The sequence below is a fragment of the Emydura macquarii genome, unplaced genomic scaffold (assembly GCF_026122565.2).
Source record: "Emydura macquarii macquarii isolate MOO-44397 ecotype Brisbane River unplaced genomic scaffold, CSIRO-AGI_Emac_v2 contig_318, whole genome shotgun sequence".
In the NCBI taxonomy this organism is placed as follows: domain Eukaryota; kingdom Metazoa; phylum Chordata; order Testudines; family Chelidae; genus Emydura; species Emydura macquarii.
In genome coordinates, this window is record NW_027130455.1 from 11,445,440 (window position 1) to 11,517,528 (window position 72,089).

The 72,089-nt window shown below is 42.8% G+C and overlaps 1 protein-coding gene across 1 annotated transcript; it reads left to right on the plus strand.

Moving 5' to 3' along the window:
- Positions 1-824: 824 nt before the first annotated feature.
- Positions 825-32,923, plus strand: RAB38 (RAB38, member RAS oncogene family). The gene is made up of 3 exons (XM_067567435.1): positions 825-1,029; positions 21,103-21,383; positions 32,751-32,923. The coding sequence occupies exons 1-3, from the start codon at positions 825-827 to the stop codon at positions 32,901-32,903; spliced, it is 639 nt and encodes a 212-aa protein (XP_067423536.1). The 3' UTR covers positions 32,904-32,923.
- Positions 32,924-72,089: the final 39,166 nt, after the last annotated feature.

The window sequence follows — 72,089 nt, forward strand, 5'->3', positions numbered from 1 at the left end:
AAAACAGATCTTTGCTAAATCGGTTGTGTGCTGCATTCAGCATCTATGAGCTTGTCTACCCTTAAAGGGTGTACCATGTTAATTCTTCCAGTATAGTTAAAGAGGTACAAATCCTCTAAAGTGGATACAGTCATATTGGGATAAAGATGCTTTATATTTGTATAACTATTCCTATACAGGGAAAGGGAATAAATCACTTTTATACTGGCATAACTGCTTCCACACTACGGCTTTTATGGGTATAACAATTTTGGTTAAAAAACCCCACACCCTTATCCTTAGGTATATCAGTAAAACTTTTAAGTGTACATCAGGTCTTTGTCAAGCACTGATGGTCTGAAAGGACATTTTTTTTTCTTCTTTTTTTTAATGCCTGATATTTTTTGCATGCTTGTTGAAACACACAAAGGGGAAAATATCCATTATTAAAGGATGAGAGTTCTTAAAAACTGCCTTAAATTTCATTCACACACAAGGGATTCTCCCTGCAGCAAGCAGTGACACATGGCCAGGGCTGTCTATTCCACTATCTTCCATGCAAACCCTTTAGCCCCTGTAGTATTACTCACCCCACAGACACACCTCACACTAAACTCTGCAAAAAACTTTGTTGAGAGACTTTTCCTGCTTGATTTGTTCTCATGCTTCTTTCATCCTCCAGCTGGACTGGCTGCTGGGTCTGGGCGTTGCTGCTTCTGTGCTAGGGGAGGGAGTGTCCACCTCCCTTCTTTTCTTCCCTCCCTCATTCCTCACTCCCTCTCTCCCCCTCAGCCTGGCAGGATCCCACCAGCAGAGCATGCAATCAGAGAGCAGCAGCAGGGAAGATGCAGAAGCCTAGTCAGAAAGAGCATCTTTACAAGCTGCTGGTGATTGGGGACCTGGGTGTGGGCAAAACCAGCATCATCAAGCGCTATGTCCACCAGAACTTCTCCCCCAACTATCGGGCCACCATTGGGGTGGACTTTGCCTTGAAGGTGCTCAACTGGGATGCTGAGACCGTGGTAAGGCTGCAGCTCTGGGATATTGCTGGTGAGTACAAAGGGGAAGGAAAGTGGTAGAGGGAGGGGTCCAATTCTCTTTCCACACATCCCTCTGTCTAGTGCTGCACAACGTATTAACCCAAAACAGCATTGGGCCTTGAAGTGGGAACTACTGACGCTTTATAAACAATGGGAGACCTAGGAAAGAACACCTCAGGTTAGACCAAAACTTCAGAGCTCCCCCAAGGTGGGGAGTACTCCCTCCACTTGGGGATTCAGTGCTAACTCAGTTCCGTCTAGTATCGCTCATCTTATTCCCCACCCATGTACACTCACACTGTGACGGGCACATTCACAGTGTCTCTTATCACTTATTACTTTTCCTCTCATTCAAATTGTTGTCGTCCACCTTGCCGGACAACCTTAAGAAGTTTTGGGGTTTGGCTATTTTTGGTGGAAGTGGGAGAAATGGCCTTCTCGTTGTGTGTTTTCTGGAGGAAAAGACTCATCAGGATTTTTAATGTGATTTTTATAGTTATTAACCAAAAAAAAGCCATTGTTGGGTTATTTTAGCAAACTTCTTAGATTTTTTTTTCTTTTCTGTGTTTTTTTCAGTGCAATCACACCATTTTTAAAAAATCACTATTTCTATTTGAGGAATAACCTCACTTGTTAATAACTGGTTTACTAATATTTCCTAGATATTTTATGGGAATACAAAACAATATTTGGTAAATTACTCTGCATCACTAGAAAAAGAATGAAAAAAGGAACAATATCCAGTCATGCCTGTTTTATTTCCATTTTTTAAACAGACTAATTCCACATTGTTGCAATAGATATTTTGGGAAAGATTTTTTGCATAGTCCTATATTTTGCTTCCAATTAAAACCATGAGTTTTCATTTTCACAGTCTTTTTCTTTATAACTATTAATTGGGTTGCAGTGAGCAAAATGCAAATATGTCTCAATAGCATATTTACCGTGATGCCAGTACCAATTTTTCATTTAGAGTATATAAGAGAGGAACCTTAAATACTACTCCAGCTCAAAATTTTTTACAACACAAAGGAAGGCTTTTTTCACTCAAATGAATTAAGAAGTTACCTTTAAAATAAGGAACTGAAGAGAACATTTTATCCACGCTACTTACATTCTGACTTCTGACCTGCATTTTAGTTTTGTTGACTTACTCTAGAATTACACCTCTTGAGGACAGTGAAATAAGAAAATTCTTAGCATTCTTTTTGAATAAGGGGATTTTATATACTTGTGTATTTGGTGTAGACAGACAAGCTAGCTCATATCTGAGCTCTGAATTTGGCACTGTACTATCAAAACTTATAATACTACCACCACAGAAGCTGGTTTATGTAAAAATGCACAACCCCAGATATTTGTATAAATCTATATAATCCTGTGGTTTTATGATACTAAGTATGCAAATGTCTAGTTTGTTTCACTGAAAATTTAAATGGTTGGGACAACATGAGTTATAGTTGCTTGTCAAGGACTAGTTATAACTATATTTTTAAAAAATCAACATCTCTAAGAGACAGAATAGTTCATACTAGACCAGTCTGAATGCATGATAGTAACACTTAAAAACCGATGCAGCACCTCTGATGAGACGTATTCACAGTTTTAAAAAACTTCTTTTGCATGCCTTGTTCCAGAGACTGTATTAAACTGCTAATCATGTGCTGTTGGATCATATGATGTAGCTTTCAGTCAGGCAGGCAGAAGGTTTGAAAGCAATTACACCAAGTAGTAGTATTCAATGACTAACACAATTTCTGAGTTATCACACATGACAGAGAGAATTACAGTACTGTGTTTGTATGCATTGATCAAGTGACTTCCTAAACTTAAAGTGGACTGCTAAACTCCAAGAATCTCAATGAAGGTCAGGACAGTACTCAATAACAAACAGAAATTTCCATCTGAGTTCTAGTGTCGGGGCGGGGGAGTCTAAGGAGCTTTAGTTGTTGACTGATGTAAATAGAAAATAACTTCTGTAAGCAACACTATAAATTCAAATCAGCACAATTCTGGTTTTAAAGCCACCATGAATAACGCAGCTGGCTGATGTAAAAAACAAGTTTCTTGAAAATAAGAGGGAAATAAATTTGATTGGGGACATGCAGTGAACAGAAGTGGTGTTTTGTTTTGTTTCTTTTACTCTGACTGTCTATGGCCACTGTGAACAAAATACAAATATCCAAAGTAGCAGAGGGGGTAAGTGAAGTTCCAGAGCTGCTCTGGGTTTTATTTTGGAAAATGCCCTTTTGTATTACAAAACAAATGGATAGGCTTGGTTTAATATTAGGGCAACATTAAAAGGGGAAGATCCTGCAAATTTATCAGTCTGAGTTCTTATATGGCTCCCCACTTAAATGGTCACTGAACTTACTACTAAATATAGTGCTTACTCGCATGACTAGGTCAATTGTCTACCTCACTGGAGCTACGCAAGGTAGTAAATTGCAGGATTGAACCCATCATTTGCTCAGCAGTAAAAGTAGCCCAGGGCTTGATTCTGAGTGTTTGGTTCTGAGCATTGGCCTATTGCCTATTACTGCATCAATGGGAACAGCAGTTGCCCAGCACTGCCGGAGATTAGAGCCGCTGGCAATTGCATTATTCCTAGAATGAATTTATACTTTCCTGTGTGGTATTTGCACACAGGATAGCTCATCAAGACACAGCGGTAAGAGATGGAAAAGACGAAACTAGCTCATTCAGTGCCATCCCCTGCCACTGCAGGATTATTCCCTACAATGTATTTTCTAGTACTCTTACTGTAGCAGAAAAAAGGCATAGTTAGGTCTAATTACTGGAATCTGACACTGTATTAAATTTAGACTAGAAACAAAGCACTTTAAACTTTAAACTTTAAACAGGCAGGATAATTAACTATTGGATCAATTTAAGGGATGCGGTGGCTTCTCTGTCACTTGATGTCTTAAAATTCAGACTGGATGCCTTTCTAAAAGACATGATCTAGTGAAGTGATGGTCTTAATGCAGGAATTACTGGGTAAAATTGTACAGCCTGTTTTCTATAGGAGCTCAGACTAGGTGATCATAGTGGTCCATTCTGGCCTAAAAATCTATGAATTTAGTGCTCTAATCAAGGCTAGTTCTAAAAATTCCAAGCAACTGAGCTTCCACCACATCCCGGGACAGGCTATTCCATAAACCAATACTCCAGGAAGATTTTCCTACTACACAGCCTGCATTTTCCTTATCTTAACTTCATCCCAATACTCCTAGTTATAGTTCAGAGTATGCTTCTATATAAATACTCTTGCAACTTGGCTTTCACACCCGTCAAATATTTGTAGTCTGTTATCCAATCTTCCTTTAGTTACTGATTAGCCGAGACATAGATATTTAGCTCTTTCAGTCTCTGCATCCCCCTTATCTTTTTGTTGCTCTTCTCTGAGCTCCCTCCAATTTGTCAGTATACTTTTGGAAGGCGGTGCCTAAATCTTAAAAGAAAAATACCAGGCATAGTTTGAACCAGAGTCTTGGAGACAGACACTATTATCTACTTGGCCTGCAGTGGTGTGCCTGTCTAGAACTGTTTTGAAGCAGCCATGTATTACACTGTGTGGTATCCACAGTCTCCTTTGGCAGCAGGGCCTGTGGTAACTCTGCCCCAACCTGGACAAGTCTTTTGTCCTTGCCCCCCGGCACTTCTTTAGCAGAGCGTTTGGGGTGCCAGCCCTAATTCAGGCCTGAGGAGTGCCCTTAAATCTCACAGGAGGGCGGGTAGTTCCAGGCGGTGTATATCCCAGGGCCCCGGGAGGTATCTTTCTATAGCTCCTGCACGGGGCTTTAGAAGTGGTGGTAAAGCCCTGAGAGGATCAGAGCCACATCCATCCTCCCTGCAGGCTGTGGCTGGGGTTTTTCCTTCTCTGTCTCTCGACTGCAGAGAGGCGCTTTCTCATAGTCTGGGGGAGTCTCTCCTCCTTTCACCACCAGCCTTCTTCCAGCTTCTTTCTCTTTCCCCCCCACTTCTTCCTGGCATCTGAGGCCGCTGCCCAGGAGGTGGTGGAGACGGGCCTGGCGGTGGGGTGCGTCCACATCCCCATGGAGCCCCTGGAGGACCTGGGCGTAGGGGTGGTCCTCACCTCTGTCCCGCCCTTCCTCCCCAACGCAGCCCTTCTGCCTCTCCTCTCCACCCTGGGGAAGCCCCTCTCCACCATCAGCCTACTTCCCCTCAGCTGTAAGGACCCTGCCCTCTGCCATATCCTCTCCAGGCCAGCGGCATGTGGCGAAGAGGCACTCAAAGGGTCGTTTCTGGTGCCCCATCAAGGGGCCCGGTACCGGTCCACTACTCGACTGGGGAGGCCCGGTGCTACCTCTGCCGGGCGACAGGCACGTCCGGAGGGATTGCCCCCTGGCCCAGCAAGAAGGGAGACCCGGGACTCCCGGGACCCAGGAGGGTGCCTGCCATCCGGTCCCTGTGGCCACCCCTCCTTCATTGCGGGACATCACCTCTACTTGGGCCCTGGGAGTATCCCCCCCGGCATGCCCAGGCGAGCGGGCGGGCCCCGCTGCCACCCGGCTCAGTCTGGTGGGGCCTGCAGAGGAGAGGGAGCCAAGGCCGCCATTGTCGGGCACCGGAGGGGGCTCGCCCTGGGGGGAGGCCTCTCCTTGCCCCGCTGCCCCACCCCGCTTTCCCAAGACCCAATCCCTGCACTCTTGCTCCCTGGTCCTGCCCCCACTGCTCGGCCCTCCACCTCGGAGGGCTGGGTGCTCGTGCAGGGCAAGCACAGCAAGCGCAAGGCCGGAGCCCAGCACTCCCTCCCTCTCGCTACTGAGCGGGGAGAGAGCCCCTGCAAATCCAGGAAGGGGGCTGCTGGAGCCGGGCCTTCCGTCGCACCCCCTGCCGGCACCCAGCAAGCGGCACCGGCCGAGGACGCTGTGGCAGCAGATGTGGGCCACACCATCTCCCTCCTGGAGTCCCTCCTCGAGGAGTCCCTGGCCGGAAACCCTCCTGCCCCCCTTGTCATCCGAACCACCCGCTGGGACCGGGCGGCAGGACACTATGGCCTACCAGTGGGCCCGCAGCTTCCGTGACGCCCTGATGGCCTAGTGCTCCTGCCCACAAGCATCCCCCCCAGCCCTCCTCATAATGCCTGTCACCTTTGCAACCTTAAATACCAGGGGCTGTAGGAAGGTGCTCTCTGTCCTTCGGGAGGGGGGGTACTCTGTGGCGCTCCTGCTGGAGACCCATACGGCTCCAGCCGTCAATGCCAGCTGGTGGCTGGAGTGGGGGGACGTGGTGTTCCTTAGTCACCTCTCCGCCTACACGGGCAGAATGGCCACCCTGTTCTCCCCTGACCTGCAGCCCGAGGGACTGGGGGTTACCGAGGTCGTATCAGGCCACCTGCTGCACCTCCGGGCCTGAATAGAGGGGCTGGCATTGACTCTTGTCAACATGTATGCCCCGAATGCGGGCCCAGAGCGGGTGTGGTTTTTCCAGCAGGCATCTGCCTTCCTCAGCCCTGGATCCTCGCGAATGCCTGATCCTGGGCGGGGACTTTAACACCACCCTCGAGGAATGGGATCGCACGGGGACTGAGCACTGCCAGGCCACCGCGGATGTTCTCCAGGGGATTGTCCACTCCGCGGATGTTCTCCGGGGGATTGTCCTGGTGGACATCTGGCACCTTCACCTTTGTCCGGATGGGGGAAGACCAGTCAAGCTACTCCCGGTTGGACAGCATCTACCTTTCCCGTCACCATGTCTCGCAGGCCCACTCCTCCGACGTACAGCCGGCCCCGTTCTCAGATCACTACTTGGTGACCGTGACAGTCTCTCTCACTGCGGAGAGGCAGGGGCTGGCCTACTGGTACTTTAACAACAGCCTGCTGGAGGACGTGGGCTTTGTGGCATCCTTCCAGGAGTTCTGGCTGGCCTAGTGGGAGCAGAAGCACGCCTTTTCCTCAGCGCGACGCTGGTGGGACGTGGGGAAGGTGCATGCCAGGCTCTTCTGCGGGGCCAGCTGGCGGCGGGATGCAGGGATAGAGCAGCTGGAGCGGGAGGTCTTAGTGCTGGAGAGGTGTCTTGCTGCCAGCCCGAGGATCCATCCCTCTGCTGAGCGTGCTGGGAGAAGTGGTAGGAGCTCCGGGCCCTCGAAGATGTTCAGGCTCGGGGTGCCTTCGTTCAATCCCTCATCCATCTCCTTCGGGAGATGGATAGCAGCTCCCGTTGCTTCTATGCCCTGGAGAAAAGGAGGGGGACCCGGAAGGCCCCCTCACGGACCCGGCAGAGATGCACAGAAGGGCCAGGGCCTTCTATGCTAGCCTCTTCTCCCCGGTTCCCCTGGGCACGGATGGGCTGACCATGGAGTTCTATGGCGCATTCTGGGACGTCCTCAGCCGTGTGGGCTGAGTCCGAGGGCAGCGGAGTGCTCCCCGTCTTGTGCAGGCGAGCTGTGCTTGCCCTGCTGCCCAATGAGGGGGACCTCCGCGACCTTCAGAATTGGCGTCCCGTCTCACTCCTCGGCACGGACTATAAAATTGTGGCCAAGGCCCTCTCGCTGCGGCTGGGGTCCGTGCTGCAGGACATGGTCTATCCCAACCAAATCTACCCCGTCCTGGGCTGCACCATCTTCTAAAACCTCTATCTGGTCTGGGATCTCCTGGAGCTTGGGTGTAGGGATGGCCTGTCGTTCATCCTCCTGTCCGTGGGCCAAGAGAAGGCATTCAACAGGATAGACCATGGGTACCTTCTGGGCACCCTGAAGGTGTTTGGCTTCGGGCCCCGCTTCGTGGGTTTTCTCCAGGTGCTGTATGCCTCCATGGTCAAGCTCAACTGGACCCTGACCAAACTGGTCAACTGCGGGTGAGGAATATGTCAAGGCTGCCCGCTGCCGGGCCAGCCGTACACTTTGGTCATCGAGCCCTTCCTCCATCTCCTTCGCCGGAGGCTGACGGGGTTGGTGCTCCATGAGCCAGAGCTGTGGCTGGTCCTGTTAGTGTATGCCGATGATGTGCTTCTCGCGCTCCAGGCCCCGGGCGACCTGGCGTGGTTGGAGGCTTGCCTGGCCATCTACTCGGCACCCTCCTGCACCCAGGTGAACTGGATCAAGAGCTCTGGCCTAATGGTAGGGGCCAGGTGATGGACGAGCTCCCTCCCACCCGTGTTTCAAGCCCTCCGGTGCTTTACCCAGCCCCACGAGCCCCCCGTCTGCCCTCTCCCCACGCACCAAGCCGGCTGCACGACCTGCAGCCAGTCCTCTTTCGGACCGCGCCGAGGAACCATCTCTACACACTCGTGTTCCACACCCTTCACTTCCTCGCCCTCGTGTCCTGCCCTGACACCAAATGGCAGGACCTGTTGCCTCCTGCGGAGGGTGAGGATCCCCAGTGGGCCAGTCTTTACTCCACCCTGGCCCCACGGCCCATCGGGGACATCAGTTGGCAGCTCCTTCACGGAGCCGTGAGCAAGGCGTGTTCTTGGTGCGGTTCACCCCTCACCCTGACACCTGCCCCTTTTGCGGCCTGAGGGAGACCCTGGCGCATGTTTATCTCGAGTGCGCCAGGCTGGCAGCCCCTGTTCTGGCTCCTCCAGAACCTCCTACTGAGGTTCTGGCTGCACTTCTCCCCACACTTGTTTTTATACACACATCCCATCTGTGGCCTCACAAAATCACGGGATCTCCTCGTCAACCTCCTCCTCGCCCTGGCCAAAATGACCATCTACAAGACCAGGGAAAGGAGGTTAGCTGGAGGGGCGCTCTGCGACTGTAGGGCCTACTTCCGTTCCTCTGTCCACTCGCATCCGGGCAGAGTTCCTCTGGGCAACATCCGCCGGCTCCCTTGACACCTTCCGGGAGCAGTGGGCGCTGTCTGGGGTTCTCTGCTTGGTGTCCCATTCTGGTTCCCTCCGTTTGATCCTGTGACCCCCACGCCAGCTCCTTTTTTCATTCTTTGTCCCATGCAATCAGTTGTGTCCTGGGTCCAGTGACTCCTCCCCCCCCCCCCCCCCCCGACTCACAAATAGTATACCCTTTTCTAGCCATCTGGCCTGACTTTACCACAACTGCAAACTTGTGTCTAATTTGCTATTCACTATCACCCCAGTATTATTGCTTCCAGGTTTCCCTGTCCCACTGGGCACATGCATGCTTGATTATTTCTTTCTCCGATATATTGACTTGTATTTTCCTAGTTTGGATCGACTCCCGTTACTTTTTGCACATGTCTGTCCCTCATGTTGAAGAAAGCAGCATTGTATTATGGATGGTGTGTTGTTTCCCATCCCTGCCTTTTTCACCTTCAGAAACAGAAGCATTCACACAGATACTATTCAAATGTTTAAAAAGCTGTAAAGTCTATAACAGCATTATCAGGAGCACACGAGCCTTTCATTAATGCTGAGCACATAACATCCTCAGTAAATCATGCCTTTAGTGGGCTGCCAAACATTTTGGGTCATATGCACAAAGAAGATAGTCACGGTGATTTCTCAGCTAAGTTCCCTTGAAATTACTACTCTGCAGTCATAAATAAGAAGCCCCACATCCTTAAACATGGTGGTTTGTCTTTCACTCTTGTTTTGCACATTACTGTCCGTGGTTTTGTAATGTGATCTGTCATCATCTGTGAGCCTGGGCCAGAACACTATACTTACAGCCTGCTTTCCAAGCTCCCCCAACCCTCAGTTGATGGCAGATACTAAATCTACTGCATGCTACTTAGGGTCCAGTCCTGCTCCCACTGAAGTCAAAAGCAAAATTCCCCCCGATTCAAATGGTGCAGAGTCTTCCCCATAACCAGAGAAAGGCCATCTGAGGTGGAAACAAGTCCCAGACAAAAAGCTACTTACTGGGGGTGAGGGGGCAGAGCTCTCTGGAGAAAAAAAGCTCTTGGGACTCTCCATTCTCCTAGCAGGTTGGAGGTTACTTAAGCCACAGAGATGGAGGAATGCATTTAATCTCTTGTAGCTCCTAGAGGGCAGGGAGATGGATCTGGACCTCGTACTGGATTTTTTGTTTTAATTTTTACTTGGAAGGGGAGGTAGAAGGCAATGTCTTGTGTCCACCCTCCCAGTCACCAGAGAATATGGGCAAAAATGGGAGTTCTGGCTCAACTATTCTTATGCTGTGGGTGGAATTCTCACATCACCCTAGAGTCCAGGAGAGAGAATTCCTATTTCCCTTCAACACCAACCATTTTATTTTGAAGGGAAGATGAGACTTTAGGTCAGTGGGACCCTTTTGCCTCTCACAAGTTGCAGTGGGGGAGGTCTAGGTTGGATATTAGGGGAAAAAATGTCACTAGGAGGGTTGTGAAGCATTGGAATGGGTTACCTAAGGAGGTGGTGGATTTTCCATCCTTAGAGATAGTTTGGGCTGCAGTGTCATCACCAATATGTGGACAACTGTCAGTTTTGCTTTTCCTTCTCTTTCACCGCCCCCATCCCCACCAACAAAACTGCGAGGTGCAGTGACTCTGCTTTCCAAGGGCATATGATATGGGGGCTTGAATGAGCGTGAGCTGACCGAAGCTCTGATCACGTAATATGGTAATACTGTTAGCTGGCTGCAGGAAAGTATCTGCCCTCCAGTATTTGACCTCCTCCTCCCTTCCAAGTGCAACTGAAAAGGGAGCTCGTAACTTACAAAGCATTGTGTGTTTGGGTACTATCTCCTCAAGAAGTCACGTCTCTCTTCATGATCTTCTGTGGCAGCCGAGATCAACTATACTGCTTGACTTAGATTTAAATATCTGGGAGTGGCTGGCAGGGTATCTTTGGTGGAGGGCTCTCAGTTCTGGAATTAATTTCCTCTACTGTTGACAGTTCAAGTGCTGGCCCTCAGGCACGGTGCAAAGTTCACCAACCCTAGCCAGATAGGGTGGGAAGGAATAGGGTATTACACTGTTATAAAATTGTGGAGCGGAGGGTTTATTTTCACTTTTGATTTATATTTTTCAGATTCTGGGCATATTCAGAGGTAGTTTTTAAAGTGTGACTGTTGTCCACTACATTTTGATGGTTGCAGTATCAATTATTATGTGGTTGCTAGTGAGATTATGTAGGGCACATTTTTATAAAACAATAAAGGCCAGATTTTGGTGCCCTTTATCTTTACTTGTGTTGAATGATACCTTACTCCTCACTAGTGGGCCCACTGAGACCAATGGTACCATTTGTGGAGTAAGGTACTATTCAGATCCAAATTGCTCATGTCGTGTATTACGTTACTCCAGTACCTTGAGCTCATCGGGGTCACTTGTAGAGTAAAATACGTGAGTGACGGTAGTCTGAATCTGGCCATAAATAAATAAGTTGCATGATTTGGCAAGAAATGCATTGCTGCACCCATGAGCCAAACAAAGAAATATTATTTAAATTTCTGCTGCTTCTGATGACAAGTTACACCCCAGCCCCCTTCTGCCCCTTCCTGTAAAGGAGGAAACCAAAGATCCTGTGATGAGCAGGAGATAATCCTGTGCCTTGATCAACATTCCCTCTTGCCCTAAAACAGGTTCTAATGTTCAAGGCTGTGTCTGAGATATTGCTGAGTGCACAGTAGCTGGTCTGTTTGCCAACACAGTCAATACATAGTCTGTGTCTAACTCACTCTTTGTAAATCCAGATTCTGCTAACTACACTCATAGTGAATGGGACCGTGTTCCGTGAGTAATGCCACAGATTGAAATGACTTCACTAGGTTTATCTGCACAGTAAGGTACTAGTTGATGTGAATCAGAATCTTTGGGCTAAAAGAATTTGACTGGCACTCTAGCTATAGCAGCACATCAAAGTACCATGCAAACATTAATTCAAGAGATCATTTTTTTCTTAATGAGGATCACATCTAAATAAAATGCATGTGTAGTTTGTGGAGAATCTCCTTTCCCATTCACAGCCATGCAACATCCTTACAGCATCTAATGTTATGCCTCATTGACATGGAAAAGGATTGCCAGGAACAAATTTAGGCCCAGATCCTCAAAGGTATTTAGGCACTTAACTCCCATTGGTTTCAGTGGGAGCTAGATGCTTAAATACCTTTGAGGATCTGGTCTTTGGTTACTTTGGTCAGCTGTTGGCTCCACTCACTGCATGTCTTCTATTTCTCCTTCTCCTCCTCATGCCATGAGGTTGCTTTGCAAACAGTGGCTTTAACAGGCATCCAGGGTTTTTTTTTTCTCTTTTTTTTTTTAAACAATGAAGTACTTGGACATCTGTTAAAGCAGCTGGAAGCAGGAGGAAGGGTCAATGCCATATCACACACCAGCTCTTCATGGACCACTAGTGGCCAATGGAGCACATTTTGAGAGCCTGTGCATCAATTAATTATTTTCATTATTAGTGACTTTAACCCAGGGACCCCTTGACGCCAACCAGCGGAGGGTGCAGGGGGGTGGATAGGGTTTTACAGGGATCCCCAGGGTCAGATATCTGCATAACAGCTCATCAAAGGGTGGCATGTGAGGTCTCCACCAAAAGCCAATAGCCAAACGGTCATCATAATCATTGCAAAATGTATGTGCAGATAATATTTAAGGAGTTATGTATCTGTACTGAAAATTTTGCTCTTAAAGTCTTGGAGATAAGGCAGGTCACCAGGAGTTCACACACCTCATAGATGTTCTTTTCAAGCAGCCAGTAACTGACTCTTCTCTCCCTGCCTGACCACTTGTGTATTGTATGCCTCACACTGTATGACTATGTGCATGCTAAATCAGGAGCACATTGAGAGACCGTGAAATCTACAAGAAAGAAAATCTACAGGATGAAACACACTGCACAGGGGTCTCCAGTTTATGAATAAAGACAAAGGATGGGTCTGGTATATCTTGGAGTGTAAAGAGACACACTGAATCCTTCACCTAAGAGGCAGACTGACAGCATGCATGTTTCATCAAAGAATGGTCATGGGCTGTTTGGCTATGAAGCGCTACAAGGATTTTGAGTGAGCAATACTTTATTAGACTTGAGACCATCTTGTTAATTAAGTCAAGGCTCTAGAATGTGTCTTATGATTTTATTTTTATGTAACCATTTGTTTCCAGTATTGCTACTTCTTGCTCCTATATTATGAATGTCCATGCTTTGTTAAATAATTGTATACTTTATTTCACCATCAACATATCTATGTGTGGTGTGTTAAAAGGAGCAGTGATCTGAGGTGGAACTAGTAAGCTGGAGTGTATTGTTTCTTTGGAAGAAGAGGATAAAGTGTCCAGGGGTTGGACACTCCAGATTGATGCACAGAGGGAACAAGGGCAGGAATGTGCCAATCACTAACCAGTAGAGTAACAGTGGGGCCTGCCAGGCCTGGAGGGAAATGCTAGTAGTGTCTGTGGACAGTGGCATTGGGGAGCTAGCAGACTCGGCTTCCTCAGGCTAAGGGCAGGTGATAGTCAAGTGCCTCATATCCCTGGGTATCCCCGGGTAGCATCACAGTGAGAAACTGCCTTATAATTCAACTTCATTACTCACAAATAGCTTTTAATGGGTTAACTACAATGAAGGCTTCAAATTTAGCCCATTAACTTTTGTGAAGTTATCCCAACAAAGTTTTTGAAATATGCGCAATGACTGGAGTGAATAATGAGGCCATCCGTTACACTGTCTCAACAGGAGCAGAGTACATCTTGTGTCAATTATCCAGTCATTAGTGTTACCTGTGTATTAGTGGAAGACTTGTCAGTTCACTGGCACAGTTACTTGATACAGTCATGGTGCAGTAATTTACAGTGTACAGAATATTTAACTCATCGTTTCCTTAGAAAAATAATTGGAGTTTAGTGGAGGTGGTTTATTCTGTGTATATGATAAGACTGTTTGGATACCTAGGACACATTTCTTGCCCATTGGTTCATGGGCTGGTGGCCACTTAAGTTTCAAAGAAATAGTGTAACTGTATGAAAGATAAAGGACAACCCTTTTTTTAAAGGGATAAAATACAATATTGTTCTTTTCATGACACCAAAATGCACATTACCTGGTATGTGCCAGCAGGGATTTATCTGCTTGGAAAAGGACTTAGGTTAGTGACCACAAAGTAGTTGCTTCCAAAGAGACTGAGAGGGTTATTGCGCAGAGACCAGTGCTCTAAATTGTCCTAGGTAACAAAAGTCCAGGTCAGATTGTTATAGTACATTGTTTAGAAAAAGGTCCAAAAATTAAAAGACAGACTAGATTTAATCTGAACAAAAATGTCTGCTGATACCACTCAGAGACATAAAAACGTCAACAGTAAACAAGAGTCTGGAACTAGAAATTAATAGCCCAAAATGGCATGTCAGAAATTATGCCTAATTGGTGAACAAAACTAGGGGAATGGACTATTCCACACTTCCCTTTTTGCAGTCTTTAAAAAAGAGGTTTTTGGGGGGTATCAAAATGCGGAGGATAGGTGGGACTGAAACCAGTGACGTCTCCCATCATGACTGCCACCCCACCATCTCCTGGGACCCAAGGATCCACCATGACACTGTTGGGCCTTCATTGTCCTGACTGGAATGGGCTAGAGAGAGAGAACTGGATGACACTGCCACCTTCATCAGCTTCAGCTAAAGCCTGGACACCTGGAATGTAAGCCATAGTTTTCCTGCTTCCACCTCCTTCCTCATGGGTCATTTTTCTTCCCCACTCTATTTCTTCTCTCTCCTCATTCTCTTTTTGCCTTTTTGTTTAATAAAAGTCTGGCTTAGACTGCATCTTTTGCAGCATTGCTGTGAGCCCGGGACTAGACAGGCAGCTAAAAGCAATTCCCTAAGTCGCCCAACACTGGTACAGGTTTGGCAGTTCTTGGAGTGGCTGATCAGACCATGTGCTGCGCCTCTGTTTCTCCAGCAATGAGGTTGTAAGTTAGAATCAGCACCAGAGAGAAGCTTTTTCATATCTTGGTCTTGTTTTGTCACCAAGGAAATGGTGGGACAGATTCCTGCGGGGTTCCCTGAGGAAAGACTGACAGGCCTCTGCTTCATTCCAGAGACTGCCTTCATTGGTGAATCTCTTTGGGATGCCCAGACCATCATACCCGTGAAAATGCTTGACCATCGCCACTAGATCAAGCAATGACCCACAGCCTGATTGCTCTGTCTTCCCATTCCTCATGTGTTCCTCTCTATGTTCCAACTTCCTCCTGTCCTCTCTCTCTTGGCTTTTCACCTGACCCTGAGACTGCACAGGGGGATGAGTCTGCCCAGCCTGAGGAGGTGAGTGAAGGTGAAACCAGGTCAGGCCAGTTAACTGGCTTCCCAGACACAGGGTCCAGAGCAACAGCTGTCATAGCTGCTTACCATCCATGACTGACCAGCCACCTGGTATCCTGATAATGTCAAGAAAAGCCATATTTCCCCACCTTCACCATACTATCTCTTCTTTTGTGTCTGTTTTGTCAAAAGCAGGAAAAATAACCACTATGCACAGAGGTCAACTCACAAATCAACAGAACGAACGCTTTCTTCCCCCCTCCGAAGGATTACTTGACAGACCAAGGGACTGTAATTGACAGTCTCTGTCTGAAAAGGGCCTTTGATAAATGTTGATGGCTTGTTTTGCATAACCACTCAGTTTCAATTTCAAAATGCTTTCTTTTATTTGCCAGGGGACTCAGTAGCCAAGGTCTCTGTACTCAAAACATTAACTGTGGTTACCTGTTTATGATTGTATGGTGACAGGATCATGTTAACAGCTGAGACGCTCTTTTATTCCATCAAAATTAACACACCAGTAAGTACATCTCCGGGTCTGGGGTTCTCACATTTTTTTTATAATGTTGGCAACATTTTAATAGAGAGATTGTCACCTGCACTGCTCCCCCGTCCATTTGCCAACAAATAGCATCGCTGCAATGCGGACCAGGGGAATGCCTGCCTCAGGTGATGGTCCATGCCCTATCCACAGTAAGTCTCCTAATATGCTTCTGAAGTGGGAGCCAGTGACTTAAAGGCAGGTCTGGTGGAGATGACCTCAGTTTACTAAAGGTGACCTGTAAAGGATTTTTTAAAATTGAGCTTTTACCCTTTTTCTGCTCAGGATGTATAAAGAAGGCCTGAAAAGCTTCCCCCTGCCCACTTGTTTCTATCTTAGAAATATCAGGAATGTCATCTCTGGTCTCCCGTAGCTTTGCTGGTTGACTTGTTGGAGAGGATCTCAGAGGATGTAGATTGTTATTGAAGTGAAATTAGTGTTAACCAAAATTTAAACCATTTTAGCCTTCCCCCCTCTCAGCTTTCACACTCTGGGTTACTGTGATGTTGTCATTCCACTAGTTGTACAATTATGGAGTTTTCCGGGAATTTCTAATATTAAAAACAAGCAGGAAAAAAAAAAAAAAAAGACTTCGAAACAAAACTGAAAATCTTCCAGGCTTTCTTTATCCTGCAGAATGAAGCAGAAAAAAGTCCAGGGTTTTTTGTTTTTTTTTTTGTCCTACCCTCTCTGCTTTGCAGGACAACTTTTTAGTCTTCCATTTTTCATCCAGGCTCAGGGAGCTGGTGAGAGGCAGTCTGCCAGCAGAGATTCCTTGTCCAGTCATATCAGTGAGGTTGGTGGAGTGAGAGAGGAATGACACACTGGAGGCTGTGCCAGAGGAGAGAAAAGCTCCTCTTTGCAAATGGCGTAGCAGCAGGCATTGGCTGAACTAACCAGGGAAGGCTGTACCTAGCTGCAGGGCCATCATGGTAACCTTCCCAGTGCCAGGCCCAGAGAGCATCATTGTGAAGGGCAAGGTAAACGTCCAAATGTGAAAGATCATTGAGGCCTTATTCTCCCCTTTGATGCATAAATGGACATTCATTCACTTCGGCAAGCACGGTGCAGTTGTATTGTTAGCTTCTCTCATGGTAAACTAGTCAAGGTTCTGCAGCATATTTTGCAAAAGTTATTTAGTAACAGAGAGCCTCTCTCCCTGCAGCACCTTGCTGTGAAATCTTTACTGAGCGGCGGAGAGAGGCCAGCACTGGGGGTGTGTGAAATCGGCAGTAGGCACATTAGCGGATTAGCCAGGCCCTACTGTGACTGGAGGCATGTCATGTAGATACTGAACTGACCAGGGCTAGACTGAACCTTTAGGCTGAGCCCAGAGTAAGAAGTGGAGAGGTAGCTGCACTGCCCCAGGAGGAGACCTGGGAAGGAATGGTGTCTTGGAGGCACAATCCCTGCCCTCCCCGCTTGCTTTGGGGAGGGAGGAAGTTACTGCGCCTCTGTGCACTAGCTAGTTACTCTGGCTGGTGAGTGCAGGAATCAGGGTGGAACCAGGGGTCCTCTAAATCATTCTCCTCTCTGTCCCACCCCTGTCCACTTGGTGCCAAGGGGCATTATCCAGCATGTACCCCACCCCATGGCAAGAACTGCAGTCTGAGAAGCCCTTACTCAGCCAAGTAGAGAGTACAGAAGGCAGGGGGGCTACTTCCACATGAAGGCAAGCAAGGGCAGGCCATTGGACAGCAAGAGACTGGCAGCCTGGTGTACTGATGGGGTCTATTCCCGGCTCTGCTATTGACCTGAAGTGTGACATTTAGCAAGTTGCTGGTGGTGGCTGGGCCTCAGTCTCCCCATCTGTAAAATGGGTATGTGACAGGGTGTGCCTACCCCACGCTAGAGACAAGGGAGTTGACCCTGCATTATGGGCAGAGGAAGTCCTGCCTCTTAAACTGTGCTGGGCATGCTCCAACTCCTGCCCCAGTACAAAAGGGAGCAGCCCAGCTCATTCAGGGCTGACCACTGACGAGACAGGATGCTTGGTGGAGGCTCCAAGCAGGGATCTGCTACAGCCCTCAACTGGGGGAACTGGAGATCTGAACAGAGACTGGTCGCCCACAGCCAACTACCCGGAGCCAGACATCCAGGGAGCTACTGATGCTGGGGAACCCGAAGGCCCTGACGAGACCCGGGCCGCCACATCAGGAGGCATGGTAGGAAGTAGCCCAGGGAGACAGGGCGAGTGGTATCTCCCACCTGAGACTGGTCAGTGCATTGCTGTAGGATCCCCGCTGACCAGGGTGGTGACCACCCCTGTCATGGACAGGGCCCTGGGCTGGGACATGGTGGAGTTGGGCAGATCCGTGTCTCCCCACCCCTCTGACACTTCCTTTGGGGTGACAGCAAACCCCCACCTGAGTGTCAGACTGCAGAGATGCACCAACCCCTGCCATAGGTATAGACTGCTGGCATTGGACTCTGACTGCTAGGCCGCAGAGCCCTGACCCCAGGGCAACTATTGACTCTGGCACTTGGGCCGTACTGCCCCGTGCCATGGGCAGTGATACTGACTCCAGCCATTGGGTCATACTGCCTCACAACCCCAGGCAATCGGACCCCCAAAGTTAGATGGGGGGTGCCTACCCCCCGACAGGGTACAATAGTAACTTCCATTAGAATGACACGGTGAGGCACAAGTTTACAGATCTAGTTTTTATATCATGCTTATCACTAGTGTCAACCCCTTGAGAGCCTTCCATGAAAAATATGAAGCCATGGTTCATGAACAGTATTTATATCTGTTGCTGTTGTCGATCCTAGGCTGTTGGACGGACATTAACTTTGGTTTGAAAAAAAAAATCTTCCCAACAAGTAGATTATTGAATAACACATGACTTAGCCACTCATCTGATTAGCCCACTGAGAGAGATCATAAGACATTATTATAAAACATGGCCTTAATAATACTTCAGCTTGACCTTATGTTTTCCAGAAATGACATGTCCAAGTCTTGCTTGATCAATGCAGAGCAGTGTTTGTTTAAGGTAGATAAAACCGAGACTAATTTTGAAAAGACAGAAGTTCACTCTTGGCTTGCGTATCATGTGAATGACTCTCTCTTCATTAGCCTGAATGTTAGACTATAGAACAAAAGCTAAATATCACAGATGTCTGCGTAATACACATTCTCAGAATTCCATGTGCTAGCGCTGGGTATGCTTGCTCAGCGTGACTTCCAAGAGCTGAGACAGAATGGGATGTGATGAGGAGAGTACAAGTTCCGGCAGCCAAGGCCCCTGGATTCTATTTTCAACTCTACGGTTCAGGTGCAGGCTATGTCTGCACTGCAGCCGGAGCTGTAATTCCCAATAATTCCCAATAATTTCAGGTAGGCAAACTTTGATTGAGCTAGTGTGCTAAAAATAGCAGTGTTGTTGTGGCAGCATGGGCAGCGAGTTGGGGGTAGGTATCCAGGATCTTTGGGGAGCTCTTGGGTGGCTAGCCTGAGCTGCTGCCCATACTGCCATGGCTACGCTGCTATTTTTAATCTGCACGTCTACACAAGCTGGAAATCACACCTCCAGCTGCAGTGTAGTGGTACTCTGCACCTAACCTCACCGTGTGACCTCACAAAATCCTTTCATGCACAATTCTACCTTGTCTTATGTAGGGGCAAAGAGCTAGGGAGGTCCCTTGCCCTCCCATCCTACCCTCAGATGCATGCAGTAGGAGCAAGGTGGATTAGATTTAGCATTCCTTTGCGTGCTAGGCAGGGCTCTGGTGTGACAAAGCAGGAATTTTTTGTAACATTTTTATGAAACCTAGTTGTGCCTCAGTTTCCCCCCATACTTTGTATTCCTACCCTGGGTTGGGGTGGTGACAGGATGAACTTTGTTCTCAGGGCAGGCTAAGAGAGAGAGGTGTGTGTTATCACCTCGCTGTCTGAGTAGACTGAATGGGTCATTAAAAAAAGACGCTGAGGCCAACCTGTATCAATGGAAAATCTGAGAAGACAATCTGAGAGTAACCAGCCAACAACTCAAAGGGAGAATGATTTCCCCATCTTTCGGCAGGGAAGCTAAATAGAAATCTCAGATCAGGAACAAAGGATTAGGTGGCATGAGCTGCGGGATAAGTGTGTGCTCTGGAAGAAGCTTGGGCTATCTGACATGGGATGTGACTAAGGCCTGGATAAGTCACTATGTCACTCAGGGGTGTGAAAAATCCAGACCCCTGAGCAGCATACTTGATCCAACCTAATCCCCAGTGTAGACAGTACGAGGTCGATAGAAGAATTCTAGTTATTGCTTCTTGGTGAGGTGGCTGACCTGTGCTGACTAGAGAACCTCAGAGTCTGCAAATGGAGTTCACTACAGCTTGGCTGGTTATTGCTCTGAGCTGACCAGAATTGACTATACTTTAACCATTATTTCTCTCTGCTAACGGCTGCCAATGTGTGTTCTACCTGACTACTAAAGCCTACTCTGTTTTGAAAACATTGTTTAGGGTGTCACTGCCAATACTGGCTGGGGTTCAGGTGAAGAATGTACACATCTCTGTCAGAAGTCTCTCTCAGTTGGACTCACTGACCAGAGCTCACAGTGTAAACAAGGAGTGCAGAAGCCCAGTAGCTCTGTCTAGGAGGCGGTGAGACTGTGTGGCCTACCCTGAAGGAAGAGTGAATCCCCTTGGCTCTTCCATGAGACTGTCTAAAAGCTGGGGCATAGCACAGCTCCTGTGGATCCATGCCACTTGGCTATTTTAACAGTAGCGCTCCAGAGCTTCAAATGTACATTAGCAAACAATTCAGCAGCATGGCCAGGCATTAGTCTTGCACATATGATCCTATTGCCATGGGGTGCATATTGCTCCTTTTGGGGGCAGTAATCAGGGGCTTGACTGTGGAGCATGTTGCTCTTGGGGCCCACGTGAACCATGCAGTCCTTTGCTTAACCACTGCTGTTCCATTCCTCACGGTGCATTTAACCCTTGTAAGGTGAGAGTTTTGCTCTTACAGTCTCTAGTACTTTCATTTTCCCATCTGTAAAATGGGGATAACATTTATATGCCTTGTGAGGCATATTAATATATGTAAAATACGCTAAGATGCTTGGTATTTTCCTATAGGCCTGGAAATCTATTGGCTAATAGGACTTTAGAACTACCAATATTTGAGCTTACGATAAAGTTATTACATTTCCTTGGACTCTAGCCCTATTAAATTCTTTCTGCTCTCTACACCCACTGCCATTTTTATACAAATGAGTCTATCACTTGGTATTATTTTTAGATGAATTGTAGCTTTTCAGATTTACAACATTAAGCTACAGTCTAAATAATGTTCTGACAGAAAACACACAGGCATGTGAAATATTGACTTAGCCTGGAAGTGAGGATTCAAATGATTTTTTCCCTCCCACCTTCATCATCACAGGTCAGGAAAGGTTTGGAAACATGACAAGGGTCTATTACAGAGAAGCCATGGGAGCGTTTATTGTCTTTGATGTTACAAGACCAGCGACATTTGATGCAGTGACAAAGTGGAAGGAGGATCTGGACTCTAAGTTGATTCTCCCGAATGGCAAACCCGTGTCGACAGTTCTCTTAGCAAACAAATGCGACCAGGGAAAAGATGTGCTTATGAACAACGGTCTCAAGATGGAACAGTTCTGCAAGGAGAATGGGTTTGTGGGCTGGTTTGAAACATCAGCTAAGGTAATGTTTACATTTCTTTTTCAATAAACAAAATGTGTGAGAAGCATTCCCCAAATGCAGAGAAGTTAATTACTAAAATGGGTTACTCGTTTGCCATGTATACCTTGCAAAGCTCTTATCTCTGCTGCAATAATGAATGGTAAACTGAAGCATTTAAAAAAAAACTTTTACAGAAAATGTATATCTATATTGGACCTTTTTTTCTCAAAGGATCTCAAAGCACTTTCCAAACCACATGAACACTCTGAAATACAGCCACTGCTACGGTGGCAGGCAGTAGCAGGATGTGTATCTCATGCACATCATGCAACACAACAGTGTGAGGAAGAAGGCATATTGGCAATGGACACCACAGCTCCTCTTATGAAAGATGCCAGGAGCTCTTTCATTCCTACACACAGAAGAGACAGCCTTTTTGTAAACTATGGCAGTTCTAATATGCTCATCACTCTAAGTATTCAGTCTCAAAGACCTGAGCTGTGAGGTCCCCACATATAGAGGAAGTTTGGTCTTGTGGAAAAGGCACGAACTGTTTGAAATGCAGTAAGTGGGTTGATTAAGCAGCGGCTTGACAAAGCCCTGGCTGGGATGATTAGTCCTGCTATGGGCAGGGGGTTGGACTAGATGACCTCCTGAGGTCCCTTCCAACTCTAATATTCTATGATTCTACATGGTACTACATGAGTCTAGGGCTGTTGTTAACACTGCTATTTACTGAGCTCTCTGTGTCTTCAGTAATCCGTAGTCTTTATCTTGTTAATAAGTAGAACATAAAACTAGTTCATGTAGGCTGCTTTAAGGGAATCAGCTGGTAGGCCAAAGCTGGTAGCTTGTCTTCTTACCTGATAGAAGTATTTTTTCAGTGCTAAAATGTCTTATATATCTAAGGCTAGAAACTCGGCTGGTGTAGCTCCATTGAAGTCAGTGGAGACCTGCTAGTTTACCCTAGCTGAGGATCTGGCCACTAGAGTCCACTGTTTCACTACTGGTGGTGGTGGATGTGTCAAAATAGCATGAGAAAGTAGATGCTATTTTGACACATCCACTTGGGGGCCAAACTGGAAATCAAGAGAATAAAAACGTGAAAGAGAGACATTATCTAAGTTTTTACTATAAAAATTGTTTGGGTTCAATTCAAGAGATAGATGAAGATGTCTTACACAAGCTTCTGCACAATGACAATGGCAAAAGGAGAGAGGCTAGGCAACATGTCTCATGGGTTCCAAAAAACAAAGACAAAAGAAGCATTAAGAAACAGCAGCTGAAATAAGGGGCGGTGGGGGGATTAGGTGATTTAAATCGAGGGGAATTAGGCAGCAGGCACTTTTGAAAATACCACTAGGTACCCATCTGCATCTTTAGGCACCCAGACACCTTGGTGTTTAGGACCCAACTCAAAGGTGACGTGTAAGGTAACGTATGCTCAACTTCTATAGACTCAAATTATCCTACAGCTACATCCACCCTTTTACTGCTGTGCGAGGGAGTCTAAATTCATACCATTTGCATGCTGGGGACCAGAAAAATGTAAATTAAAGTTAATGCCTGAAGACAAGACAGCCTCAAAACCTCTGTGATCAAGTATGAAAAGCAGCTAAATTGAAGTTTTCTGACCTAAAAGGTTTACAATTCAATATCAGGGGGAACAGGATGGGCCAACCCATTAATTTTTAGGATATTGTGCCTTAGTTACACATCTCTAGGTTATCAATTCAGCTTAGCGAAGTCATTCATTTGATCACTGGTGTTTGACCTGTGAGAAATGAGTTAGTAGAATCAATACAGTTCTTAGCATTGACCACTACATTTGTTACCTAGTTGTTGGCAATCTGTCCAGAGAAGCCAAGCAAGCCCTCACAAATCGACATTTGGTCATGTTGATGGAGCATGAATATACCTCTGAGCTCAAGAATGGTTCATCTGTGCCAAAATGAAGCTATTTGGCCAGGGCAATGTGGGGAAGTTATTCTTACTGGAACCAGGAAGAGCAGAGGACAATGAAAATGAAAGAATACCATGAGGGGAACATTAATCTAAACTCCTATGAACCAAAAGAGGTTGAATTTTTAGTTTATTTTAAATTAGGAAAAGCTCTGATTCAGTTCTTATACTGTTATTTCCCACATTTCTAATAGGCAGACAGTTCCCCATGCATAGGTTCCATCCATGTAGAAGAAGGGGGAAGAAATCAAATATGACCGAGTTTTGAGTCCTGCAGCCATGTTAAAGTGGACAACCATTTGTTATTTAATGGTCAGGGGGCCACAAACCTCTCATCATCCCTATCATTTGTACTAATGGATGAAGATCTGATGTCCTGAAATGTTCAGATACTTCGCTCACTCCCAATTTCCAACTGGTATTTGACACAGAAGTGCCACAGCTATCCTGAGAAGCTGTTTTTTTGTGAATTTCCACACCTGTTTTGCAGGCTTACGTGATACAAATAATTCAGATAAACTTTGGATTTGCTTCCAAACTTTGTGACCTTGATTGATTTGCCTTAGGGCCTCATCCTGCAAATACTCGCTCATTTAAGTAAATCCAATGAGACTACTCATGTGAGTAAAATGACTCACATGCATAAGTGTTTATGGGGTCAGGATGTTAGAAAGCAGAAAATCAGCAGTGCTTCCACTGAAATCCGTGGAGTCACACCAGTATATAACTGATGTAAGTGAGATCAGAATTGCTTCCCAATTTGTTCTGAACTAAAATCCACCGTTTAATTTTGCTTTTAAGTTATGATTACAATTACTTTAAAACCTTTAAAGTCTCTAGTCTTTTTCAGCCAGGGGCAAATTAAGTCATTGAACTCAGGTGTTGAGGAAATAAAAATCCACCTATATTTTACATAGATAATAGAAACTCTTTTCTGAAGTAGAAAAATACTGACTGAGAATCCATCATACAGCAGCTAGCAGTTCAAACAGGTAATGACTCTCTTTGTGCAATCCTGGTTTAATTAGCTCTCCAGAGGTTTGTTGGAAACATGCTTGGAATTATTATAGCTTTCAAAGCACAGAATATGATTCATGCCTTTTGGGAAAAGAAAGGTGATTATTTATAAAAAATGTCCCCTTCTAGTTCTGGATACATCGCAGAAGGCTATGTGTTATATACAGGCCAATCATATTTCAGGCTGTCAATAGTTTGAAACTTTCATTTGAAAATGTTGGACCATAGGATATTGTTGTATCATTCCTTAGTGCTATTTTTCTTAAGCTAATGATCTTAAGAAAAACATTTGGGGGCACAGAATGTACTCATATTGTTTTTAAAGGAAATATTTAATCAGTTTCAGTCTTCAGTGCACTAAAAGGACTTGGGGATTCACTCTGATTGGTTGCCTTGCTGTGTATGAGCACACTGCGAAACAGTCATAATTTATACTTAGTGCTACATTCTCACTTGAGGGCCTGGTCTCTTTGATGTATGTTTACCTCCTGATATTTTATTTATTTGTATAGATTTCAGTCTAAAAATCTAACAAATTTTGGGTAACTCTGCCATAAATTTAAAGCCACAATATCATAGCAGTTGCAAAAGATACATCATCTAGAGCAGTAAGACTTCTCCTTCCAACCACACACCATTTAAATAGCCCTTGTGTGACCAATAAAACTGAAAACCCCCACCATGCTTTGCTAGCAGACAGAGAGCCATGACTTTCAACTCCCTTTTCTCCCATCACCATTATTGCCTGTTCAAGGTTTTAAACTGTGCCTGCAAAGGCAACAATTTCAGACTCATTGTCACTTCCTAATGAAAATGGAAGTTATTTGTGTGTGAAAACAAGCCAGGTCAGGCAAAACTAGATACACTTTTAAATCTTGGCTCAGATTTCACTTGAAAATGTATTGCAAGTTGCTAAAGTTTTGTGTGTGCTGTTTTGCACAGAATTGCTCTAATTCTAGTTTGATTATCTCCTCTCCCTCACCCTGCCACATATATTCTGAATATCCTGCTGGCATTGCTAATTTATGCAGGAGAAAGGAAATTCATTTTTGCCCTAAGATGTCCAATGAGTCTATTAATAACGCTTTGCACATCTATAACGATTTTCATCCAAAGAACTTTACAAACACTGAGTAAGTATATATTCTACTGATGTCATAGGTGGGTAATTTGAGGTTAAGTAACTTTCCTAAATTCAGACAGGGAATTAGTGACTGGGACTATAAGTGAGGTTGGCTCTCAGTCCCCTACTCTAATCACTAAACAAAATTTCCTTCCAGCTGCGGTAAACGTAGAGAATGGCTAGGAAGTTTGGCTAAGGTACCAGACTGGCAAGTGGGTGATTTGGAGTTCACTTCCTGGATCTACTACTGATTCCTCTGTGATCTTGGGGGAAGTTAAATAATTGTTCAGCTCTTCATCCCTAAAAGAGAGATGATAATGATCGTTCATTTGTCTATCTGGCCTCTCCCTAGTCTGTGTCCTAGTGGCAAGTAGTGTCGAAGACTGGGATGAGGGGGACCTGTGTTCTATTCCTGGCTCTGCCATGTACCTTCCAGGTGATTTTGTGCAAGTCACTTTCCTCTCTTTTTGCCTCAGTTGTCCCACCTATAAAATGGAGATAGTGTACTGACTTCCTCTATAAAGCATTTTGATATCTATGGATGAAAAGTGCTATATAAGAGCTAGGTATCATTTATTGAAAAAGTAAGCAGTTCTAACTAGGAAAGATGACTGTTAAAAACAAGCCATGTCATAATTCTCAGTGAAAAAAGGTAGCTAGTTTTGATTTCCACAAAGGCAAACTAGACTGGGACATGTATTTGATACATCAGATCTAATCTGTTCTTCAGTTATTGGAAACCAAAGGGTCCTGTTTGAAACTCCCAGGCCTGATTCATGACACACTCATGAACTTCAGACCAGTCAGCCTTCCCTCAGTTTCGGGAAAAATCATGGAGAAGGTCCTCAAGGAATCCATTTTGAAGCATTTGGAGGAGAGGAAGGTGATCAGGAACAGTCAGCCTGGATTCACCAAGGGCAAGTCATGTCTGACCAACCTGATGCCTTCTATGATGAGATGACTGGCTTTGTGGATGTTGGGAAAGTGGTGCACGTGATAAACCTTAACTTTAGCAAAGCTTTTGTTATGGTCTCCCACAGTATTCTTATCAGCAAGTTAACAAAGTATGGGTTGGATGAATGGACTATGAGATGGATAGAAATCTGGCTTAATGGGTAGTGATCAACAGCTCGATATCTAGTTGGCAGCCGGTGTCAAGCGGAGTGCCGCAGAGGTCAGTCCTGGGGCCAATTTTGTTCAACATCTTCATTAATGATCTGGAGGATGGGGTAGATTGCACCCTCAGCAAGTTTGCAGATGACACTAAGCTAGGGGGAGTGGTAGATACTCTGAAAGGTAGGGATAGGATACAGAATGCCCTAGACAAATTAGAGGATTGGGCCAAAAGAAATCTGATGAGGTTCAACAAGGACAAGTGCAGAGTCCTGCACTTAGGATGGAAGAATCCCATGCACAGCTACAGACTGGGGACCGACGGGCTAGGCAGCAGTTCTGCAGAAAAGGACCTGGGAGTAACAGTTGATAAGAAGCTGGATATGAGTCAGCAGTTACCTGGTTGCCAAGAAGGCTAATAGCATATTGGGCTGCATTAGTAGGAGCATTGCCAGCAGATCGCGGGAAGTGATTATTCCCCTCTATTCGGCATTGGTGAGGCCGCATTTGGAGTATTGTATCCAGTTTTGGGCCCCCCACTACAAAAAGGATGTGGACAAGTTGGAGAGAGTCCAGCGGAGGACAACAAAAATGATTAGAGGGCTGGAGCACAAGACTTATGAGGAGAGACTGAGGGAACTAGGCTTGTTTAGTCTGCAGAAGAGAAGAATGAGGAGGGATTTGATAGCAGCCTTTAACTACCTGAAGGGGGTTCCAGGGAGGATGGAGCTAGGCTGTTCTCAGTGGTGGCAGATGACAGAACAAGGAGCAACGGTCTCAAGTTGCAGTGGGGGCAGTATAGGTTGAACATTAGGAAAAAGATTTTCACTAGGAGGGTGGTGAAGCACTGGAATGGGTTACCTAGGGAGGTGGTGGAATCTTCATCTTTAGTGGTTTTTAAGCTGCAGCTTGATAAAACCCTGGCTGGGATTATTTAGCTGAGGTTAGCAGGGGTTGGACTAGATAACCTCCTGAGGTCCCTTCCAACCCTAATCTTCTATGATTCTATGAAAGGGAGTATTTTTTTGTTGCAGTGGGAAACCAAAATCATGGACTCCCTGGTGGTTGATTCTCAGTCAGTTTGTTCCAGTGTTTGGTGGGAGAGTGTTGGCAAAAAGTGGTTTTAAAGCCAACTTTTCACTTCCTGAGTTCTGGAGACTAAAGTGTGAAAATGCTTAGAAAGCCTTTCCCTGTATAACTCGTACTAGCTGAGTGTGAGTGTGGGTCTGTGCCCCCGTTTAGTGGCTGGAGGCTTATGCAGCTGCTACTACTTGCAATTAAAGGGAGGCATTTTTATCTCCGTTCCCTTTAGCTCAGGTGACAGAAGCTTGTACTCTTATTTCTGAAAGGCCACAGTTCAGGCCCAAATGGGGTCAACTACACCTGCGTGTGTCTGACTCTCATTTAGAGATCCCTGCAGATTTCACAAGCAACAAACGAGCAGGCATAGAAAGAAACTCCTTGACAATAGTAATGTAGGAGTAATTTTGCACCCGCGGGCTACCAGGACAACAAATCCAAGCTCTCCACTTTGCAAAGAATAAAATGTTTCATTTGGAAGTGTGAAAGGCCCATAAAACTAACAAAGATCTTTTTTCATCAGTAAAGAAATAAAAGTCAGTCTAGTCTAAAGGGATTTATTTCAGATATTAAAACTGAATGCTCTCGATGTTAATGGTTTGCATTTGTGTTAAAATGAGATGATAGATAAGGGGGGGAAACCAGTCAGGAATACTAAGTAGCACACTGGGACTGTATTGCTTGGAGACCCTATTAATAAAATGTTTATTTTCTCATCTGTTTAATGTTACATTTCCAGACAGTGACATTATTTCCCATTGGACTTGACCAAAAAAGTTGTAACTCATGTAAAACCCACGGAAAGCCGCACACAAATGCAGGTGCTATTCTTTCCTTTGTGGGGTTATATTTAAAGGCATAATGCAAAGCAAATTAAAATGTAGTATATGCCCTTTACTGCTCCCTTCTGATGTCCAACGATGGCTCCAAGCTTTTTTTTCTTCCTTGTAATTTTTAACATTAGGGGGAAAAAAAGTCAGGTGCTGATCTTTACTTTTATATTCTTTCTTGGCAAAATAGAGAAGAATGTAGTAACTAGGATGCTAGCCCGGGATTTGGGAAACCTGCAGTCAATTGTCTGCTCTGCCAATGACTTCCTGTGTGACCTTAAACTGTAGACATGTCACTTAAGTTCTTTGTGCATAAGTAGCTCACCTGATAAATGGAGATAATAGTAGTTCCCTAGTTCACAGAGGTGTTGTGAGAATCAACACATTAAAGATTGTGAGGTGCTCATCTAATGTGGTAATGGGGCCACATAAGTATCTTAGATAGCTAGAATGTTCATATTCTTCAGAGGGCCATAAAGGTGACTTCACAGGAGACTAAAGCTGGAGCTGGAGCAATCCCAATGGGGGGTTAGCATTCCTCCTAATATCTATGGAGCCAGGTCCATGATGATCTGCAGTGTTACTATCCCAGAGATGGAGTCTGTGTTGGGACTTTTGGGTGAACTAAAGAGCAAATATAATGCAAATATAAGATGATTAAAACATAAGAAAAAGCCAAGGGTGGACAGATTGTTTCAATATTTCTTTGTCAGAATTGCATTCCGAAGTGGGATTCCTGGGACCTGTATTGTACAGAACAAAGGCAATGAGTAAGGGAATGGTAAGGGATGAGAATGGAAAGAAAATTTCAGTCTGTCAATTGCTCCTCCTATGTTTTATGTACATTTTAGAAGACAATGAATGTTACTTCTTGGTATGCTGCAAGCTGTTCCCATGTTTCAGTACCAGCACTGGAGCATGTTTGATTATTCTCACCTATCCATCACCACCATCTTATTGTGTGTTTCTTTGTTTCTGACAGTTATCTTTTCTTTTGTTCCTTTGTACCACCCTTCCCCAGAATGTTCAGCACGTCTGGCCCTCTAAAATCCATGACCTGTGGGTGTCCAGGTTGGGATAACAGATCACCTTCTTTTGTCTACAGCTGCTTTTCAGTCTAGTGGGCTATTGATTTCTTTGAAGAACACACTGGGGGTGGAGGTGGAAATCAATATTTCATTAGGCAGACCAGAACAGCAGCAGTAATACGGCAGCAACCAATCCATGGACCTAAAATGCTGGGTCAGACACCATGAGATATGGGTCATAACAAAAGGTGATGTAAACATAAGGTTAAGGAACTGAATTGAGACTTGGAAGCACTGGATTCACTTCCTGGCATTGCTACAGACTTCCTGTGTGGCCTTGGGCATTTCACTTAACCTCTCTGTGCCTCAGCTTTCACCTGTACAACTGGGATAATTCCTTCCTACTTTACACAGGTGACACGAGGATAAATTCATTTATATTTGTGAAATGCTCAGATAGAGCCATAGATAAACGTGGGTTCATTTGAGTTAATTAAAAAGAGAGGTTTAAGAGATCCTTCGTGGTAACTAAAATGTTAATAAAGGTGTTTTCAGAATTATATTTGAAAAATTAAATGATCAAAACCAAGGGCTCACTCTCTTCATCAGGCCACAGAATGTAGTAGCAGGATGTTAATTTATACCTTGGTGAAATTCAGAGATACCAAAGATCTAATGAGGGCAGATGGTGTGTGAATGGTAGGTCTGAAATAAAATTAGGTACATATTGTTATAAGGAAACCTCTCTAAAATACACACCACCTGTCTGGACCATATGTGTAAGGTATAAAATAAGGGACCACCATCCGTATAATACCTAGATTTGCAGGTTTGTTTATCCTCCAGCATAGGGTCTGATTCAAAACCTGTTGAAGTCCAAGGGAGCTTTTCCAAAGACTTCAATTTCTGAAATACTAGCCACATACTCAGGGAAGCTAATCCCTCCCACTGGTCTCATCGCTGTGGCTACACTCTATTTTTAGCATGCTAGCTCAATGAGAGCCAGTGCAAATATGTCTCCTCCAGCCGGGAATCTCACCCCCCCAGCTCTAAGTATAGACATATTCTAAGAGCAATATGTTCCAATTTAGCTTAAATGTGTTCTGAACTGCCTTAATCTAAACTGAAACCAGTGTGCATGCAGCCTGTTACACAAGTTTAACAAACTGGGTTTAAAATAAAACCTTAAATTACAATAGTGCAACGATGCATGTAGACAAGCCTGAGTATCGTGTCTGTAAAGCCAGTGTAAGTGATTGTGCAATCAGTCCCCATCTCATCCAGAAACATACTAATTAAGCAGTTGCGTCCAGCAGGAAACACAGGAATGTACTCATCCTCAAAGAACCTACAAACATTAATTATTTAACCCTCACTTCAACCCCATGGTGTTAACCTTGTCTACATGTAGTGGAGAATAGTAAGTCATCACCTGTTTTTACTGGCAAAACATTTAAGTGAAGGCCAGGCCTACCTCCTATGGCTCTATGCTCAGAGTTGCAATTCACACCTCCCTCTTGCTCATTTGTGGGCCAGGGTTCACTTCCGTTCTGTCATCCCCTGATTTCAAGCATTTAAACAATGTGGCCTTTTATTTACTACTTTTAAATATTCCTAGAGTTTAGTTAATTTTCAGATAGTTGATGAAATATTCTTTGGAAATTCATCCTGCCTTTCCAGAAGGGACGCAACCTGGGGGGTGGATGAAATGTTAGTCACCTTATTGAGGACAATAAACACAATGGGAAATTTCACAGTGCCTTGAAAATGACTTGCTGCGTGGCTGAGGAATTTGGGAGTCTGGTCTCAGAAAATCATGTGATGCACTTCTGTTCTGAGATTGCAGGTGGTTTATATCAATTCCCAGTTCTGTTAGATTTGTAAATGTCTGGTGTTATGATTTGTTTGGTTACATTCAAGTGATATTATTTAGAGGGCAACGTTTAAATATTTAAGCATGGTGTGTGTGTGTGTGTGTGTGACTTCCGTATTCAAACCCAAATGGATGTGCCTTTGATACTTTTTTAAACTATACTTCGCATTTCAGAATCTCATTCCTTTTTTTGGCCTGTGTATACGGGAAAAAATGCTCCAAATGGTTAATTTTAAATTATGATGTATTAGTAACGCTGAGGTAAAAGTATATTATCCAATGTCTCTGGAGTAGGGACTGTCTCTTGCACCATAAGTGTGTGGTAACTAGCACAATGGACCTTAGATTAAGATTGGGACCTTAAGGCACTATCATAATGCAAATAAATATATGTATATTTTTGTTCTTAGGGATCTGGACTGTCTTTTATTATTAATTATTATTATTGTTTATTATTGACATATACAGTTCCTAGGGCAAGGGGTCTTTGATCAGGGCCTCTAGGTGCTACCATGAAAAACAGAATTTAATAATTAATAATTAATATATTTGTAATAATAAATAAATACTTAATTAGCTCTATCTTACTGATCAGGTTGTTTTGGCTTTGCTTTTTAAAAACACTTCAAATAGTAGAGCTATAGCAACCTAAATTGGGTAAGTGTGCTAAAGAAGTGAAGGCAAATGTATAAAGGTATGATGAACTTCTGAGCCTAACTCCTGAGGTTGAGACCTCTGAAGCCGGACTTATGGTGATATTGCCTTCTGGGATTTAAATACGGGCTAATTCTGTATCTGTAACAGACAAAACAATGGACCCAAATATTGTATTAGAGCTTACTTGTATTATGAGAAGCTCAGTTCTGTATCTGTGTATTCAGAGATGATATTCATCACATGTATCATTCTGTACACTGGGCAGAAAAATCAGTTGAAAAAATGGACAAGATTTTAAAACACAAATGTTATCGAGGGCAGTAGTTGCTGCTGAGTACTCAATACTTTTTAAAATTAGGCTACATATACAGGTGCAAAAATATGGCTATTTATTCAGGAGTACCCATTTTTGAAAATCTCTGCTGGTGTGTTGTTTTTCAGAAAGCAATAAAAATGACTGATGATTTTGGTAGGTTAAATGATATTGCTGCGTGCAACTCAATAGATATTTGAATGACGATGTGTATAATGCTTAATTAATATAATCTGTACAAAAGATTATTAAATGCTATCAATTTTTTAAGGCTGCTTTCATAGGAAAGTAAACATCAGATATTGTCCAGAATTGGCCTTTGAATATAGAAGATATGCAACATGGCATATATACCGTTTTGGCTAATTAATTTCTCTCTCTTTCACCTGCAGGAAAACATAAATATAGATGAAGCTTCCAGATGCCTGGTGAAACACATAATTGCTAGTGAGAACGATCTAATGCAGCCCATTGAACCGGATATTATAGAACCACACCTGAATTCTTCTAAGATCGTCAGTTGTTCAGCTTGCTTTAAATCCTAAGGGACTCCCAGACTATTCAGAGTTGAGCAAAAAGTTAACAATGAATAATTTATCTAAAACACACAACCTGTTTTTCTGCTCACAGAATATCCATGAGCAGACTTCAATTTTCTCAAATGTATGTGTTATTTAAAATTATTCAAAGATTTTTTTGACTCCTTGGATTGATTGTGAATAGTTGAATTTGATAGTAACTATTCAAATTCTCTTGGTGAATTGTGATTGTCAGATAAGTCACATGGTGGTGTTTCTACTCCCTGATTAAATGAGTGAGCAAAAAATGCTCAGGCATGTGATTTTAAAATTTGGTTAGAACATAAGAATGGCCATACTGGGTCAGACTAATGGTCCATCTAGCCTAGTACCATGACTTCTGACAGTGGCCAGAGCCAGATGTTTCAAAGAAAATGAGCAGACCAGGGAAATTTCAAGTGATTCATCCCCTGTTGTCCACACCCAGTTTATGGCGGTCAGAGGCTAAGAGATAACTAGAGCATGGGGTTGCATCCCTGACCATCTTTGTTAATAGCCATTGATGGACCTATCCTCCCTGAATTTACCAAATTCTTTTTTGAATCCAGTTATACTTTTGGCCTTCACAAATTTCTTTGGAAATGAATTCCACAGGTTGACTGTATGTAAAGAAGTACTTCCTTCTGTTCGTTTTAAATCTACAACCTATTAATTTTATTGGGTGACTCCTGGTTCTTGTATTATGTGAAGCATAATTAACATTTCCCTGCTCACTTTCTCCATACCATTCATGATTTTATAGACTTCTGTTTATAGACTTCTCTTTTCTAGGATGGACGGTAACCATCTTTTTCATCTCTCCTTGGTTATTGCAAATACTCACTCATATGACTTGGAAATTTGCTTTCTGATCATATTTTTCCAGTAAAACTCAAATGCATGAATGTTCACAGAAAGTAAAAACAAAAGAGGCCAGGAGTCAATATTCATAGGATATTTTTGCAGTGTTTACCTAGCTTTCTTGGGTAACTATTATGAACACCACAATAATGTGTGAAATCTGAATTGTGACAGTGTGGTCCAGTGCCTAGGGCCTGGATTATATTTCAGCCCTGCCACTGACCTTCTGTGCATCCTTGGGAAAATCACTTCTGTTTCCTGGCCCACTCTTTGTCTGTCTTATCTTTTGAAGTGATAAGCTCTTTGCACGAGGCCAGTCTCTTACAATGTGTTTGTACAGTGCTTAGCACACTGGAGTCACAATCTCAGCTAGAGCATTTAGACACTACTGTAATATAAATAAGAATAATTCAATTGAATGCCAGATTAGAGGAGAATGGTGGTACATACAGAGGCCTGTGCTTAGGTCTTGTATGGGACAAAACAAAGTGTCCTTAAATTATGAAAGACTATTGACTCAATAGGTTCTAAAGTTTGGTCTGTTTCTGAGACATCTTTTATTATTATATAAGCATGGCATCATTGATCCTGGGATGGAGCAGTAACCAACCACAGCTTACTGGTATTTGGTTTGAAGCCTCAAAGTGTAAATATATTTCTGTCACAGTATTTTGAAGTAAGAAACAAGGCAAGAGTCACAGTTTTTTAAAACAAAAAAATGCCAGTGCAGAACAGTCTTGCTTATACCCGTGCTGTCTGTATTCAGGGACGAGTGTCATCATGTAGAGGGAACTGCTGTATTCTAATCCAACCTCTGACACAGATGCCTGCTGTGGTCTAGGTCAAATCACTTAACCTTTCTGCCTCAGCTTTCCCATCTGTAAAATAGGGTTAATAAAATTTTCCTACCTCACAGGGCTTTTTGGCAGGTTATCATCTGCACAGGAGATTAAAAGGGCTATCTACGTGCTAAGCATTATTATTACTCAGATTGAAACATGATATCTACTGCCCTACAGTATGAATACATGGTTCTCTGATGTGTTAGATTGTTTGTAAATAGAACTAGGACTTGTCTTCACTGCTACAATTGGTTCGAGTTACTCCACTCCAACTAGTCTAGTTTGAGTAAGGGCTTGTCTGCACTGTGCAGCTCCATCGATGCAAGGTACACCAGTTACAGTACACAGGTTACATAACTGAAGCGGATGTACCTTGCATCAAGTAGCCGCACTGTCTTCACTTCGCTATGTCAACAGGAGATGCTCTCCCATCAACATAGCTTATGCTTCTCGTTCCCCGTAGTACCAGAGTCAACAGGAGAAGAGCTCGGCAGTCATTTAAGTGGGTCTTCACCAGACCCACTCAATCAATGCCACTGCATCAATGGCTGTAGAGTCGACAAAGCCGATCAGTGTAGACAAGTCCTGAGAAAGGCCATGCTGCAAAATAACAAGCTACACACTGACTGGATTAGCAGTTGATGAATTGTGCTAGCTTGACCTTTGGCCTGTCACTGCATCCCCAGTGCATGACTAGCTTGAGCATCAGCAGCACTCAGGCTTTAACATCTCCCGACAGATCTAAAGCAAGATTTAAAGCTTGACTTTAAAGCACCCCTAAACTCCAACTCGAGATTGTTGTACGTGGAGAGGAGTCAGGTTATCATCACTCAAGTTATACCTTGAGTTAATGCAGTGATGACAAGCCCCCTAGACACTCTGGTCCAGCCCCCCAAATATACTTAGGTGCCTAACTCCCTGGGACTTAAGTGCCTAAATACTTTCTGAACCTCAGTGCTTTAGTTATGGAACTTGATGCCTTAATGGGACCAAAGAAGTCTGTGGTCTTGCTTTTCCAGAACTAATATGTAGCAGATTGCTGAGCCAAACTGTGCTGTTACTTGGTCTCGAAGATACTAATGTGCTCTAGCTGTCCTCATCTTTACTTGTCCACAGCAGACCCAATCAGGGTTCATCATAAAACAGAAATATAACCTCCTCCCAGACATGCCTGTGGGAGCTTTGCCTGACCAAAGAGTTAGACTTACTATTTTAATGCTCTGTATGGTCCCCACCTCATCTTTAGTTCTGCTGTGTGCTTTTTTATCACAACCAAGGATCGGGACCAGACTTCCCATTTATGACAAATACAGGTCCATAACCTCATATATCTGGTCCGAATTCTACCCTATCTATGGATTGCACAAGATGTAAGTCAGCACTGTGCTCACAAGTAGTTTCTCTTTGTTATGCGGCAAAGAATCCTGCAAGGCAGTGAAGAATCAGGCCCCTTTAAGGTCTGTAAAGATTACATCAGATCAGATTCTTTTCCTGCTGGCTGTGCACTGTTTTTATTTTACTTAGATGATGAGTAACTGCCAGGACGCTTGCAATAAAACAAGAAATGCACAAACCCCACCTGGACATTAGTAAACAGAGATCCTGCATGTTGAGAGGATGTAAGCCCTCCAGTGTGAATGCTCTGTAATTTACTATCAACGTGATCACGCTGTGACCACATGCTTTCAGGACTGAGTATGAAATTTTGTTTTATTGTTTAAATCCCTGACTGGATGGGATTTCCCTGCGTATTGCTGATACTTTGGGTACTATCTTGTCCTCTCTAGTATTGGGGAGTGGGCTTTTGAATTTCAGGGGCATTTTGAGGCAAAAAGGCTTTCGTTCTGGACTTCGGGAATGCCATTGCCCTGCTATAAGAAATGAAGGGTGGGCATGATTCTCCACTGAGAACAACGTTGTGTAGTTATTAACATCTGTGCAAAGTGGGGTTAAACTGATACCAGATTAGAATTCACCACTAGCATTACACTGTTCGCTTTTTACAATGTCTTTGCCTGGGTACAGATGAGCATACACACTGCTAGGCAGTGGAGCATCAGGCTTGAAATCTCTTGATAATAAGACATTTCTCTTTTTCAGAATTTTGGGAACATTTTGATATTTTAGTGCCAGACTTTGCAAATCTGCCCCTTCCAGAATGTGCCCAGAGGAATAACAATGGTGATGTTACTTTGCATTTTGTACGTTGCTTTACATCTTCAGAGTTCTGTTCAACCAGAATATAACTGATTCTTATGCACGTTTGGAGAAACACATATATTAACCCCACTTTACAGAGTGGGAAACTTGTACACAGAGGGGTAAGTTTGGCTCTCTTACACCTGTGACCTCAGTGAATTTGGTGGGGTAAACTCCCATTGGAGCACCAGGTGTTTGGCACCTCTTAAAATCAGGCTTCATCCTTCTTATGCATTTTTATTGTGGAACACAAAGTTGTCCTTAACTTTTGCCAATCAGAAATCAGCTTATTCCCAACAATGCATGGATTGGTGATTATGTCCTTCATGTACATATCCTCAATTGGCTGGACAGCTGATATTTTGTTTCTGGAGCCCATTGTTTTGGGTTTAAATCTACAAATAATTAGACCTATTTTTTTGGCTGTAACTTGGTTTCCAACAGGTTTTTAAAGAAACTTGTTCATCTGAATTAAATGGAAATGGCAAATATATTTTAATGCAGGGAAATGTAATTTATATCTCTTGCTGGGAAACAGTTAATGCAAATACATTTAGTGCAGTAGAAATTAAGCATATGACAGAAGGTTCTTATGGTAATAATAATAATAAAAACCATTTCTGGCAGAACACAGAGTATGTATGTTCTGTAAAATTAATTAATCAAACAAAATAAATGTACATGAATCCTTGTTTTAACCGTATCCAAATTCAACTACTCTCATGCAACACATTCATGATTTTCTTTTCAGAATTGTTTCCTTTTGATTGTTCTCTTGTTTTAACACACTAAATATAATCTGCCCGTTAATTTTTTAAGGTCATGTTTGGCATTAATAAAAGTATTATATATTTGAGACAGAAACTCTTCCCTCCCCTTCACTCCCTCCTTCCCCCCAACTCCAATTAATCTTTTCCATTTTATGGATAACTCAAGAGACAGTTTCAGGCCATGATTTCTGAAATGGGCCTCAATTCAGCTTCTGATTGTAAAGGTATATTTTTGTGTCCACAAATAAATGCGCCTGCAGTTTTTTCTGCATATCTGAATTGAGCATGCAGTTATGGAACTCGGATAGGTAACACACTGCCTGTGTTTGCAAATCAGGAAGTTAAATGTCTAAGTTCTATTAATGGGACTCATCATTAATTGTGAGTTGTACAATTGTACTTGCAGCATTATGGCCCATCCCAACCTTAGAAAAATGAGTCAACCCAATGAGCTGACTCGCTCCAAATATGAGACCGGCTTTAAAAAATCACAAGTTTTTTAATAAAATGATAAATTTGAGAGGGTTTGCCTTTGGTTTTTGAATCCTTCAGGGTTTGGATTTTCAAGCTTTTTGCAGCCATGAGGGCGAGACATTTTCTTTTTTAAAAAAATGAAAACTGAGATTCCCACATAACATGACTCCAGAAGCTGGGGTTTTAAGAAGAACTTTACATATTGTGAGACTTGTGATAAAACCACAACATTTGGCAACAGTCTCAAAATCAAGCCTTAGCCTCATCGAACAATTTGGGAATATTAACTTGACGAAAGCAAAAATCAACTCATTTGCAACGGCAGCACATAAAGCACCTAATAACTGGGCTGAAGTCCATATTCTTTTTATGTTTTGAATATAGGAATTGCAGTTTATAAAGATAAGGAGCTAATCCCAGCAACCTGCTTCCCAGAGTCAAAGCTGATCTGCTGAACATGCCCTGGTAGACTTGTCTGCAGTTCAACAGCTGTGTTCCAACAGTTGTGTGGTTCCCTATAGGAGATGAGCGGGGGGCGGGGGGGTGTCTCAGTCCAATTTTTAGAAGGCTGGTTTTCACACCAGCAAAAAATACTGTTATCACTGCTGGCACTCTGATTGGCCAATGATTAAATGGACATAGAGTATGAGCTACATTTCACCCAGAAATGGAATTGCAATTATAGGCTCACCGGAAGGGTACTGTGCTGTACTTTACTACGTCTGCAGAAAGCTGGAGGAGCTAAATCTCCAAGGCTGCCAAACCAGCATATCATCAAGTATCAGGTAAACCTAAAGGTTGGGAAGGAAATGTCGCTAGTGGTATGTAAATACTGTCCGGGTGGGAAGAAGTCTGCAGGCGTGCCAAGAAGACCAATGTGAAGAGCAGTATTTGGGGTGGGGGGAGGGGTAAAGAGCCATTGGCTTGTAATCTTAAAATGTTTTTTCCCATTGAGTTTTCTCTTGCTAGGAGCCTGCCGCAAAGTGCTCCCAGGTGATTCACTGGGCTGAACCACTAGCTCAATGTACAGTATCTACGAACCATCGCTTGCCATTAAGCAGCATTGTGGCAACCTCAAGTGTGAGCTCAGGAAACAATGGACGACAGCAAAACTTCGGGAAACATAATCTGCAATGACAGGGTGCCTTAAAAATACGGTAGAGGGGCAATAAAATAGTGCTGGGTTGAAATGATTTCTAATGCTACGTTTACACTACGAGTTCCGGGTGTGAGTCCTAAGTTGGGCATATTCGCTCTGGCTTTTATTCAGCTAGGGTAAATACGCAGTGCAGCTGCAGTAATATGAGCAGCAACAGCAGAGGCATGGCTGGTTTGAGGCAAGTTTGTACTTGGCACGGCTAGCCCAGTCCACCACCGCCTCTGCCCAGGGCTACACTGTTATTTATAATTGCTCTAGCGCTCACATGAGGATGTGTGCTCGAGCTGGGAATCACACCTCTAGCTAGTGTAGGCGCAGCCTCAAAAAGATGCTGTAGCTCAAACACAAGTTTTTGAGCTAGCTGCAGGAATCCCTGGATGAAATGCTATGGCCTATGTCGTGCAGTAGTTCAGACTAAATAATCAGAAAGGTCCTGGTTTTATAATATATGAATCATCAAGGGCATAAAGAACTACATTTTTTCCCCATTTCCATGGGGACTATGTTCACCACTGGCTATCTAGAATAAACTTGCTATTTTATTCAGGATGTCTCAGAATAGCCTGCAGTTCAGATGAATATGTATTTTAGCCTGCCTTCAGCCTTGCTTTTCCATCTCCTTCTCTCATCCATTCAGTGAAGATGTTTTATCTTCCCTGTTAGAATTGTGTCTTATGATCCAGTATGTTTAGGGACGTGACTGCTAGACGGACGTCCAGTTCTCCCTACTCTTCTGCATTAGTCCTTCTGCTCTACAAGGACAATCAACATCATTGTCACACCTGATTTACAAAGTTCATAGGAAAGCTTCTTTATGACAGTCCATCAACCAGTCTGCAAGAAAAGGGTGCTAATGTCAATGTCCTATCTCACATAATACACTAAGAATTGCTCTACCATCCTAATACACTAAGAAAAGCAGGGAGGCTAGAAGACGCAAACTGCTCATTGTAGTCTATCAATGACATGGAGTTTGCAAGACGTAAGAGCCTCAGACTGGCTAACGTAGTATTCTTATTATGGGATTTAAAGTCTTGCTAGAAATATTGTGTCCATTGCCTACCAGGATAGGGCAGGCTGGGAGGGATGCATGGGATAGGAATCACAGATCACAACCAGTGTGTATGGGGAAATGTGTGTGTACTAAAGGATGTGTATGGTTCTGTTTTTCTTTTGCTAGCTGACGTTCTTTCATTTTTGTGTGACCTGTAGCTCAGGCATAAAAGCCTTACTCAGACACAAGAGGTATATTAGGGGAAAAGTAGGACGTTTAACAAGGCATGGCATCCTTCCAGGCAACTATGTGTATAAAAGGTGATAAAAGTACACACTTTAGAGGCCAGTTATATATTATATTGTGAAACCTAGAGACAGATATTGCTCTACATATTAATTGGTAAAGGGTACCTTATTTTGTTGTTTGCAGTAAGATGATTGGGTGTTCATTATGCAATGGGAGGGCCAGCAAATGCTACAGTGTTGTTTAGCCTGGATGTCTTCTTGCATTGAGGAACTCCCTATAATGAAGGCACAGAATAAAGCTGGTTTTTTTTTTTTTTAATATAACTAGGACTATGGAGTGAACCTCTTGTCATCTAGCAGTCATCTTGACAGTCGTATTGTAGTATTCTGGGAAATGTAATTCAGGCACATTGTTGTAGTCCCGTCTGCCCACTGTTGGGTAAATAAGGAATGGGAGTCTATTTTCATAAAGAAAAAAATAATTCTTTTCAGTGAGGACTTATGGAAAATCTCCTCCTAAAAAAAGAGGGCTGAACTGGTTAGCCAAAGAGGGAGAATAGGTCTGTCTCAGCATTTAGGCAGTGCAGTGATCCATGGTATCAAAAAACAACAGAGAGATAATGTAGGTGGTCTTAGATATTCCTCATTTGCACTGTGTCGAGCACTAATTTAATGCTATATAACTAATAAGTGTATAATCCACAAAGTATTGGGCTCAAGACAGGGGTAACTGGATGAAATTCAATGGCCTCTGTTATACAAAAGATTAGACAAGTGTAACGCTGACCCACACACAGGTGTCAGCAGCAGGGTGCAAACCTGGAATCTCCGGAACTAAATGCAAGCACTTCTACTGCATGAGCTAAAAGACATCTATCTGCTAGCCAAGGCTGTAGCAGACTGATCGACCTCTATGGCACCTAGCCACCACTAGAGGGGGATAGAGTACCACTCCAAGGAAGCAGGGGTTATAGAAGATGATCTAATGGTCTCTTCTGGCCTTAAAATCTATGAATATATCATAGTAATTGACCATCGACCCAAGACCCCTTGGCCGGTTCTGAAATCCCAGTACATAACATGGATGGTTCCCAGGCTGATCTTTGTGAAGGTCGTTTTGAGGCAAGGCAGACAAAACTTAGGCCTAAGTGACTATCTGAAATGATGCAACTTCTCAAGGTGTCTTTGGAAGGCAGCCTCCTAGGCTTAAGAGGTAAACAGAATCAGCTGTGTTTGGAATGAAGGGGGACTACAAATGAAGGACACACTGAAGTGAATGCCAAGAGGAAGAGAGAACTTAACGGATCATATGAAATTATTTTGTTAGACTGGTTGATTGACAGGAAATTGATGTGCCGATAGCTCACAGAAGACAGCCGTTGCCCGTCTGACTTAGGAGGCTGACTTTACTGTAGGGATTGTTGTTTGTTTGGGGTCAGGTTGTGCCAATTAAGCCTTGAATAGGGGGTCAATGAAGAAGGATATCATCTCAAGGTGTGTTCCATGTAGCATTGCCACTCCGAGAGGCTTCTTGAAGGTCCTGGGGAGTACAGCCCCCATGCCACGCCCTAAGAGGACGCAGCATGCCTTTCTCTTTGTTTCATAGGCAAAAAACAAATGAGTCAATCAAGTGATCTCCCACCATGCCACCTGGAAATGTGATCTCATCAATTCCATATGCTAAGGGTTGTTGGGTCTGCACAGTAGTTGGATGGTAGGCCAGCCACGATAGCACAGGGTGCTGCGGAAAGTGCTATTGGACAAGAAGTGGTTGGTACACTTTTCTCTCAACCAATGACACAAGTTGGTGTTAGGGGACACTCTGCTGATATAGGAGCTTTGGGGGGAGAAGAGGAGTCTTGGGGTGGGTTCTGAATTACTACAGAGAATTCTTTCTGGGTGTCTGGCTGGTGAGTCTTGCCCACAGGTTCAGGGTTTAACTGATCACCATATTTGGGGTCAGGAAGGAATTTTCCCCCAGAGCAGATGGGCAGAGACTCTGGGGTTTTTTTTTTTTTTTTGGCCTTCCTCTGCAACATGGGACATGGGTCACTTGCTGGAGAATTATCTGTACCTTGAAGTCTTTAAACCATTATTTGAGGACTTCAGTAACTCAGTCATAGGTTAGGGGCCTATTACAGGAGTGGGTGGGTGAGGGTCTGTGGCCTGCATTGTGCAGGAGGTCAGACTAGATGATCATAATGGTCCCTTCTGACCTTAAAGTCTATGACTCTATGAGTCAGGATACTTCTGACAGCCCAGTCTTATTCTAGGGAGAGAGGAAGTTTTCTCATTTCTGATGTGGTATGTGAGAGGTGGGTGACTGGGAGGAGTGGGGGAGTGAGAATTGGGGATTTGGGGTGATTCAGAGAAAGGTATTGAAAGAAGTTGAGGAGTTATTTAAAGGGGATCCAGATGGAGAGGATGGGAGAACAATAAAAATACAGTATAAGAAGAGACAAGAAATACAGGGAAAGAAAGAAACAGGAAAAAATGTGTAGTAAAAGATTGGAGTGAAAAAACTAAAATGACATAGAAGAAAGCCAGGGAGGCATAGTGAGTGTTTTGAGGTTTTATTTAATATAGATTAATGCTATAATGTTTGCTATATATGTAAATGCACACATATAAACTCAAAATTTCACTAATGTTTGAGCTATATATACACATGCACACTTACATGTACAGTACTGCACTGTTTGCTACACATGTATGTGTGTACTCAATGTATGGATGCAGTTTTGCTCACAATTGTTTGCACACGTAATTTAAATTACAGACATCTGGGTACCTTATTGCAGCTGCAAATCAGATACTTGGTGTGTAAATACCCTAAACTGCACTCACACAAGTTGTTGCATGTGTGTAATTTTGCTCACTTGTTTGCACTAACAATTTACAGGCACAAAATCAGTGGAATCTATCCTGGCTACACAGCACACTGGCCTCCTGCTCTGTTCGCCATAAATCTATTTGGGATATGATTTAGTATCTACTCAGGTAAATGGGGGAGATTTAAAAAAATGGATATTAGAAAAGGCAAACGAGGACAAATTCATTCCAAAATGTCTCTCAAATGTTAAGGAATATATGAGAGAGAATTTTACAATGGAAATTCATAAAAGGATAATCTTATTAAGAAAACAATTTCAAGTGTGAATACATGCATATGTCAAACAGATGGGGCTGTCAGCAGGAGCTTGGTGGAGCTGTGTGTTGCAATGAATAAAGAAAAGACGAGGACCTTGAGGAAAGTGAAAAATGACATGATAAAATTTTTTTCCATTTAAATGGGAAAGAGACTACACTGCATAATTATAAGGAAAACAAAGAGAAATGACTGGAACTCTTATTGTAAAAGACATATCAACAGCACAAAAATAGAAATAGATTAATATTGACTTGTGGTATTTGTGAGAGGTAAAATTAGAGGCCTGATCCAAACTCAATTGAAATAACTGTGCTAAAACCAATACGATTAATGCAGGATGTTTCAAGAGACAGAGGCCAACATTTCTTAGAGTTAATGATCTAAATCTATCTTTAGGTACTTAAATAAAAATAGACTGCTTTTCAAAAGTGCAGGACATCCACAACCCTCACTGAACTCAAGAGGAGTTCTGCCCTTCTGAAAATCAGGGCTTCCACATAGGTATAATATGGATTTTGATTCCTAACATGAGGTGTATAAACTTGAAATTTTGGCCAAAGATTATAAGCATACACTTTCTTTTAGTTAGAAAAACATTACTCAAAAGACTGACTCGCCCACTGAAAGACCTACTCTAATTTGATCACCAGTTGAGATGCAGGAATCCCTTGGAGAAATTTTATTGTCTGTGTTATGCAGGAGGTCAGACTAGGGTGATCATGGTAGTCCCTACTGGCCACAAAATCTATTAATCTGAAAATCATGAGTTTTAAATTGCAGTTTAGGCCCAACATTTGAAAAGTGGATACTGATTTGAAGTATCTCAAATTTTGGGTGCCAAACTTGAGGTAGCGAGGGCCAGATTTTTAGAAAGTACTTTGGTGTAGCTCTGCTCAGTATTGCATGGCCTAAGTGACCTACGCAGAGAAGTCCCATTTTCAAAAGTCACTTAGACATGTAGGCCCAGAGGCTCAAATGCACTGAGGCATTACTCCACTTGGTGTTGCAACATCTAACCACCAGGCCACCAGCCACCTACTAGAATATTCAGCCCCAAGTTAGATTTAGGTGCCTAAGAAAAGGATCCTCAGAAGCCAGTAAATTGAGTGGGAAGCCACTTAAATAAGCCTAGAATTAAATGCCAAGGAGATGGGAGGGATGTGGGTGCCTAAGTGTCTAACCTGGTGTGTCTGCCTGATGAGCAGAGATACTGTCTACAAATCAAGTTGAGGCTGCCCAGTCTAGTTTCATTGTCCACATTTAGTAAAATGCCGAATGTATCAGTGTAAATGTGCAAAAGTAGATTACATAGGAGGGATCCTTTCAGTTTTAATAATCTAAGGTTAATAGTAACTGCTGTAAGGGTGTTTTGCAATATGTTTTTCTTTATCTTGACAATTTATCTTTAATCTCTGGCAACTACATTTTTTTTCCTTTAAATAATGAGTGCTGATTTCCATGTCCATGTCGGTTTGTTCTTAATTTACTCTGCTACTGTAGCTGGTTTGAGGATCTTTCACAAATTGAAGACAGACATCAAATGGTTGCTCTGTGTGTGTGTGTGTGTGTGTGTGTGTGTGTGTGTGTGTGTGTGTGTGTGTGTGTGTGTGTGTGTGTGTGTGTGTGTGTGTGTGTGTGTGTGTGTGTGTGTGTGTGTGTGTGTGTAATAGATGGCTAGCTGTCATTTACCATAATGTCTTCTCTCATCTTGTATGAAAGTCAGTAATGGCTGATGCTTAGGAACCTTTCTTTCTTTCTTTCTTTCTTTCTTTCTTTCTTTCTTTCTTTCTTTTTTCCAGTCTAAGAAAAAGGTTCTAGCCAATAATCACACACTGCAATGAGTCTTCTCCTTCTGGCTAGGACACACATTTGGAAGTATCAGCACTTCTGAACAACCCTGTGTATTAATTTATAATGATAATTTATATCAATGGTCATTTGGCTAAGCCAGTCTAAAATAAAAATAGAAGCTGCTGGTCCATTCAGTGACACAATCGTCGCATGTGTTCCTCCTGTGAATGCATTTTATTTATTCCTTGCTGTCTCACTGACTTTCCCCTTTACATTCCCTACAGTTTGGGCAGTTAATGTTGACCCCATTACATTGATTTAATTGATTGCCTGAATTATGATGACCCAACAGCTGCATTAAGCAACATAACACATCTGACTCATTTTCTCATATTAGCCCTCAGGGAAATCCTTTAGCAAACTATGTCCACATGTTAATCTCCTTTCAATAATCAGTTCACTTAAAGCCTCAGCCACTAAAATAAATTTATTTTCTTTAGAAAGCAGCTTCCTAATTTAAAATTATTTCACTTTTTTTCTTCACCAGGTGAAAGCCAAATTATACATCTAATTCACATCCAAACAACATATCTCATTTTAGGTGGGGGGAATGGGAGGAGCATCATATCCTTCAATGAATATGAATTGTAAGCTTTCAGAATGATTCCAGAGCATAAATTCCAATGAATTTACAGTTCGCATTTTAGTTCAAAAAGCATTCTCATTCTTAATCTTCTCCAGTAATGAACTGCAATACTGATAATCATCAAGGTGAAACAAAGATGCTCACTCTTCATCTTCTCCAGGAAATCTTTTCCTCTCCTAATCTCATATTGTGATTTAAATGTAAAACCAATAGCCTGAGTGAGGATGAAGCAGGTCAGATTACCTGGTTTATTGTTTGCAGTGTCTTCAATGAGGAACTTTAAAGGTCTCATTTTTAAAGGTCTCATTAAAGATCTCACTTTTACACCTAATTTGTGGGTACTGACTGCATATTGTGCATCTATGCAGATAGATGGCCAGTTAGACACACAAGGGTGCATGCAAATACTGGCTTTGCCTGGATGATCTTGGGAACTGCATATGCAAATTAGGAGTGAAGCTCATCGCCTCTCAAAGGGCCAACACAAGGCCTATGCACCTCTTAAACTCTGAATTGGCTCATACATCTTATGCTGTCCAGCTGCATATGAATGAATATCTCCCTAAAGGCACAGATTAGAAAATCAGGTCCTAATCATGCCATGACATGTTTGGTAAAAGTAGGTCTTTAGGTGGGCATCCATTATCAACACTGTGCTTTCTCCCTGGATTACTGAATACTGTTTTTTTGGGTTTTGTGCTTGACTCCAGAGATGCCTGCCTTTCAATGGAACTGTCTGTATATAGGCCTTATGGTACTCTGGATGGACAGCACGGCATAGGCATCAGTTATTCTGACTCATACAGGAAGCAGATAGACAAAGCGGTGAGTTATTTAACATTAGACTTTTTAAGGATCTGGCTGGAGAAAGATTTAAATGAATCACTGCTGAAGCCTGGTGAGCCCACAGAGCCAGCACAAAGATAGGTCCTTCTCTCAGAAGATCTCTGCCCGCCAGAAGTCAGTAGTTCTAGCACTGAGGGCACAACATTAGCCAATCGATGAGGTCTGGGCTTTTGCCAGAGGCACAATGCTGTACTAAGTGGACCAATGGTCTGCTCCAGTGTGATAAATCCAATGTTCTTACGCTTACCTAATACTATGTTCTTATACTTACTTATTACATGCAAGGAAAGCAACTCCAGAATGAATAAACATAGTTATGAGCCCTGCCGCCAAGAGTTTACAATGTAATTATAGATGTGGCATGATGAATGAGAGTAACAAAGAGAGTGTGGGGAAGGACAAGTGTTACAACTTTAGGCTCACATGGTTTCTTATCATAGGCATGTGAATTACCTGCATGTTACATTTATAAGTAAGCTTCTTTAAAATAATAATTATTGTTGCTTTGTTTCTTACAGGTATCACAGAAGTATTGAATCTTAAGGAGGGATCTGAGAGAAAAGGCAAATAATTCAGTATCTGTTACCTAAAAAGAGTTTTTGATTCTTCCCTCAGGGAGAGGATGTTTTGAAGTTAGTGTGGATAACTCCCTAGACAAGTTATTCTGCTGTTCTATTCTTCCTATGAAGTCTTAAGAATGGCATTAAAATGTTAGCTCAGTGTATTTTCTACTAATAAAATTGCTCTGTGCATGTCTCATCTGTAGTGAACCAAGAAGGATTAGGAAACATCTGCATGGCAATATTTCTACACTTGAGTAAGCCTACAATCTAGCCTACTGTTGTAAAATTTAATAGATTCCTCACTGAATAAGATGAAACTCATGTTAGCAGAAGCGGCGAGGTGTTAAATGCATACAAAGAAATATTGACACTGTGAAGCGGTCTAACAAGTTACATTCGAATCATAATGGTTTTAAATGCCACAGTGTCTTCATGGCAGGAAACCTAATGGGAGTTTTTACAAACCTTCTCATTAGAGAATCAATCAAATTCTAAGAAGTTTTCCTCTCCGTCTATGTTAAACTGTGAATGCAGGTGTCTGTAAACAGGTTGTTTAAAGTTCTAAGCAATAAGAATTAGTTTTCTTTGTTGGATTTAGCCAGTGTTTGGTATATCTTACAGATGTTTAAGAATAAGATGCATTTTCTCATGGTTACAGCAGATGACTGAGGGTGAAACCTTGTCCCCACTGAAGTCAGTGGGAAAACTCCCATTAATCTGAATAGAGCCTGAGAGAATTAGGACTCCTGGATTCTATTCCTAGTTCTGCCACTAACTTATGGGACAAATCTCTTAGGCCTAAATTTACAAAGGTTTCTGTGCAGACATGCAGTTTCATACATCACAGTCTATTCTCTTGCATGCACAGGATGGTTTCTCTTTTCAAACCATTGAGCTGGTGGAAAATTGGGCCTGAATAATGCATCAATATGACATGGCTAATCACTGGGATGCTGAAAAGATGCGTCTATGTGGCAATCACTGCTGACACCTCTCATCTCCTCTCATAGAATCATAGAATATTAGAGTTGGAAGGGACCTTAGGAGGTCATCTAGTCCAACCCCCTGCTCAAAGCAGGACTAACCTCAGCTATATCATCCCAGCCAGGGCTTTGTCAACCCTCAGCTTAAAAACCTCTAAGAATGGAGATTCCACCATCTCCCTAGGTAACCCATTCCAGTGCTTCACCACCCTCCTAGTAAAAAACTTTTTCCTAATGTCCAACCTAGACCTCCCACCCTGCAACTTGAGACCGTTGCTCCTTGTTCTGTCATCTGCCACCACCGAGAACAGCCTAGCCCCATCCTCCCTAGAACCCCCATTCAGGTAGTTAAAGGCTGCTATCAAATCCCCCCTCATTCTTCTCTTTTGCAGACTAAACAAGCCCAGTTCCCTCAGCCTCTCCTCATAAGTCCTGTGCTCCAGCCCCCTAATCATTTTTGTTGCCCTCCGCTGGACTCTCTCCAAGTTGTCCACATCCTTTTTGTAGTGGGGGGCCCAAAACTGGACACAATATTCTAAATGCGGCCTCACCAATGCCGAATAGAGGGGAATAATCACTTCCCGTGACCTGCTGGCAATGCCCCTCCTAATGCAGCCCAATATGCTATTAGCCTTCTTGACAACCAGGGCACACTGCTGACTCATATCCAGCTTTTTATCCACTGTTACCCCCAGGTCCTTTTCTGCAGAACTGCTGCCTAGCTCGTCGGTCCCCAGTCTATAGCTGTGCATGGGATTCTTCCTTCCTAAGTGGAGGACTCTGCACTTTTCTTTGTTGAACCTCATTAGATTTCTTTTGGCCCAATCCTCCAGTTTGTTTAGGTCACTCTGTATCCTATCCCTACCTTGCAGGGTATCTACCACTCTCCCCAGCTTAGTGTCATCTGCAAACTTGCTGAGGGTGCAATCTACCCCATCCTCTAGATCATTAATAAAGATGTTGAACAAAACTGGCCCCAGGACCAACCCCTGGGGAACTCTGCTTGTGACCGGCTGCCAGCTAGACATGGAGCCATTGATCACTACTCATTGAGCCCTATGCTCTAGCCAGTTCTCTATCCATTTTATAGTCCATTCATCCAACCCATACTTCTTTAACTTGCTGATAAGAATACTGTGAGAGACCATATCAAAAGCTTTGCTAAAGTCAAGGTATATCACATCCACCGCCTTCCCCACATCCACAGAGCCAGTCACCTCATCATAGAAAGCAATCAGGTTGGTCAGGCATGACTTTCCCTTGGTGAATCCGTGTTGACTGTTCCTGATCACCTTCCTCTCTTCCAAGTGCCTTAAAATGGATTCCTTAAGGACCTGCTCCATGATTTTTCCAGGGATTGAAGTGAGGCTGACTGGTCTGTAGTTCCCCGGATCCGCTTTCCTCCCTTTTTTGAAGATGGGCACTATATTTGCTTTTTTCCAGTCCTCAGGGACCTCCCCCTGTTGCCACGAGCTTTCAAAGATAATAGCCAATGGCTCTGAAATCACCTCAGCCAACTCCCTCAGCACCCTCGGGTGCATCACATCCGGCCCCATGGACTTGTGTATGTCTAAGCCTTCTAAATAGTCTCTCCCCAGTTTTCCTCCCTTATCCTCTCTTCTTGCTGTCTCACTTCAGCTCAATTTGGAGCAACTGCAAGGGATGCTGAAAAGTGGCCACTGGGGGCCACTTGAGACTGAAACCAGGCAGCTATGAAATAGGGTTTAAGCATTGTTTGCTCCAATGTTGCAATTTTGGAATGAGGATGAAAGAGGCAGACTGGACGACACAGCATCTCTGCACAAAGGATCTGTCACTGTGCATACCTGCCGTGACAAAAAGGGATTTGTTTCTAAACTGGTGGACTAGATACATAGCACAGAGACAGGACCTTAGACAAGTGAGCCCAGCAAAGCATCATAAACGTGATTTCAGGACCTTTTAATTGAATTTAGTTGTGGGGGAGGCTAAGCAATGGGAATAAGGAAAGCAATTGTCCTTTCACAAAATATCCCTCCTTACAAGAAAGCTATGGAAACAAATCCTCCTTCCCTCCTCCCCCCCATGGGAGTAAATTACTAGAGGGATTCCAACTCAATGGTCCAGCCGCTATCATAGCAAATGCTTATGCCATTATGGAAAGCTGAGAGTGCAGAGGAATCTTAATGGGAGCCCAGCCTGTGGAAACTACACCAGGACTGTGCTAGATTGGCATACAGCTTGTTCACCCTGGCCCCATCAGCACTGCCCTAGGGCTCCCCATGTTCCCCTGAAACATGGATTTTGGGGTGCCCCTAGGATAACCTGCCTATTTCCCCCTTAGTCTGTTCTTCCCAAGGTATGAGTTTCCAAGTGGCTAAGGAAAGGACACGGGTATAAACTTCTGATAAAGTAACTGACACAGGCAGTATTCTTTCCAAAACAAAGTATCTTTTTTATATTAAAGTAACTAATAATCCCCACTACAATATCATCTAAAAATCCTAAACAAGGCACAAAATCCCTGCTACCCATCCTTTAGTGAGTGCTAAAGAGCGCTCAAATCACAATAGTGTATACTTTAAATGATTCTAAGCAAAGTGCTTTGTTACAAATGTTACAAATCGCTGACAGCAGTTTCTTAAATTATACTTTGTTTTAGATAAGTAAAATACAATTAACACACACACTTCAAGCATACGCATATTAGATACTGTGCTAACCTATACTGCATTAACAATTATACCCAAAACTGGCAAGTTTACTTTATAAATCCATTGGTATTCTTTTAAAATCACTGTTGCTGCTTTATAAACCCTTTGGTATTCTTCTTTGATCCCTGTTATTGCTCAGCTTCTCTGCGCTGGTCACAGTTGTTGCAGTGGTAGCTCACTCCTGGCAGCTTCTTTCAGCAGTTCTTCTTTGCTGGCTCCCCTGGCTGGCTTCCAGCTCGCCCGTCTTCTCCCGATTGACTCTTTCTCTCTGTGATTCAGCCTGAGAAACTACCTGTCTGAGAAACGACCTGGCTTGTTTTGCTGCACTCTGATTCTCTTCTAATATAGCGATCTATTCTTAGAAGCAATTACCTCACCCGCACATGCTCAGTATCAGCCACTAACTCGGCGCTATGACTGACAGCTTTGACCTTTGGAACAAGTTGTGACCAGTCTAAGTGTGCTATAACTGACGTCTCTGTCACTCGTGCTGCACATGCTCAGTAGCCACCAATATTGCACACACTCGCACTTTCTATTTACCTCAAAGCTGTGATTCTGCCGATTACCCTCCCCCTCCCCCCCACACACACATACACACACATACACACATCTGGCTCTTTGCCAAGGCACCATCTTAGAAATTCTGGGCTTTCTGCAAATTGACTGAACTTTTCACCCTATCTCAGTACTGAGCATGCTAAAAATCAGCAGCTTAGAGTGGAGCAGCTCCTGTTTGGTTCAGAATCGAGATCAGGCCCATAAAATGGAGGCAGGAGAATTTCTCTAGTCACACCAGAGGCAGTGGGAATCAGGGGTGTCTTGTGCCTCTGCAACCCTCCCTCAAGTTTGAAAATGTGAAGCAAGTGAAACCTAAAGGATCAGAAAGTGGAAGGCAAATAAAAAGATACCAAAGTTCATTATTTTAAAACAAGCTCCTGCTTTGAAGCCAATCTCATGACTCATGATTTTAGGAATTGTGGTGTTGGCAATAAGGTTACCACTTTTCAGCCTGACCAGTTAACCAGCACTCAGGGTATTGATGCAGTCCTGTGTGTTGACCAAGAATGTTCATGAATCAAACACCAGGAGGACAGGGACAGGGACTTCCTGGATCATCAAATTTAGCAGGATTGCTGTGGAAGCCCCACATCAAAGAATACCATATAGCCAGTGGCTAGGGCTCGTCAAGTCCTGCCTCCCTGTCAGGTGGACTTGAACTGGGGGTCTCTCATGTCCTAGGTGAGCACAGTAACTACAAGGGTTGTAGAGGAATGCTAAACTGTACTACACTCTCCAGGCACTAGGTGGCATTGTGTGTGACATTCCTTATTTAAGATAACCTCAGCCACACCTCGTAGAACATTAAAGTCATGCTCCGTGTCCAGCCTCTTGCATAAACAGTGCAGGCAGAGGCCGTTCAAGCTATAGGCAGACAGACAGCTGCCTAAGGTGGCAGGTTGGTGTTGAGGGGGGATGAGGCTGGCTGGGTGGCTGCCAGCAGTCACTCCCATGTCTGGTGTGGGTAAGATTGGGGCTGCTCCTGCCAGCACCAGGGCTTGTACCACAAGTGCAGCGATCTGCCTGACTACATCGACATTGTGCCCGGGAATCCACTAGCTGCTACTCCAATTCCACCACGTCCAGGCTTTTGAAGATGGCACCACTCCGTGGGCTATGAGTCCGACAGGGAGGATCTCCTCTGGGAAGGTATGGAGTGCAGGCTGGGACACATACTGGAAAGATTTATGCATTCTATGGTGGAGTTGCATTTGTTTTGATTGTTAATTAATCAGGGTTGTGATTCCATAATCCTTATAACTGTAAAACTCCTTCACACTAATAAAATAGATGTGAGCACTAGTGGATGTGGTCTCTTATGAAAAAGCATCATAAAGGTTACATTGTCCAGCACCTCTGGGAATCATTTTTATGCAGGAGTCTAAATATGGTTTGTATCAAGCCTTAGACATCTACATTAGAAAGTTTTGACTTAAGTGACTTAATTCACTGTGCTTGGTATTGCATCATTCTCCATTTGGAGAGTGAACTCTAAATCTGGTATATAGAAATTGTTGTCTCTGAGCATATTTTGATGGACATGTCATGTCTTATCCCAATAAAAATATATCGGAACAAAAATTAAAATAGGAGTTAAGGAGAAATGAAAAATATTATATGAAAAATGTTTATCAAGTGCACATATAACTCACCCTCTCTATTTATTTTACCTGGGAAAGGTGACTTCTAAAATAATAAGATACATTTTTCTTGATTGTATTCCTCTCCTGCATGAGTTGAAGCATTGTAACAAAATAAGCAACATGCACATCAAAACTGTCTTTTGTTACAATTTAATTTTTGGATAGAATTTATTGTAACGATCTTTTCCAGTGTAGAATATCAGTGAATAGTGACCTCTTATGTGCAGTACAAAGCAATATGCATAAACATTATAAACATGACCTTGCTATTCCATATACATCATGTATCCTTCAAGAAAGATGGCTGTTCAGACCCCTTGATTGCAGTCTATATATTAAAAACAGCTTTATATTGTAAGATCTTTGATGTAAGGACCTTCTTTTGTACAAAGGTGCCCTGGTCCATGACTAGAGCTACAAGGCGCTATGGTAATACAAATAATAAATAACAGAAATTCCCTTTCTACTTCACCATTCAAAATGACCCTTTTCAGGAAAGCATTTGAAGCACACGTTTAACTCTAAGCATGTGTTTTCCCATTTAAGTCAATGGAATTTCAACACGTATGCATCCCATAACTTTCAACGCTTTTCTTGAATCATGGCCTCCCAAGGCTGACGCCATAGATGACAACCACTTTGTCACTCAAAATTAAAGCTATTGAAACTTTTCCATTCAACTGTATTCTTGATGGAAAAATGCTTATTCTGTGAAAAAATTTCAGTGAAAATGTTTTTCACAAAAAAAGCCATTAGCCATCAAAATTAAATTTCAACAGAAAGGCTTCAACCAGCTTTAATTTTCAATAAAAATGGTAATGTGACAAACACAGAAAACAAATTTATTTTCATCAATATATTTTGCTGAAAAAGAACAACATTCCCAACCAGATCGACCCAAAATAAAACAAATCGGCTACCAGGCAAAAGCTGCTTCATGACACATCCTCTCTCTGCTTCACCAGCACCTGCGCACCCTTGGACTTGCCACCAGATGGCAGGAGAGGAAGCCAAGTGCCAAAGCTTCTCTCAAAAGCCACTGGATCCATTTTACTTCAAGGGCATGGTCCATCATGGAAGTGCATATAACTGTTAACTGTTTTTAACCCCAATGGGGATTGATGGGGATTGCACAAGCGGTTCCTGATAGCACTGTGACATCCCTGCAGCAGGCAGTGACAGATTAACATGCTTGATACACTCAGCATCTAGTGCCTCACTTTGCTAAATACTGTATAAATGTAGAACTGAAATAGGGAGCGTTTCCAAGATCCCGCATTCCCCTTCTAGTTTATGAGAACAAACTGGGAGGCAGCAAGGATTATTACTGGTTCACAGATGTCATACAATGATAGCGCCTTTAACATCTGTCTGCTCTTAGCGAGGCAGCAAACAAGAAGTTTCAGTGTTGACCAACTGCATGTGTGCTGCTATGATCCCCATTCATTTGCTTTACTTAGGGTAGAAGAAGCAAGGTCAAAGTATCTTAGAAAGGGAAAGTAAACTTTGGGCCACATTCACTTCTGTAGTAAACACATTCATTTAAAATACTAAATATTGTAATGTTCTGCATTTATTAACTTCCTACTCTGGTAATCCATATGTTGCCTTTTGCTCACTCACACCCTAAGTCAGCAAAGCACTGAAACACATGTTCATCTGTATATGATCAGGGCCTCATCTCCTTAGTTGGATTCACTCTCTTACCAACTTATTCTTTCAGGCCACAATTCAGCAAAGAACGTGTTTAACTTTAAACACGTCTAAATCTCATTGACTTCATCATTGACTTCATTAGGATTTAAGAACAGGCTGACAGTTAAGCATATGTGCTTTGCTGAATAGGGATGGACTTAAATGTAAGCAGACTCTGAATGAGCTCTCCCCTGCCATCTAGTGATGAGCTAGGGGGAAAGACTTCAGGAGCACACTGTGTTGGCATAGACATGCCTACTCTACATATGTGTGCAGTATGATGGAGCTGGTTTGCCAAAATGCTCACTTTTGGTTAGTGTTGGGTAACAAATCACGATAGTACTGAGTGCAGCGGTAATGAAATGTTGCTATCTTTATTATATGAGTAAGGGGCAGCAGAACCATATTTAGCTAGGCCTGATTGAGGGAGACACCCTAAACTGAACCTCACTTGCTAAACAGAGGGTCGGGATGCCAAATCTCAGTGGACATGAGAAGAGTGTAAGGGTTGAATCTTAGAAACTGTTTGACTTTGTTCTCTTCAGGGTTTAAAGTAGGGTAAGTGGTGGAACCTCAGAATATGGGATTGCAGAAGTGACAGTGAGTGTTCAAAAGCAGCAGCACATCAGCAGTGGAAAAGAGCTCGTTGGACAGGCATGCAGTGACTACAGAGACATTGCTTGAGGCACCTTTCTGGGGTGGGACGTGAACCCCTGCAAACACACCTCTGAGCTCTGGTTCTTGGCTAACCAAGGACAGGAAACTGTGAGGGGTGTAGTAGAGGGAGAGAGGAGTGATTTATTAAAGGGACATTCCCCCCACAAGGGGGGAAACTGAGGCAAAGGACACTTCCCAGTGCATTGTGGGATTGGGTTTGCTTATGGTTGCATGCTTTTGAATGTGGCTGTGGTGTTTTTCCCTTTTAATAAAAGTTCCCTTTTGTTGTACACATACTCAGCACTTGCAAGAAGGGGAAGTGTTGCCTCAAAGAGGTGCCCAGGAGTGGTGGTAAGTTTTCCCAGATTCCTGGGTGGAGGCTCGAACCACTTCTGTTCTGTATTTTTAGGAGGAACCCCCCCAATATTGAACCTAGCCCTTGTTTCTGCTGACTTCACCTGGCAGAAAGGTTATATAAACATGTGTAAGTGCTTTGCTGAATTGGGGCCGTAGGATCAGATTCAGCAGGTGCTCAGTGCTTCTTATAAGATGCTGCATGTCCTCCACACCTACTGACTCACAAAATGTTCTTTCAGCTGGCTAGATTTGTCCTTATTCCATAGCTGGCTGTGACAGCTTCTCAGAGCCCAAGACATTTATCACTCTTGCATCACCATGCTGTGCTTTTGCTGTGCCGTAGGCAGACGTGTGCTATTTATCACGTTAGAAATACAAGAAACAATAAAAAGTCCCAGTCTTTTAAAGAGATGGTGCTGCTCTTGTCAGTTTTAAGAAATGAATATTACAAACAATTTTTAAGTGTGCTTGATTAGCATTCACCACTCACTGGTCTCAAGGCTAGAGGATCATGCTGTAATGTGCCGAGCTCCTGACACTTGCAGGATCTGTACTGAGCCTACATATTGGGTAGCTGTCATGTTTAATTACTATCAGCTGCAGTCAGTGAGTCTGCTTCTAAGCCACAGCTCTGGGCCAGATACACTGAATTGCTTTTCTAGGTATGAATGTATTCACAGTGTATATTTCACTACCCTATATAAATATATGACATATCCATCTACAAAGTATGAAGGCTAGAGATATTATTTCTTTCTTACCAGTAAACAGTTTACATTTTGCCCATCACAAGGAATCTATCTAAAATTATCTAAGCACATTGGTGGTCTTGTAAAAAAGCTATTGGCATATAAGTATGACCCTGGCTGATAAAACCTCTAAATAAGCACTGAAGAAAATACAGCTGGCTCATTACTCAAGCTGTGACAATTGATCATTTTCAAATACTGCTCTGTGTAACAGTTGATAAATGCTGACTTTTCAAAGCAGCCGCTTTAGGTATTAAAGTGACAGAGACAAAAAGGTTTGGACTCTTTAAACAAAAGGAAGAATGTGGTATATTGACAGCTAGTAAAGACTTGATATGACTGATTCAAGCAGAACCAGAACGATGCCAGCACATGGAAGTGCCCTAATAGTGTCTGAATGAGGCTATTAATTTGTTGTGTTGTGGCAACACAGACCTACAGTGTCTATTTACTGAGAGCTGCATTCGTCTAAGCTACACCACTTTTAATCTCTTGGTTTATTCAGTCTCAGCTTGTAGATCCAGAGTCAGGATCGTGACCTGTGTTTGCAAAGTCTTTTGGGAATCTTTCAGAATGGACAGTACTACAGAAATACAATTACCAGCATTATTATTACTACTAATTGCTGACACATTATATCTTACCAAGAAAATTGTATGAATGTACTGTGAATAGCATGCAGAATAACATTGCTTATTAAAAATTTTCTGCATGATGGTTGTGTGCCAGCACTGAAAATATACAGTGTTTGGCTGCAAAATCTCTCAAGGGCAATGAAATCCTGAACTGAGCTGCAACAGGAAAACAATTAGCTCAACATCCACTGAAGCAGAAGGTTCAAGCATGTCAGAGCTCTATTACCTATTTACGAAACATTTCCGTGATTAGTCTATGACACTGTTGGCACGCTTTCGATAACCCAGACAGGTGGTATATTGACTTCCACTTTCTGAAAGAAAGTCAAAGCCAGGGAAAGAAATGTAGGCCTCAGATTGCCAAGAAACAGGTTTTACAGGTTTTACAGGCTGCCAGATCAGACCAAGGCAACAGGTTAACTCACTTGTGTGCCAATAGAAACCAAAGAAATGTTAAAAGATTATAGTGTGTTCAAGCCAATTCACATGTTAGAATAGAGCAAAAGAGGGATGTTATCACATTACATATGCCCAATAATTACATTTGTCGTAAATGCTTGAAAACTAGTGAAATGCTAATGTTATTGTCTTATTGATTTACATTGTACTTAGTTAGACCTAGATCAAACGGATGGATTAGTGTGTAGCTGTGAGTTCACTTAATATGCAAAACTTCCTGAAAACTAATGAAGGATTGTCTGGATGGCTGTAACTAAATGCATAATGTGTAATTGTCCATCAAACAGGATTGGAGCCTTGGAATTGTAAATGAAGTAGCATGTTAACGTCAAAGCATGGGTCTTTGCGTTCAACCATGGAAAATCCACAAACTTTGTCTGCATTTAGTCATCAAAGCAAGAGCCCATGCTGCGCAGAGAACACTTGCCAGACTGCTTTCAACTATAAGAAGGAACCTGGGAGCGATTCTGCAACTCTGGACTGATGGATTCTGACAGAGGGAATCCTGAGCAATTGGACAGAGGTCCCCAAAACCATTTTGGGTAACCCTGAGGGATTTATGGAAAATCAGCAGATTACTAAATCTCTGCAAATCATTTAGATTTAGAAACTCTGACTCACCTGTAATGTATTTTGCCTGCTTTACCCTCTCAATAACTTTTTTTTTTCTCTTAACTCATAAATCTTTAGTTAGTTTACTAGCGAAATTGGCTACAGGGTTGTCTTTGGTGTGAGATCCTGAGTATCCATTGACCTGGGGTAAGTGACTGGCTCTTTGGGGCTGGAAGTAACCTAATGTGAGGTGATTTTTTGGTTTTAATAACCTTTCATCTCTTAGTCCAGTTTGTCTGGGTGGCAAGATGCACTGGAAAGCCTAAGATGGACTGTTTGTGTCCTGATGGTAAAACTAATATAGTAACCCAGGAGTGAACAGTTGTTACTGGCTTGGTGAAATCTAATGATAGAATATACCATCAGTTTGGGATGTCATCTCTTTTTTCTGACCGTCTGACCTGAGATTGGCACTCTCATTTGTGAGCTACTCCAGACAGCATTACACATAGTATTAGAAACAGATCACACTACATACAAATATACAGTATTTTACAAAGGCAAAGAACATGGAAAATCTTTTAAAATATATTACCATGAAAGCCATTAGCACTTTCATGGCTTTCTAAACCTCAGATTGTGTTCTTTTTAGGCTGTGTGTTCCTCCAGGTGGCTGGTCCACATAAGATGATAAAAGTCTACTGCTAGCAGTTTAAGAAGTTATGCCTTACATTCAAGTAGCAGAGACTTATGCTTCCAGTGCTGGAGGTTTGGGATTCAGTTCCCAGGAATGACTATTTATGGTAGCTGTTACAAATAGGGTTCATCCAGAATTTAAACTTGTCATGAATTTCCCCATCTGAACAAAGCGTGTGACTCAGTGGTCGATGTTTTATGTCTCCCTCTAGTGGCCGATCCCAGAGGCTATGAGTCTACTACAGTTACCAGATTGAGGAGTTACTCCTTCAGCTCCATGGTAGAGATTTATGATTTTCACACTGAATGGCTTAGGTTCAGCTATTGGTGATGCACCAGGATGGTAATCATTAAATAGATACAACATTATATGAGTCTGTGTTTCCCAGAAGAACAAAGAGTTTGGGTATTTCAAAAGTTAAAATTAATACAGATTATAATAATTGGTGCTCCAGAAAAACTTTGCAACAAACCTACAAACCATCAACATCTCCTCTTCAGTTTTTGTTAGAAACTCAAAACTCAGTACAGGTCCACTGAATGCCCCACGTCAGACTGATAACATTACAGTCACTGAGAAGTAGACACTACAGGCCACGATCGTAGCTTCTGCATTTTGACCTGGCCTGTCATAAATGGGGTGTCTCATGCCCTGACAAGAACGTACAGCAATCACTAGTATAGTGTGGTGGATCTTTATGACACCATCTTTGAGAGTGATTATTTTCCTCTATCCAAACCTTGAGGAGACCCTACTATATGGGCCATTAAGGAGTATTATCACTCAGAGATATTAAAAGGAGAAGGAATCTTGCCATCAACATATTAGGGGATTTGGAATTAGCTTTATGCTGAAACCTTCTGTGACGCTTCCCAGGGGCACCTAGGGCTGCAAGGCACCTCACTACCCCTTGCCCTTAGCATGGGGAAGCTTTGTCTGTGCCTGCTGTGGCTCAGCTCCCCAATTCCACCAGCCACAGGCATCACAGGCACTTCTCTCTTGGTCTTGCAGGCTCTGCTGTCACTCTACAGGTTAGCGATAGTCACAAGCCAACTCTCAAACCCAATGAGAATCTTCTGGGAGTGTCCAGACCCTGTTCCTCTGGACACTCACAGTATTCATTTATTCACTGCTTCCAAAGAAACAGTGCACCTCAGCTTACCAGTTCTACCACAGATCACCATTCTGCTTAACCCACAGCACTTAAGTATGTTTCTAATGAAGGAGAGTATATTGAACAAAGCAGAGAGTTTCAGTGCTGGCAAGTAGAACCGTTGGAAACCAATGGTTACATATAAAATGAAATCATACCACGCATTCTAGAGCCTAGACTCAATTAACAATATACTCTCTTGTCTAATAAAGTGTTGTTCACTCAAAATCCCTGCAGCCCTTTACAGCTGGACAGGCTGTGACCCTTCTTTTATGAGCTATGCATGCTGTCAGTTTGCCTCCTAGGTGAAGGAGCCAGTGTGCCAATTTTGAGACCCATCCTTTGTCTTTAGTCATAAACAGCACTCCCCTGTGTGGTTTGTTTCCTGCGGTAGATTGCCTCTTGTAGATTTCGCAATCTCTCCCTTCGCACCTGGCTCAGTATGTAAAATAGGCATACAGTGTGAGGCACACTATTCGCAAATGGCCAGACAGGGAGATAGGTGTGAGTTACCTCCTGCCTGAAAGGAACATCTCCGAGGTATGCCATTTTCTGCAGACCTGTCTGAATTCCAAGATCTTAAGAACATAATTTTAAGTATAGCTACATAACTCCTTCAACTGTATCTGTACATACGTTTTGCACTGATTATGATGACCAGTGGGCTACTGGCTCTCAGTAGTGACCTCACATACCACCCTTTGATGAACTATATACCTCTATCTGACCCAGGGAATCCCTGTACAACCCCTGGGCCCTCTGCCAGTTTGCATCACGAGGTTTCTGGGTCACACCTACTGTAGCTTCCTTCCTTTCCTTTTCTTCTGGGAAAAAGCCCCCTGTTTGTGGACCCATATTGAGATCCTCAAAGTATTTATACCTTTGAGGATTTGGGCTGTAAAACCTCAGGTTATAATCTATTCTCCCAAAAATCCATGTTAGGACCAACATTGTTTAATATAATTCATGAGCTGGAGAGAGTGTGAAGCATCAGCTGCAGCCCATACAAACAATTCTGGGTTGGAGAAGACTCAGGAATTTCAAAGGAACCTAATAAAGCTGGGCAGATGGACAGCATAATGGCAACAGACATGCTCAGATTTTTCTTTGACCTTTAGATTCTTCCTCACTGCCTCACTCAATCCATCACTGTAATGGCAACTTGCAAAATGTTGAAGGGAAGTGACTGAATGTAAGTGGGGACAGAATAAATGTTTCCTACAGAAATCCTGTAAAGCAGTTGATGAACTGGTACTTCTAATGTACTGCAGTAAAAAAAAAAAAATCTTTAAGACACCCAAAATATCTGCAGAATCTTACAGATGATCCAGTGCAGCTGTTTCTTTATCAGACACCGTTCAACTTTTTTTTGCAAAATGTAGGGCCAGATCCTCTGCTAGGAGTGACCAGCATAGACTTCAGTGGAGTTATGGTAGCTTATACTACCTGAGGATCTGGCCTGAGCTTCTGTTTATATTTCAGACAGTAACAACAATAGAAGTATTAGCACACAGGGGTGACTGGACCCCTTGTGACACACATTATCTGCAAGCTCATTGTGGAAATTCTTGCAGTTTTCATTCCAGCTTTCCCCTTAACGGTGCCATGGTCTCAGGCAATAATGGTGTCATTCTTTTTGTCACCCCAGTCTTTAAAGATTTCTGTAAAATGTGCCCATAAAGCACAAACAGCATTTCCAAAGATCTGTATTTTCCTCTCTTATTAAAGGTTACCACAAAACACTTGCAGCACAATAGCGGTAAACTTTCCATATGTGCCATGATACATGCCATAAAATGCTCCAGTGTACCAATTAAAGTTAGTAGTAACTCAGCACTTGGGAACACTTGGTTGCTTCCTTATTGGTTTTATATCATTTTAAATCCTGCTCACTGCAGAAACAACCAACCAACCAAACATTTTAAAGATAAATAGAGAAGTTCAGCAGAAGCTAATCTACAACTGGAACCTTTAACATGCACTGTATTACCTATGGCATATTTGTCTGCAGGGGTAATAAAATAATTTTGAAAGTGGAAATGAAAACATTACATTTGACAGTTTTAAAAAATTGATTAAAATCAACACAGAATTAATTGGACCATGGTACTGTTGTCCGCCTGTGGTCTTCTAGATCGTGATGTGTAAGAATCAGGGTGATGATCTGGCAGGCTGCAAACTCTGGATCACAATTGACCTTGGACCTGTGAAGATATGGAACCTGAGAAAGTGGAGAAACTTCCAAACCTGATTTTCCGCTGCCAGGATTTGCTTCAGTCTGGAGAATCTCATTTAAAGACAAAATTGAAGGCGTTAATGCGATACAGGATGGGGTTTTCTAAAGTTAAGCAGATATGTGAAAATGGCACATCCATGAGATCACTGGGGCTGGGGAGACATGGAGCATGGATAGTGGTGGGGAAGGCCAGGATTTTGCTTTTGTAAAATGTCTCTTTGTTGCTTGCCCTTAGTTTTTGTTGTTTTTTTAAACTTTGTTATGTAAAGTTATTTTAACACTCAGTCAAGAAGCCCAACTCCTGATCTTTGTCAAATAGCAGCCTGGAGAAACACTCCTCACAGCTGCAAGTAGTTTCTCCAAAGAACCTTTGGTAACTACTAAGAGTGTTGCAATTTCACGCTCATATAGGGGTTTTCAATAGATTTTTCTGCCTCCCATCCCAGAAGAGACAAAGCATTATGTGCTGTGAGATTATATTATCCACACAATCTTTCAGCCCTTTTACTTCACTCTTCACCACGCACTATTATCATCTTCACATCACCCTGGCAGATAAATCCAAACGCCCCAGACTGCTGCCTGCACCAACCTCACTCTCCCTCCTTCCATTGCTCCAGTTCCCTATGGGTCACCCAGGAGCCCCATTCCCTTCAATCCCACCCCAGGATTTCTCATCCCTTTAGCCCTGCCGTCAGCCTCCTAGCTTCATTTTAGAGTATTATGCAAGGCTGGTAAACTTTTCCCTCCTCCTCTCCCCTCCGACTTTTCTTCCTGGGGAGGTCAGGTGGTTAGCCCTCCCTCTGCCTTCGGAGGAGCCTGTTACAGCAAGTGTGTGTGTGGCGAGAGCCAACAGGCCAGAGTGGGTAGCTGGGCCTAGCCCTTCAGAATAAGAGCTGCCACCATGGGTTGAGTGCAAGGTGGTGGCACTCTTCAACCTCTTCTCCTCTCCACCCTGTGCTGGGGTAGAGGCAGCAACCCCCATTCCCCCACACACCACACAGAGATTTTACTCAGTCCCCTCCCCAGAATAACATTTTCACCAGCCACCTATGGATAGAAGCTCTACAGTGAAAAAGAGATTAAGAAAGAGAGAGAGCAGCTGGAAGGTGACACAGATTTCCTTTTTCTTATAAAAGCTCCTTGCTCGTTGTTGAAAAGACACTTTCTTTGATTCTTTATCATTGTCACATGACACTATCTAGTCATAATCTTCCCTTTACTTGGGCTTCTTTGATCTGCTCTGGCTGTATGACTCATACTGCCTGGTCCAGTAATCCGACCACCCATTTTTCGAACAGATAGCATTTTCTCTGTCTTATTTTTTCTGGTCACAGATATTTGCAATGCAATTCCCCACCAGGCCTCAGAAGCACCACTATGAATACAGGTGAAAATATTTTCTTACCTTTACCACTTTCATTCTAATTTGTCACTGTTAATGTCACCACTGCATTTCAAAGTATGTAACTTTTTGAAACCTGCTGCCGTTCCTGTGATCTGAGTGGAAAAATTAAAGAAATAAGAAATCCTATTATCTTATTGCCAAAATCTATCCTAGCAGAATTTCCTTAGCAATCTTGCATATGACCATGACATGGCTGATAATACTCAGTATGGCCCAAATTGTAATCTCTGTTTTATCTATCTCTGAATTATTTCCAGTTTCTCCTGATGTAAGTGAAATCAGAATCTGGCCTCAGTTCTTTTACTTTAATATAAAGGTAATTTGCTACCTATAACATTTCCAAAGCAGTGGATGTTATGAAGTCACCAGTGCTGCCTGGATTGCTAGCCTTTCCTACAGAAAGCGGTTGATGCACCCAATATGCTATTGTTTTGCCACTCTGGTAGATCCAAGTTATTTCTACAGTGCACCTATCTCAATGCTCTAACAGCAGTTCCATTCATACAAAACAAAACACACATACATGAGTAATGATGCATACAACACTCCAGATCTCTTTGTATCTTTTATCTCATCCTGTGGCTGATCTGTTCATTGAACACTGATGGTCAATTAGTTTGACTCCCAACAGTATTCATAAAGCCACTTTAGGATTTCTGTGTGAGATTTGAAATCTTACACCCTATCTGCTGATCTAAAGGGCTCCTCTGCACAGCATTTGAAAGGAAGAAATGAATACTTATTAAAAGCATTCATCTTTTTGAAGCTTTAGAAAACATTTGGATGAGATAAGAGCCATGGGCTATCAAATGCTGAAATGACACTGGTGTCCCTTGTCACCTTAGTCCTCAGAAGATGTTCATGGCAAGACTGAACTTCAGATAAGAGGCTCTGCCATTGTTTTTTAGTCCGCCAGATCCCAAAGACACTCTGCAGTGTGTTGCAGTGGGAACTGTTCATTGACTTTTGTTGGCTGGCAGCTCAAACAAACGTTTAGAGCAGTTGGGTGCTTTTATTTTAAACTGCCATTTTGTTCTTCAGGTCACTGGTGCATCCGTGTCTGGATGTCCCGAGTCACCTTGCTGGAGCCCAAGAAAAGAAATACGAGAAAGGCTATGAAGAGCCACAAATGACATGAGCTGGTGGTTTTGTAGTCAGCCTCTCTGCCTATTTAGTTACATTAGCCAAAGAGAAAGCACTGGTGGTTACTGGTTTAAGCATGGGCATCGGTAAGCATCAAGCTCTAATTCTGGGTCACTAATTGGCTGTGTAACTTTGGGCAAGTCCCCTAACTTCGGTTTTTCTATTGCTCATAGAATGCTAATACTTGCTTTTCCTACTCCACAGAGCTGGTGTGAAAGTTAATAAAGATTCTGCCTTGACTGTGAGCTGGGGCGGCCCCCTAGAGTAAATTAGAGCTGCCCCAGACTGTGGTCTAGTTTGTGGTAGCTGTCTGTAGCTTTGTCATAGCCCAAAATAGCCTTAGTGCTCTGTGCTACAGAGGCTTCCCTGACCCCTCTTTACTCCACTGAGGATTGCAAAGGAAGCAGCATAGGCCTAATTACATCAGACCTACACTGTTCCTGCACCATGGGAATTCTCTCACTTCCTTGTGATGCCTTTGTGCACTACCAGAATGGTGAATAGGGGATCTGGAATGAAGAAGAATCTCTCCTCTGGTCTTTAGCAATTAAACAATGACATAGTCATTGTGTTGGGATGCTAAGGTTTTAAAGTAATATTTTTAATGTTTTTGCTTTCCCTTTCCTTCTGCCCGCCACCTAGCAATGCCTTCGTCACAAGAGTGGCTTTCTTTGAGAGGTTAGCCCTCCATGGACATGTGGTTCTTTCAGTGCCTTACCAGTTGTAAGCTTTCTTTTCCCTTCATTGTATCGAATCTGCATATCCAGAAGCAGCACGTTTTGTAAGTGTTTCGCTCTGTACCTAAAGATCTAGTTTCCTGTCTACTGTGCCTTTAAATTTCATCTCCTGTTTGCAGAGGCAACAGCAGCCATGTTGTGAAGCAGGGTTCATGAAGCGTGTTACACAATAAATACTCCTTGGCTCTTTTATGGAGATGTTTACTGTTCTCTCTTGTTGTTGCCTTTAAAATATAAAAGTCACTTTAATTGAAAGCTTGTGATTGTTCTTTGTCTATGGAAAACCACAATAGAGTGCTGCTCTGGAATATTTGACTAAGCAGAGTAGAGATAACAGTATGAATGAAAGCAGGAAACTTCACAAAATATTCTTCCTATTCTCTACAATTCATCCCCCCCCAGCTTCTCGTTTCTTCTCCCTCTTATCTTCCTTTTCCTCTTCTTTTCTCTGTCTATACTCCCTATCTTCACCTCTCCTTCTCATCTTTCATAATCTGCAAGGCCTTCTCTACATAATTTTTTCTTTATCACGTTTGGCAATGGTTGCAAACAATAGATTCCAGTTGGAAAACTGGGACCAGGACTTTGCTGATACAATACTGAACACAAATTGTCCTTGTCTAGTCTTATCCCTAATCATGTTCAAACCCAATAATGTTTTATAATGTAGACAAGAGCCAGCACATTTTTTCCCTCTTGCATGTATGCCTCCCGGAGGATGCATCAGAGATGGATGGACAGATGGATGGGTAAGCACAGATGTAGGAAGTCTCTAATGAGTGTAGGTTTAACTCAGGAATGGTTGGTTGCCTGGCTCAAATGCATGCATTACTCAGCACCTAGTGTATGTCAAGTCTTTGAGTTCCAGGAAGAATCTATTCATAAAAGAGAAATTTTCTTTATTCCTTGTAACTTCTCTCCATCCTGATTTTTATAGTTTAATTTAATAGATGAAGTAAGTATGTGTTTCTCAATATAGCTGAACCTTGGAGTCATGCATAGGGTTGGAAAGGAATAAATGAAAAGAACTTTGCTAGCCAGTTGATGTAACTGAGTTTCAACTTCCCAAAAGATTCCTTCTGGTGTAAAAGGATCAGCACTCACCGTAACAGCTTCATTTAGCTCATGCTATTACTTACTGAAGTTTTACAGTGGGACACTATCCTCTGTGTAAATAATCAACTGGAACTTCTTAGAGCTAGTGAACGAACTATTCAGCAAGGCAAAGCCCCTGGACCATAGAACAGTAAGCCTGGAAGTGATTAAAACAAAGTAGGATTTATGGTGTGCAGAGCATCAGTTATTTCAGAGCTGAGGATAAGACTTTAAGTTGTGCAGCATTATTTCTTTCATAACTAATTTTCTGAAGGGACTCACAAGTTTTCTGTCAAACACCCTAGCTCACGATTAGCTCACCACTGTAATTTTTCTTTCTCAGCATTTATTTTATGGTGTGAAAGCAGATAGAGAGTAGAATGCTGAAACCAACTAGATGAAAGGATATTTGGCAAGAGACGTTGTTTATTTCAATGCACCCTAACTAGGGTCAGAGCACCTTCATGATGGGACACTGAGCATAGGAGAGGAAGTGAATGAGGATATCTCCGGGACCTCAGAGCCAACATTCCCATACACACTGGAAATAGATCATTATGGCTGCAGGTAACAATGCAGGTGGCTTCTAGGAAGCCAAGCACCTCCCGTCCCTGCTCCACTGGTGGCGCCTACCGTAGCTGCCACAGGAGCAGTTCCTCTATGTGAAAGAAGGCCTAATGCTGGAAACATGGAGCGTGATTCAACAACACTTTCTAGAAAAGGTGTTACATTGATGATGTGCTTATTCTATAGGAAAGCCCAAGAGCCACATGCACAGCATTTGAATGCTTTCTTGAGACAGGCCAATCAAAGTGTGGCAAAGCACTTTCTCTGTCTCATTGGACTTTGCACTTCCCTCTCTGGGGGTGGCAGGGCCCGGGTTAAATCAGCCCCCCACCCTAGACAGTGTTTGTTTTCCCCCTCTGTATTCTCTCTTTCAGTACTTTCATTATTCAGTACTTTCAAGGTAGGCCTCAGGGCAGGCCCAAGAAGGGTTCCTCCAGCAAATCAAAAGAAACCAATTTACAAACACAAAACGAAAGGGAAGTACCTTTCCTCTTTGCTGGGGTGGTGGTGTCCTGCTGTTGGCCCCAGGGTGTCAGTCCTTGCCCTAAATAGGCACTCCACTTTGCGGGGTTTCTCCCTGTAGGGAGGAAACCAACCTCTGGAGAAGCCTGTCTCCCTGCTACCACCAGCCCTACAGCAGCTTCTTTCTCCTCCTCCTCTCTAACCAGAGGAGGAGCTTTTAAAGGTCTCAGGCAGCCCTTAATTGGTCTCAGCTTATAGGAAAAAGGGCCTTTATCATTCTATGGCTAATATATCTGTCTTCCATCACTCTCTTGCAGCTGCCCTGTCTGACTGTGTCACAAAAATCAGAATGGCTTGCTGAAAAATTGTGAGCTTGCAGGAGAAAAATCAAATTTGTGATGCACTATCAATGCCTGTGGAGACTGGACCTTGTACAAACAAGAGTGCAAACTCCTCAGGCCTCAAAGCCATGACTCCTGAATTAAGAAGACACCTGAAAGATGATCAGTCATATATGAACATTCATACCTAACCTTATACTAACTACAGAATGACTGAAAAAAGTAATGACTCCATCTGTTCTGACAGTAGCATACCCAGTTGCAGAAGAGTGTTGTGGTGTGTCCCTTACCATATAACCTTCGGACAATTTCAACATGAAAGAGAATGGTAACCAGTTGCCTTCTAAAAGGACTAATAGAAGTCTACCAGAGGAAGAGCAGTGACCTTCTGACAAAAGCAATGACCCTCTCAGAGTCTCTATTTAAACACTCTTCTGTCAAACGGGGAACAGGACTTTGAGAAAAGAGCTCGTACTCACTCTCTGACAGAAAATAGCCAAGCATCTATCAACCAATTAAAACAGATGGCAGTTCAAAGGACAGAGGGCATCTGCTTATGACTCAGACTTTCCAAAAGATGCTGGGAACTTTAGACAGAACACTTGACAGATCTGACTCTTCGTTGGCAGGAATGTAGCCATATCCATATGGCAGAAGGTCTGCTAATGATGCAAATGCAGAGTAATACCAGTTGTTGATAGAAACATTGCTACACAGATGGTACGTTGGTCTATAGGGGTGATTACAAGGTGCAGGCAGTCAAGCTGTCTTGAGACAGTTTCCAAAAAGTGCTCTGTCCCTGAATGTAAACTGTGAATGCATAAAAGAAAATGTGCAGTCAGAATATTTCCTCACATTGACATTGTTAATGAGAGGTAGCAACAGGAAGCCAATTAAGGACACATTATTTCATAAGTGTTTTATTGTTAGTTAAAGAAATTACAACTAAACTATTCTTGACAGTGTTGTAATTCTAACAATGATTCAATTCCTCTGATTCTGTGTTCTCACGGCATTTTCTCTTCTCTACTTCAAGCCAGCTGAAAAAATATCATTTTGTACCATTACTAAAATAATCAAGGGAAGCATTTGTTATCAAATATGTCAAGGCATTGTTCACAGTTGGTCATGATTTTATATATATTCATAGCTGGTTTTTTTATGTTCTTGTGAAACTGGGTGCTTTGCTTACTTGAGGCCCCACATGAATACAAAAACTTATATTGACCAAACATTTTAAAAGTCTTGCAAATTATGTATTTAGAAGGTCTGGAGGATAATCATCCCAAGAAGGCTAGAGAATAATACAGTAACGGGTAACAGCACAAATATTGTCTGGCTCACCTATCTGTTTTTCTAACTTTAGGTCACATAAGATGAACCCTCTAAAATATCCAACATTGGCCAGTTTCAGATATCTGACCAGATGTGTCATTGGTTTGTTCTGTTATAGTAGTACTGGTTACTGTATGAAAATATATGTTAGTACACACACACAGGCCTATTGTTATATACATATTTTACAACTTGGTTTAAATGCTCTGAGCAGTGTTGCTCACATATAACTTCCTAATCTTCTTAAGGGAGATAGAACCACAGATGTTGTAAATACAATTTTGACTCCCAAAATATATATATTCATGATATGTTGTCTTGTCTGAATCAGGTTAGATTAGCTAGAAATAAAAGATGAACAGAAGTTGTAGACAATAATTTATACTGAAAGTTCTATCTATTTTAAACATTAACACCAAATACTCCCTAGATTTTGTTGGCCCTACAAGTTCATACCCATTTGGTCTCCAATAAAGCCTTTAGCACAACCCTACTTCTGAAATGCACTTTTTCCCGTAGTTAGCCATCAGATATCTTCTTTGAAGAGCTCATATTCTTTCCCTCCCTTACCCCCCCATCCAAACACCTCAGTATGATACATCCTTATCTTTGGTAGTATGCCCATTAAAATAGTGATCTCATTAGTCTTGTTTCTGGTAACATTCTGTGATCTCCAGGCCACTTAATGTTGAACTGACTACCATCTGTTTGTTTCAACCAATCTATCTACTCAACTTCATTACTGCTTCTTTGGCTACAGTACTATGACCTCACGCCATTCCTCAGGAAAAAGCAGTGTTATGGTACCCATCTCTCATAGCAGCACTTGGTATCTATGGAGACAGAACTCTTGACTGTTGCAGTTTAGTCTTTGAGAGTATAAGACCTTCAAGGACCTGTGATTCTGGAATATATTTTTTCTCTACCTAAGTCAAAATGAGTCCATTGCAACTTCCTGGGAGAGGCTAAAATCTTTTTGGTTTCCTTTTCAGGTTGTGTTTTGTGAAGTTTATTTCTGATGTTGGGATATATTTCATCTTGGATTCTTTATTTGGTGACTGGGCCTGTTGCCTTTTCAGAGTTTAGTAGTTTTAACTTATTTCTGGGCAGCACTCAGATTACTCCAGTTGAGCAAATTATAGTATTCGTTAATTGATTAATTTTTGTAGCTTATTGTAGTTATTCTGCACATCTCAGGGTCTTCTTTCACTTGTTCATTGCAAAACTAAAATTACTCCAGTAGAAGCTTTTTCACATTGGGCCAGTGTCATTGACTTCAACAGGTTCTGAGTGAGGCCCACTATGTACAAAGTTCACTTCTCTCCTCTTTGAAGGTGCTGACCGTTCTGCAATTCTGATTCTTTGGGGCTTCTTTTGAGTCAGAAGGAAGGATAAACATGGGCAGGTGTAAGATCTACTGCAAAACAACCTTCCCATCCTCCTCCCAAACCGCAGTAGAAGGGATACGTTAGGTCCTCTAAGGCAATCCCAGCCTTGCGGTATCCTTCTCCTCTTGCAAAAAACATGTAAAAGGATGTATATATCAAGACAACTCAGTGGTAACCTGTCATCTGCCTACCAAAGCATCTTCTCTGCATAGTCTATTAACTAGTCTGTTTCATTCTAGAGATGGGCAAAACTCAAAAGATTGGAAGCTTGGATTTGGTCCAACAGTTGGCACATTCAGCAAGAACACCAGAACTTCTTAACTATGTAAAACTGGGCTGAATGTCTCATGAGAGCTGGCTTTCTTGTGAGATTTCCAGCACTTCCAGACTGGAATAGAAATGCCATAGCCAATTACTGATATGTATGTGGATATATAATTATACATAAGAATGACCTGGAGTATTTTCCAACCCTTTTGGCTCATCTCATTATTATGTATTGTACAACACTAAATAACATCTCATCATAGAAAGTGTAATAAACACATTCTACTGGAGTGCATATAAATCAAAGGAGAGAAATATATCAAGTGGCAGCTATCCCTGCTGTGGATTAATACTAGTTGCTTAAAAGTTACAGAATACATAACAATTAAGAGATATTTCTGTTCTTCAGGCACTGGCTGATTCCTTAATACTGATAAAAGGGAATAAATTATACTGCCTACTCTCTACTGATTTGAAAGGAGAGAGATCAGGTGTGCAGATATGAGTTCTGAATAACTAGCATTTCTTTTGCCTGGCATTAAGACCACGTAATATAATAGGCAATTACATGAAAACCTTCAAGGCTATTACTTTTGTGAAAATGTACTAGCACAAAACAAATATGGATTGCAGTTTTCCCTAGGGGACAAAAATAAAATTGGAAATCTTTTGAATTTAATTGGCACAAGAGACGAGAGCATATTATAAGATCTGCAGATAATTGGGGGAAATTACTATAGAACAACGGTACTGCATTTGATAGACAGAAAACTGAAGGGATTAGTCTGAATGTTTTTGTCTGAGATCCAAAATAAAT

What these genes read in the sequence shown, in the direction of transcription:
- RAB38 (XM_067567435.1), top strand. Translation starts at nt 825, where the DNA reads ATGCAGAAGCCTAGTCAGAAAGAGCATCTTTACAAGCTGCTGGTGATT. An exon ending in GCAGCTCTGGGATATTGCTG is followed by an intron (nt 1,030 to 21,102) that starts GTGAGTACAAAG and finishes TCATCATCACAG; the next exon opens with GTCAGGAAAGGTTTGGAAAC. An exon ending in GGTTTGAAACATCAGCTAAG is followed by an intron (nt 21,384 to 32,750) that starts GTAATGTTTACA and finishes TTTCACCTGCAG; the next exon opens with GAAAACATAAATATAGATGA.